At 50.3% G+C, this 68,494-nt stretch overlaps 3 protein-coding genes and 1 non-coding gene across 7 annotated transcripts; 2 read left to right on the top strand and 2 right to left on the bottom strand.

Annotated features, from left to right (window-relative positions):
* Nucleotides 1-12,291: 12,291 nt before the first annotated feature.
* On the bottom strand, nucleotides 12,292-12,374 carry TRNAL-UAA (transfer RNA leucine (anticodon UAA)). Its single transcript has one exon. It is a non-coding gene; the product is annotated as a tRNA-Leu (tRNA).
* A 15-nt stretch (nucleotides 12,375-12,389) lies between these two features.
* Nucleotides 12,390-18,584, top strand: LOC103719858 (splicing factor U2af small subunit B-like). Of its 4 annotated transcripts, none has more exons than XM_008809294.5 (5): nucleotides 12,390-13,126; nucleotides 16,559-16,640; nucleotides 16,789-16,915; nucleotides 17,011-17,435; nucleotides 18,306-18,584. In XM_008809294.5, the coding sequence occupies exons 1-4, from the start codon at nucleotides 12,800-12,802 to the stop codon at nucleotides 17,405-17,407; spliced, it is 933 nt and encodes a 310-aa protein (XP_008807516.1). In that variant the 5' UTR covers nucleotides 12,390-12,799; the 3' UTR covers nucleotides 17,408-17,435; nucleotides 18,306-18,584. The 4 variants fall into 4 exon arrangements, with proteins under 4 accessions (XP_008807516.1, XP_008807519.1, XP_088576850.1 ...); XM_008809297.5 differs by having other exon boundaries at nucleotides 12,448-13,126; nucleotides 17,011-17,427; XM_088720724.1 differs by having other exon boundaries at nucleotides 12,448-13,126; nucleotides 17,011-17,427; nucleotides 17,574-18,584.
* Nucleotides 18,585-20,347: 1,763 nt separating this feature from the next.
* Nucleotides 20,348-22,301, bottom strand: LOC103719857 (uncharacterized). Its single transcript, XM_008809293.5, has 2 exons — nucleotides 20,954-22,301; nucleotides 20,348-20,787 (listed from the first exon to the last, which is right to left on the bottom strand). Exons 1-2 carry the CDS (start codon nucleotides 21,447-21,449, stop codon nucleotides 20,588-20,590), a joined length of 696 nt encoding a protein of 231 aa, XP_008807515.1. The 5' UTR covers nucleotides 21,450-22,301; the 3' UTR covers nucleotides 20,348-20,587.
* A 37,125-nt stretch (nucleotides 22,302-59,426) lies between these two features.
* On the top strand, nucleotides 59,427-68,282 carry EMB1211 (MORN (Membrane Occupation and Recognition Nexus) repeat-containing protein). Its single transcript, XM_008809292.6, has 11 exons — nucleotides 59,427-60,213; nucleotides 60,548-60,619; nucleotides 61,085-61,174; nucleotides 61,272-61,445; nucleotides 61,941-62,031; nucleotides 62,260-62,322; nucleotides 62,396-62,462; nucleotides 64,127-64,230; nucleotides 64,310-64,436; nucleotides 66,311-67,035; nucleotides 67,393-68,282. Exons 1-11 carry the CDS (start codon nucleotides 59,570-59,572, stop codon nucleotides 67,753-67,755), a joined length of 2,520 nt encoding a protein of 839 aa, XP_008807514.3. The 5' UTR covers nucleotides 59,427-59,569; the 3' UTR covers nucleotides 67,756-68,282.
* The last annotated feature ends 212 nt before the right edge of the window (nucleotides 68,283-68,494 follow it).

The raw sequence follows: 68,494 nt of genomic DNA, 5'->3' as shown, positions 1-68,494 counted from the left end.
GCCGCCAAGCAAGCATTTGAAGAACTTAAGAGAGCCATGACTTAAACCCCGGTGCTTGCCCTTCCAAATTTCAGCCAACCATTCCAAGTTTACACGGATGCAAGCAACGAAGGTATTGGTGCGGTCCTAGCACAAGACAAGAGGCCCTTGGCCTACATTTCTAAGGCTCTCGGTCCTCAAAAGAAGGCATGGAGTACCTATGCCCGGGAGATGCTAGCCGTGGTCCATGCGGTCAAAGTTTGGAGGCCCTACTTGCTTGGGAGACGCTTCACCATCGTGACCGATCAACAAGCTCTTCGGCATCTCCTCACACAAAAGATCGTCACTCCGGATCAGCAAAAATTTCTGGTAAAACTTCTTGGCTTTGAATATGAAATCATTTATCAACCAGGGAAGGAAAACAAAGTGGCGGATGCGTTGTCACGCAAAGAAGGAAGCCCCATCCTAGATACCACCCTTGAGGACAAGGGTATTCTTCAAGGAGGGGGGGATGATGGGGACCTCAGCCCGCCGAGCCCCAATCCGGAGTCTATGGCCGAACCAAGTCACAAGGTAGCCAACCTCCACTGTTTGGATACTTCCAAACAGTGGACATCAGCCCAGGCCACAGCAGCCGCGCGCAGCCCTCTGCGCGCGCCCGCAGCAGCGCGCCAGCCACGGCGCGCCCAGACCAGCCACGCGCGGCCGACCGCGCGCACACCAGCCTCAGCAGGCACGTGGCCCTCCGCGCGCAACCCTGCAGCGCGCGCACCCGCGCGCGACCGCCCAGCAGCGCGCGCACCCGCGCGCACCCGCGCGCACCCGCGCTCAGCCAGCAGCGCGCGCCCCTGCGCGCGCCCGAGCCCAGCCAGCAGCGCGCGCCCCTGCGCGCGCCCAACTCCCAGCCGGGCCGACCAGCGCCCCAGCACCTGGCCAACCCGACCGCCCAGGCAGAGTCCTGGCGAGGTTCTGGCAGCCGAACCTCGCCTCAGCCAAAGTGGCCCGGTGCACTGCCAGGACACCAGCCCACGCCGCGCCAGCATCCAGCACACGCGCAGCAACCTGCTACACGCATGCCACTGAAGGGCATGGTCATGGGCGATGTCCAGGGGCACCAGCCCGTGCGCGCGCACCTAGGCACGCGCGCACAAGAGGAGAAGGCCCGAGCGCGACAAGTCCAAAGCCCGGTCAGCCAACCAAGCGGCCGAGCACAATCCAAGCCAACGGGTCAAGAACGGCAACCCGGCACTAGCCCGCGCACATTGCGCCCAAGTCAGCCAAGGGTGAGCCAAGTGAGCGCACAACCAATGGCATGTGTGCGCTCGATAGAATTAGCAAGAATCTGGCCAAAGTCCAAGTGGCGCCCGACCAAGCAATGCAGCCATCAAGACAAATGCGCCCGGCCTAAAACAGCAGGCCAAGACACATGGCAGCACAGCCAGGCAAGGCGCCCGGCATCACGCCCAGCCAGGACCACAAGGCAGCGCGCCCAGCTGAAGCGCCCAACCAAGCGCGCGAGCAGGGCCACATGGCAGCGCGCCCAGCAGAGGCGCCCGACCAGGCGCGCGGCCATAACAGGCCGCGCCACATGGCAGCAGCCCCAGCAGCGGCGCCCAAGCCTCCGCCCCAGCATTTTCCATGTGCGCCAAGGCAAAACCGAAGGGGAAGCCTGCAGGCTTTCCCATGGATATCAGGCGAGTAGAACCATGGGCGGCCTAGATGCAACAGGCTGCCAAACCGAAGGCCAGCAGCAAGCCATGTCAAGGATCCACGTGAAGGGGCAACAAGCACAAAGCACACTATCAGCCCGACAGCAAGAGGCATTCAAACCACAGCGGCACATGGCAACCGGCGCAAGCACCAACTTGAAGACCTTCCTTAGAAGGTTGGAATTCAAATTCAAACCGAAGCCGACCAAGCAACTCATGAAGCACATGGCCGAATGCATTTGAATTCAAATTCAAATGAAGTCGGCCAACACCATTTGAATTCCGAAGGCATGTCGCCAATAAGGCATTAGGCCTATAAGTAGAGGCCCTTAAGGCCAAGCAAAGGATCCATCTTTTATCATATCAATTTGACTTAGAGTCTTGTAAAGGGTTTCATCTCTTAGGTCCCTTAGGGGTCATTCGGCCGAAAGGCTTGGGCTAAGGAGGAGCATATCACTCCCCTTAGATTGTTCTTAGGATAGGGCAAGGACACTTCTCGTCCCTTGGCCAACCATTCCATGTAATCGTTGTCCTCTTGGAATTGAATCTCAGTTTCTTCCCCACATCATCGATTCATTTCCTTTGCCATTTTCCTTGTGTGGACTAAGCATTGGTGAAGGCCAAAGACAACAAGAAGAGCCGCGTTACCCACAAGTTGGTCCCAAGGTACAAGGCAACCGAGCCACTTCAATTGGAGGATTGGGCCGGGGATCGGGACCGCAAGTCCCCGGGTGCCCAACACATGCCCTGCAGCAGCCTTACCGCACCATGCTTTACTTGCCGGCCACGCCACGACATATCAATCAGGGACCATACCCTGCTACGACTGTCAACACCTCACCATTCCCAAGAATATACTGCACTGCACGCCACAAGAAAGCTCTTGCTGCACGCAACCTCCTCCCATGATGGGAACGGGCCATCCACAGCAACTCATTACATCACACGCCCACGTCCAATCGTGACAGTAACCATTAATTCGCCCAGTCACATACAGGTAACCCTGCTACTCTTTCTATAAAAGGGGAGCTTCTCCCTCTAAAAAGGAGGCTGGAGGCTTCTTCCTCCCAAGGGAGGCTTCGGACTTGAAAATACAGTCCCTCTCCTTCTCCAAAATTAAGCCCCCCTCTGACTTAAGCATCGGAGGGCCGGCGCCGGAAACCCCGGCCATCGGCTTTTTGCAGGCCCCCCACGGAGGACGCCGCTCGCCGACGGATCGCCGCCCGCTAATGTTCGCTGGAGCTCCTTCTCCTCAGCCGACGGCCGCCCCCGGGTCCAATTTCCAGCAACAGTCGGCAACCTACTTCCCTCAAAACCCGACTTTGTTTGGTAGGATGAGACTTCTATTTAAACAAGAAGCCTCGTTTTCATATGTTCGATGGGTGGTGAAGGATGGAAGGCATTTTAAAACATTGAAAACAGCTAAAATTTAAAAGATAAGGTTAATTTTATGTTAAAATTTTAAATCTTTTCGGATTAAAACTGCAACACAGTAGACCCTGACATTTTGGCGCGAGACTTGAGAGTTACTAGCCGGTTTCCTGCACCGACAAGCCAGCCTTCTATTGGGTAGCGTCAGCCTCTTTTGCCGTGCCTGCCGCGGCATGCTCGTGCCAATTTAGCAAAGAGGCGCTGCTTGCGAAATGAGAGCTCCGGGAACACGGTGCTGCGGGACAAGCATCCCGTTATCCGTCTCCTGCGAGCGGAAAAGTATATTAGCTATGTTTTAGAGTGGGAAAAAGTAGTGCGGTTGGTTTACTCTATGCCTTCGCCCATCCAATAATTGAAGCTGCGAAGGGGAATCCATCCAATGCCGACAGCTAGCAGGTCCCAGAGATATGTCAAGATCCGATTACGACCTTGCTAGCCATATTTTTCAGCTTGCTTATCCGACACCGATCTCGTCACCCCATCAACAGATGATGCAGCCCCGAGCGCGGGGGCGCATCTTTTTCTCCACTGTTGGGGGAATAAGATTTTTCCCCCCAAGTGACACAAATGCCCCCAAGAAGCCGCACAATCGCCGACCCTGAACAGCCGAAGTCGGCGTCCGACCTCGGAACGCCCGACCTCAAGACATCCGACCTCGAGACCTCCGACCTAGGAAAATCCTGATGCTCAAGGTCTACCCTTGTCAGCCACCTACTACGGCCGTACTCCTCTGAGGTCCAACTGAGGACCATACCCTGCCACTGCTTCAGCATTTATTGCGCATGGCCGCTGTAACCCTCCGGTTCACTCTACAATTAATGCGGATCTCCGGCTTACTCCACCATTAATGCGGATCTCCGGCTTACTCCACCATTAATGCGGATCTCCGGCTTACTCCACAATTAATGCGCATGGCTCCTGACATCTACGGATCCTCAGCTCTCCACGGCAAGTTAGCCCAGCAGAGTCTGGTCAAGTCTCTGATCTCGGCCATACCTCCGACACCAATGCAATGATTCGCCTGGTAGCGTACTGGTTCGGGTCGTACGACGCCCTCACCGCCGACATCAGTACAATGATTCGCCTGACCGTGCGCCGACCTGAGCCACATGCCGAGCCGTACTATGGCCTCGCCCTGTTACATCACAGGTAAACCGACCCCCACCTATAAAAGGGAGCCTTGGCTTCTCAGGAGGGGGTTGGGAAATTCCGCGCCTTACAAGCACTGTTCATCTCCTCCTTACACTATCTGCCCCCTCCCTGACTTGAGCGTCGGAGGGCCGGCGCCGGAAAACCCGGCCACCGGTTTGTCTGCAGGCACCCAGACGGAGGACGCCGCCCGCTGACGGATCGCTGCCCCGCTGTGAGGACCCCCAGCTCCCTCTCTCCGGCCTCCCCAGACGGAGGACGCCGCCCGCCGACTGGTCGCCGCCCCGCCGTGGTGACCCGCAGCTCCCTCCTCCTCGACCGAAGATTGCCTCCGGGTCCAATTTCCAGCAACACCCACCTAAAGCTTCAATCTCAACATACTGCGTGTCTGCTTAGGAGGTAACAGTGCTCTTGTCCAGCACGATTGGAAAGCTCACCAAACAAAACAAAAATAAGGACGATTGGGAAGGCAATATATATATATATAACTACAAATAAACATGCAGAAGAGTTGAATGTTGCTTTTGCTTGGAACAAAAACTGGTTAGGTTATCGTCTAATTAAATGGGCCCTTTGTTTGGCTGTTTCTGCTGTTGTTTTTTTTTCTCGACGAGTTTTGATGATGAGATACTGCATTTAATTGCCGCTCGTTCGTTAACAAAATACGGAGGGGTGGTGAGATTGTGAAGAATTCGGGGGGGGGGGGGGGTGGGGGTGGGACGGTGGAGGAGGGCTTCGTTGGTATGTTGGTCGTACATTGTACACGTCCATGTAATGTGTGTGGGGGGTGGCTGTGATGGATGGCGATCGCATCGTACGGCCTCACCCCTTGCATTTCTTTAGAACCTTATTTTGGGAGAATGGTCGTGACTCTAATCTACTGGAATCGCGACTTTACAACCGCCAAGCTCAAGACTACTAAAAACCCAATAGACTATTAAAAACTCAATGGAAGATAGAAAAGTATAGTCAACGAAAAAAAAAAAAAATCTTCTTATTTAATTTGAATTTCAAAAGAGTAATAAAAAAAAGAGAGTAGTATTTCCATAAAAATAAGATTCTAATATTTGTTGAGAAAAAAAACTATAAGAGACACCAAAAAGCTGCTTTTCCACCGATTGAAAATTGAAATCTTTTTTATCCAAAACTACCCTTAATCTATTAAAATCTATAGATAAGATCTTCTTCTTTTTTCTATCATATTCGGTACATTTCAGAGGTTATACATACTTGTGTAGATAATACTAACAATAGAAAAATATTACCGACTGATACAAATTGTTATGTGATTCTTAAAATCACTCTAACAGGATCATGCTAATTAAAAAAAATAATATAGGTTGTTACATAATCATGCTAATAAAAAAAATATTATTGGCGATGCAAGTTGTTACGTGATTACTAAAATTATGCTAACAAAAACATAAACTACTTTGAAAAATACACTTTTCTATGGTCTACTAAATATTCCAAAATTATTTTTGCGTGCATCATATTTTTAGAAATTAGCTTTTTAAGAAAAATATTTGGATAAAGCGAACCAAATGAGTCCTAAAAGTTACAAGTACCTAGAAGGACACTAGTGTGGGGGCATCAACACAACCCAAGATTGCAACTAAAAAAACAACATACCGAAACATGATACGTAATGCAACTCCAGTCTGCCTTTTCACTTTCTTTATCATCACCTTTAGTATAAATTTGGCAAAGATTTTGTGCAACTTGACTCGCTCCACTTAAGATGATGTTAAAAAAGAAAGGAGCATTGCTTCGAACACTTTCATTTACTTAAATAAAACAAGCATCAGGTGGGCTTTCAATTTGGAGTGGTTAAAGGGTCTAATGCAGCTGCATCTTAGACGGGAAGAAGCCGGTTAACTAAACCTAAATGTCGTTCCTCAGAAAACAAAAGGTATGCGTCATCAAACAACTTCTGGAAACATAAGAAAAAAAGTGACTTCAAAATTATAATCGTTCTACAGTAGGAAAGACACGTATCGCAAAGGATCCAGACTCTTATCCGGATGATTTTCTGAAATGGATCGAAGGAGCTTGGGTGGCACCTACCTCCTCTGCTTTGCGCGCGCCTATGCTTGCAGGACGCAGAGTGCGTCCACGGAAACCATGGTTCGTAATTTCGCACATGACGGGGTAATAAGGCTGAACTGAAGGGGTGATTGAAAGCCACAGACATTCTGTACTAGACTAAGGTGAGCAGCCCGTTGTATCAAAAAGAAAAAAAGAAAAAAAAAGACCACACACTCACCGCGTGCAAATAAAAAAATAAAAAAACTGCCGTTCCTTCGGTACCAAATACAAGATGTCAAATTTGTCTGCTACGTGTGGTTCGAGTAAAGTTTTCATTGTACAGTATGATGCCTAAACTATGGTTTCCGCCGCCGACGACTCTGCTTCCTGTAAGCATAGGCGTCGTGAGGAGGAGGAGGAGGTAGACGGGTAGCTGCGAGATTGTCGGTCGGTGGGCTCCATGAAGGGCTCGTATCTGCATCCGAGATGATCGGCTAACTGCTTCTGACGCTTTCCTCATCCAACAAAACACAATGATAATGAGAAGGTTGTGTCTCCCTTTCTTTTCTTTCCCTTTTCCTTCCCCTGTTCGAAGTTTGATCTGCTTGTTTACTTGTCTCTCACCCTCGTGTCTCGAGCAGGACATTCTTGTAACCCATCTCGCACCAACTCTTCCACTTCAAAACCGCAAGTTGGTTCTAATTGACGTCTAAAGTCGACCATCTTCCTTCTACAAATTGCGCACCATATGCTTCAGCTTCACCATATGCTTTAACAATTTTGATTTGAAATAAAAAAAAAAAAGCAGCAGCAGAGCTCATCGAGTTTGACTAACCATTTGGGGTCATGGAGATTCATTTTACCCTTTTCCGAAAGTGAGGAAAAAGCACCTAAAGATTTCCTATATATGTTTTTTTTTTTTTGGTTATGTTGTGAACTAAAAGTAACTCTATTTCTCCTTAGAGGTATTGTCCGTTTTGGAGGGTTCGTGGATCGAAGCCCGCAGGGATCCGCGTAGGTACTATCCCTTTTTTGACAAGAGCCACCAGCCCCCCCTCACGGTTTTTGTTGGGTTTCCCAGTGCCCTAGGGCGCAGCGGAAGATACAGGATTATAAAATTTTCTTATAAAATCCATTATATGAAACCCTAATAAAACAAGATCACCTTAATAGTATAACCAAATAATGTAGAAAATATAATCTTGATATAGAAGAATACCTATCACGCTATATCCAATATGTCTGAAGATGTCCTAAGGTGCCCAAATGTTCACCCTCCAATGTTGATCCACACAGGAATGGGTTCAAGACTCTAGCTCCACCAAAACTTGATTATAATTATTCAATCCTTCCAAAGGATTTAATTGGCTGATTTTTCTTCACTTCCTTCTTCCTTTCTACCTCTAAAACATTCACTAGCCTTTTTGTCCTAAAGAAGACCCTCTTGTCTTGGGTTAGGACAAAAGAGAGAGGCTTGTAAGAAAGAAGGGATAAGGAAGAGAGAAGGAGAGACTTTTTCTTTGATGATCTTTAGAACCCCAAGGCACCTTCTTATTTATAAGAGATGGAGGGATGCATCCCATCCACACACCTTATCATGATGAGGCATGTGCCAAGAGAGGCATCCCATCATGATGAGGTGCTAAGGAGAAGTGTGTATCAACTTCTTTCTCATGTCTCCCTCTTAAATCCTGATGATCCAAGGGCCCAAATGCAGTGAACCAAAGCCAATGGTTCAGATCTAGGCGCCATCTAATGGTCCAGATCAAGATGCCATCACCGATGGTCCAGATTCAGGCGCTGAGCAACGGTCCAGATCTTTCATCCAGAGAGCCATCCAGTGGTCCAGATTCAGGTGCTGACCAATGGTCCAGATCCTTCATCCAGGAATCCATCCAATGGTCCAGATGAAGGCGCCAACCAGTGGACCAGATCCTTCATCCAGGAAGCCATCCAATGGTCCAGATGAAGGCGCCAACCAGTGGACCAGATCCTTCATCCAGGGAGCGATCCAATGGTCCAGAAGTGAAGGCCCTATCAAACCCAATCCAATTGGGTTTAACCAACTTAAAGAAAACATTAAACCTAATCAAATCAGGTCTAATTAAAGCCAAATGGGTTCCAACTCTTGGCTAACCTATATTAGGTCATGATCTAATCATATTAGATCAACCTAACCTAAGAATCAGATTCGAATTTAATTTGAATCAGAAGCTAGGGTTTGCAACACGTGCTAGCATGTTCATCTTGCAAACATGATCTAATCCAATTAGACCCTTGATCAATTCCCTTGTGTGTGACCCATTGGGTTCCTTATCTTAGCCAGCAGTAGGTGCAGGTGCAAGTTGACCTAACCTGATTAGAATACCTCTAATCCAATTTAGGTTCAATTTAGTGCTAAACCTAACTTAGCAATCAGAACCTTTCTGATGCTTTGATCTAATCAAACTCTTTGATCCGATCAACCCACAAGACATGATTGACGTCTAGCAACGTATCATGTCTACTCGGAAGATGAGGAATGTATTGGACAAATCCAAACATACCCTTCAGTGGCAAGTTACCGTGCAATTCAATCCCTCAGTCATACTACATCCTGAATAAGTGCATGAGTATGGATCAATATCAAACTCAATCACTTATTCATGTCTCTCTCAATCTTTTATATGATAATTCAAACAATGAAACATTAGAAACTCTTTCTAATATTCATTTTGCTTTGATCAAAGGCTTCTTGAATCATCATAAGATTAGAGTAAGTAGGATGTTACCTTCTCTTACTAGAAGTGACTGATTCCTTGTTGACCTACTCACAACCTTCGTACAAAATCCACCATATCCAGAATACCCCGTACACAACGCAATGTCGTGAATGAGGGTAAACCAAAACATAGCTTCAAGTGCACAAGGTACCATGGTGATCTCAGGTCTAAGGATCACTTGCACAACTCCCACTATGAGAACCATGTTTTGATAATTAAGTAAGAATCCATAAGATGTTCTCATGGCTGGTCATTTCAGTGAACTCATTCCTCTAATGAGCACCCACATCTTTGTATTAGTGCCTCACACAAGTGATTGTGAGATCAATCACCCTCTACATCGAGCATACATAAGATGTGCCAGTTTTTCCGGTAATATTGATCCCCGACTCAATATACCAATTTGACTGGGAATATTCTAAATTAGGATTTTAGGATTTTAGGTCTCACTGGTATGATCTCATCATAACCCTAAAACTAATGTCCTAAACAAAGTCTCCCTACGACGGAAATGCGTTTCTTGATGAAGAACACACCGACAAAGTGATTTTTTTGAGTTACTAAAGCACCTTGTTTTACCGTAACACGCCAACAATACATAGTAGATAAATGGAAGAGGAGATCGCTATGAGCCAGTTTGAGGCCAGGGTTCGTGGTCCGTGCATCATGCATGAGAAGGGAACGGTACATATCCGTCCTCCTTTACCCCGTTAATGATGCCATGACGGGTGGTTCCTATTTCTTCGCTCGACTCGCCGCCAAGAATTAAAAAAAAAAAAGGGGTCCACGAGCGCTGATCTTCTGCTCGTCATAGCTCCTACTGCTAGCTAGACACGTGCCCCTCCATCAATGAAGCGCCACCGGTGCGGCAATCCACCTTGATGACCTGGGACCTAGGATGCACATGCTCATTAATCTATTTCCCTCTACCATCCAAACTGAAGACGGTCTTTTCTCATGCACCGAGCGTAGAGTAGGGAATATTCCACGTGATGAGGTGTTTGCCTCCGTGTCATCTTGAATTCGCACAACCGAGCGAAGGAAAGATCAACGAACGGCCGCAGCTAGAAACCGCTCAGCATATATGCTGAGACACCTCGTATCCAGTCAATCACCACCGCGGAGTCCCCCTTGAGATACACACTCTCAGCTCCGAGGGACCTCCTCGTATATGACAACCCCTCCCATGCAGCCCAAAGCTCTGCTCCTACAACAGTGATCCCCGGCGTGCGCCGACCTCCGGCTGCTACCATCCTGCCAGAAGAATCTCTGATCACGAATCCGACACCACCAGATACACCATCCATCGATATACTACCATCGAAGTTCACTTGGAGATGACCAAGAGGTGGGGGCATATGAGAGAGCCCAGGATCCCTTCGGGCCTGTATGCTGAAAAGGTCGCTGGGCTGGACTTTGCCGGTGTTATATATTTTTTGACCTGGGTGCGGCTCTCCGTTTCGGCGTCTTCTCGGTCCGGTGGGCTTGGTGCATATGAGAGAGGCTGCTATATATATATATCTACTACAAGCACATCTCCCCCACCACTTGCAAGCGGATAGCAGCAGCAGCAGCAGCATGAGTACTGCATACCTGCATGTGCAAGATACTCGATCCCCCTGCATTAATCCTAGCTCATTCCCTCATCAGGAACATAGCAGCAATCGATCGGTTACTGTGGCACGAGTGGACTCGGAAAAGAACAAAGAAAAAATCAAAAACAAAGAAGAAATGTCCTAAGGTTATCAGAGATGATGCACGTTCAGCTTATGTGTTATATGAAGGCGATGATATTCATAAATACATGAAAGACATCCGCCATCTTAAAAGCGCGCTTAAGGAGCTGTTATGGAACCAAGGCATATTTGCTTAGGAGGTCTTCTGAGGTCAACGTGCGTTCGAACAAATGAACATAAATTAAGGATGGATGTGTACGTGTCATGCAAATCTTTACCCGAACATATCATCTTTATCTTTCTATGCCGACTCAGCATCCCGATCGAGTCTGTACTCTGTACGATTCATCCAGATCTGAGAACTACAACAGGACTCACGGCAAGATATTAGCCCTCCGCATCATATATGGTCGGGCAACCTGAGACCAGCCCCCTAGAATTGTTGTTTAGACTTAAGAGGACTATGTATGATGAGGGGGAAGAACAGGGAAGCGAATAAGCCACGAAGATAAGCATGCCCAACCGAAAAATGGAGGTTATAGATAGAATAGGAACGATAAGAAAATGCACAACTTATGATAACATCAACACTTCATAACAAATGTTACTATCAACAAACACATAACCATCTATGACTAAGAGCAAAAAGATTCAGAAAACCAACCCCATGCTGACAGGATAAGGCTAGGTTGCTCATGCATGATTTGCTGAAGCACTCTTATTTTCTTTTTTTTTTTCGATACATCAGCTGCTCATACTAATCTCGTATGAGCACAGCCAGCTGAATCTATAGAAAGAAGACTGCACGGTGGCAAAGGGACAGAAGCACTCTTTTCAGTGTGGCATGTTTGCTATTAAAATTCTCTCTCCTCTAAAATTCAACAGTCATGCAAAAGTGCCACTTTACAAGCTGCCGAATACTCTATTATGAGTCATGCTAATTTACTCATGCCCTCCTCGATGTCAAAGGCCCAAAAGAGTTGCAGCCCATGATGCTCATGGTCATAATTAGATGGTAAATGGATGCCCCGAGGATTATATATGCACATTAGGATACCAGAAATTTTGTTAGACTACAGTTTCTGCTTGAGTGCAATGATACAAGTACTGTTGCATACCAGATAATCCGATGAAATTGCTTCGGAGGACATTGCTTAACTAAGTGGCCACCCATCTCTAAAATTAGTCTAACAATTTTCTAAGATGCATATTACTAGCTAGTGCGGTCAAAAGCCAGCTCTACTAATTTTTCTCCGTTTGTTATATTTTACATATATTCAGAGACATCTTAGGCAAAAAGGAAATTCAACAGAGTAAATAATCGAGTGCAGAAGTATCAAGGCATCGTTTAGCAGATCATTGAACTTCTTCATTTAACACGTGTTCTCTTGTCTTCAATTCGGTATCATATATTTTCAATCTTCCAAGTGGACACCGTAAATGAGAACCCCCGTTTAATTTCCGGCTTCTCATGCAAGCATTTTTAATCAATAACCTTCATTTTTTTATTCTTCTGCAGGAAGGAAAAATAAATTTTTTTTGCAGAAAATAATGTAATGCTGGCTATGGGGTTCGAACCCATGCGCACTTGTGTGCAGAAGATCTTAAGTCTTCCCCCTTGACCTCTCGGGCAAACCAGCTACGTTAAACGGAAGTGCGAGATATTGTATATATATCTATAGAAGGTCCTCTAGTGTCCTTTTTTTTGGGGGGTACAATTGCCCTAGGGTTTGCAGGCCGAATAATTTTCTTGACCGCGTGCGCTTTCTTGCCAAGCGATCCTGCGTTTTCTTTCTTCAAGCCCCGCGTTGCGGTAAGAGGGCTCCCGATCCTTCCTTCTTTAGATCTTTATTTTTGGTTTTCCTCTCCTTCTCCGCCCAAATCTGTTGAATCCCGGATCAAACCCCCGACCACACTCCCTCGCCTCCCTCTGTCTCGAATCATCCAGATCCGATCTAGGGTTGGGGTTAGGGTTTCACGTTGTTTGTTGGGAGGGAAGGGAAGGGAAGGGAAGGGGGAAGGTAAGAAGCAGCATAAAAGAAAAGAAAAGGAAAGAAATCGAAGGATGGCGGAGCACCTGGCGTCGATCTTCGGGACGGAGAAGGACCGGGTGAACTGCCCGTTCTACTTCAAGATCGGGGCGTGCCGGCACGGGGATCGTTGTTCCCGGCTGCACACCCGGCCCAGCATCAGCCCCACCCTCCTCCTCTCCAACATGTACCAGCGGCCCGACATGCTCGCCCCTCCCGGCCCCCAGGCCCAGCAGCCCCCCATGGATCCCCGCAAGGTCCAGCACCACTTCGAGGAGTTCTACGAGGATCTCTTCCAAGAGCTCTCCAAGTACGGCGACATCGAGAGCCTCAACGTCTGCGACAATCTCGCCGATCACATGGTAAATTGCTTCATTCATATTCTTTCCCTTCGCATCCATCTCCTACATCTCATCTACGATGTTCTTTTCTTCCGATTTAATGGTCATGCCCTTTTCTCTCGATCCGCCGCTCAATTCAAAATTTTATAAAATCAGAAATTGCTTCGAGATTAAAACAACAACAACAACAAAAAAAAGCATAATAATAATAATAATAATAATAATTTGGACGACGTCTTCCGTGCAGCCGGCAAGCATGCCGTGCTTCCGGACTCGAACCTTCAGCTCCATCTGATAGGAAGTATGGTCAACCCAGGTCCTTGAACTAAATCCTTCTGACTCGAACTTTTGCCCTGACACATACCCATGATACACGGCTGGCCGCTGGTTCTACTTAGGATGCATGTTAAATGGCCGGTGTTCCGATTCATGAGTGATTTAGGGTTGACCCCAAATATCCACAGATGCCAGCTATCTGTGCGACGCTTAGAGTGCAATTTGCAATTAAGTACCTCGCAGAAATCCTGCATCAAGCTCATTTACGACTCGTCCTTTAATTCAGTTACAATTAAGCCACAAAGTCAGCTACAGGATTGTTAGGAGATATATTATAGCCCTTCCAATCATTCAATTCAGCCTGTTCTTACCCAATGAAATTTCTCCTCGGTGTTTTCAGTCGGATTGTCGGATTGCCATTGGCAATGACTCCTTCATGGTCTTAAGATCGATGCCCATCACAGATCATGTAGAAGTTCCTTTTATTTAAAAGAATAAACAAAAGATGGGATCTTGAGCATAAGTTGTGTGCGTTGTTTTAAGCCGTCTATTAAAAGATTGTGAGGCTTATCTTGTCGTTATTTAGGCTGACACCAAGGCAGGCCTAAATAACGGTCTCTATGAGGCCACATCCTTCTTGCAGGAATGGGCGGTGGCGGCGGCAACGGCTGCCACTTTTCCATGCCATTTCATTTCTTTGTTTGGCAACTCGCTGGACTTAAAAATATTGATTCCGATGGATAGAGAATTCTTATAGAAAAGGATAAAACCATATTACTTGGAGGATCGGGCTATCATTTTACCTTGTCTTGGAAATATGCATCAAAGATTATGGCTCTTTCATGTTTATCATATGTAATATGGAAAACGAAGAGAAGATGGAAGGATGGATAAGGTGCAATGCACCAAGATGGATGCTGTATAGTTTACGAAAAATATCAGCTTCACCACTAGTGGGGTGTGCGACCATCCCATAGATAGGGATTGCGAGAGATCCATTGAGATCATAATTGTTGTCTTGCCGATGGGGATGATCAAAGATCCATAAAAAGGGGTCATGCCAGTTCATTTGGAGTTGTGCTTAGCATCAATTGCAAGTTAAACCATTCCACAGTTCACATTTTTGCATGAAAGCATGGGCTTGAAAAAATTATAGAAAGAATTTATGCGTGCAAAAAATTGAACTGTATGTTTCATCCAAGATCTAGCTTCCGATCTTATCGATGTGATTCAATTGTTTTTTTAGGCCTATTGCCCAATTCTCTTGGCCCCTTATCCTATGTTCTCGAGTAGGGGTTTTCCAGGAAACTGAATGAAATAACAAGTATTATGCGTGTTTTAAGAAACATGGAACTCGTGTATTCAAATCAACCAATATGGAATCCCACTCAAATGAGAAAGAAATGTTGTTTGCTCTCCTTTTTCTCTTTTCCCCATGCACCTTGGTCCCACCACATGTGGTAAGGTTAAAAAAAAAAATTCTTGAGGTGAGATCATACTAAAGAATTCTTTCTTTGTTATCTCTCACTTTGTGAGAATAGATAAATAAAAAGTAAAATCTAGAATTGTTTGCAAACAAAAATAGAAAATACCACAATAAAAAAAATTTATGAGAGGAAACAGATCTAAAAAAAGAAATACCGGCTGTAGATTTATAAAGAAATATTTAGTTACAATATTTGCGAGAATAAATGAATATAAAAAAATACAAATAATTCTGCAATCAAATAAAGTCAGTTTGTTTTTAAATTTTTAAATTTGTATATAATATAATTTAAAATTTCATACTATCTTTTTCTCAAACATTCATGTACCTAGATACTATTAATATATCTCAAGATATACAACTTTCTCTTAATTAGTATACCACAATATGGATTAAGAAAATCATAAGTATTTTGCTAGATATTAGAACATTTGGAATTATTATTATTGAAGAAAATCAGCAAAAACATCATCCAGTGATTCAGGAGGATTGCTCACATATAATAAGAATTTTATGTCAAGCTTTCACATCCATTTAATTTATATATTATGTTAAGAAGCATATTGTGTCTCACTAATGCCAGTCCTACTGACCTAGGGTTGCAAATAAACATGTTGCTTGTAATATTATCATTATGATAAGTTACTCCTATAAATATTTCTTTATATTAATTAAGTCTAATAATAATGGTTCTAATTTTTTCACATTATTAAGTTCTACATGATCGTGCAAAAACATGTTTTCAAGTGTTGAATAAGACAAAAAGAACTGCTCAATCTGTGTCAGGCATTCACTCTAAAGGTTCAGTAGTCTTGTTGATATCAGTATCATAAGTATGGGAGATTTATCAGCAGATGGAGTTTTTGGAACAAATTGATAGAAAGAAGTATCGAAATGATACAGTTCTTATAAAAAAAAAAACAATATAAATCCTACCATCAGACTATTCAGAGTGTTAGAAATAAAGCCAGAAATTAAATGTATGAATATGCAATAAATATTAAATCAGCAAATAACTAACAAATAAACAAGTATAGGAGTACATATATCAGATGAGTTTAGAAGTGGCCTGGAATATGGAGGCATGTATGTAAAGTTGCTGTTCTGAGTGCTTTGAGCCTCTTGTGGTGCACAAATTTCTTGTGCTCCAGCTGATCTAGCATGCACGAGCATAGAATGGTGAACTTTGTAATGGCAGCCTCTTGCTGTCCAAATACTTTATTAAAGAGAGAAGCAAAATCTGATACAAAGACACAAGATAATTCACATGGTGTGATAATGTATTATACATTGTGCAATCCATCTATTGGAGGCATATATGGTGCCTGTCTATTGAAAGGCATGTAGTGGGATGATGTTTTCATTCAGACCAAGTCCACATAGACCTACCTGTAGTGAAAAGGCAACTGTTTGAAAGTCAGCTCAAATATTAGTATTTCAATTGATCCAAATATTTGAAAAAGTGATTATTGGAAACTACTTCTTTGTTCCAAGGTTTGTGCTAGTTTGAAAGCAAGAAGATTGTGACTTTGGGTTTCACAATCATCTCTCAAAAGTTAAAGAAATACTAACTAAGTCATATAGTGGCGTGCAATTACTTTATAAAATTTTGAATTAACAAATATGAATTGTGATAATATTTTCAAACACATTGTCTTCATCTTATTGATGCAAATTTTATGTACTTTTAGGTTGGTAATGTTTATGTTCAGTTCAGAGAGGAAGAGCATGCTGCTAGTGCCCTCCACAATCTGACTGGAAGATTCTATGCAGGTCCTCTCTCTCTTCTCTCTTCTCTCTCTTTGACGTTGTGCTGGTCTTATTTCTTCTCTCATGTTATTTGGAATTCATTACATGTCATGCTATATGTTCATATATTTATATATAGTGATGATGTTTGTTCAACTGGATTGTGTTACAGGACGCCCAATTATCGTTGATTTCTCTCCAGTTACTGATTTTCGTGAGGCCACATGTAGACAATACGAAGAGAACACTTGCAACCGAGGTGGTTACTGCAATTTCATGCACTTAAAAAAGATCAGCAGGTATAACAAGACCAGATTGTAATGTTCATACTAAATAAAAAAAAAAATGGACTCACATCCTTCCTAATGGAGTTGCTTATTTTTTGCATAACCAGAGAGTTGAGGAGGCAGTTATTTGGGAGGTACCGTCGAAGGCACAGCAGGAGCCGCAGCCCCTATAGGCACAGGGGCCATGAAGATCACCCTCATGGTGGCCGTGGCTATGGAAGGCATCAGGATGACAGGGATCGGTACCATGGTGAGCGAGGTAGGAGGCCCAGGAGCCGAAGCCCAGGATACAGGAGGGGTCGTAGTAGGAGCCCTGGTGGGAGAAGGAATAGGAGCCCTGTTAGGGAAGGTAGTGCTGAAAGGAGAGCCAAAATTGAGCAATGGAATAGGGAAAGGGAGCAGGCAGAATCTGCTAACAAGAACAACCAAAGTAATAGTCATGATGGCAATAGATTAGCTCAGAATGGCGGTCCGTATCCTGACCAGCCACATCAGAATCAATGATACAATAACTTATGCATAAGGTTTGCAGGTTTGTTCCTTGTTCTTTCCAAAGACTTCATTTTGTTGTGTCATATGTGGAACTTGGGGAGTGGGGAGAAGTTTATGGTCATTTTGAAAAACCACCCGATTTTACTAAATAGCTTACAGCCCATTTTCCACTGTGCAGGTGGTGTGCAGGTTCAATGTCCTGTGCTGTGGGATGTTTTTTTAAACCTAAATATGCTTTCTTCTGTTTTTGGTATCTGCTGCCTGACTTTTGAGTGTGCATGAATTGTTTGCCTCACGATCAATCCTTGATGCCCACATGTGGTCAAGCACCCAGAACCATGTCGTTCTTCAAGTTTGCTCCTATCACTTGCACATGTTTCATCTGTCTCTTCTTTTTTTCTTCTTGTTGGCATTTTGATCTTTTTCCTTCCCAACTGCATGGCAGGAAAAATATTACCAAATTCAGTTTTTTTTTATTTTTAAAAAAAAGAAAAAAGGGCTTCAGGAAAATGATGGACTACTTGCAATTATTGTGGATTAGAACTTAAATATATTTCTTGGCTTCGAACCAGTTTTTGCAGAAAGCCTACGTTATTTTACAGAATCTGAATTTCTAATGACTGCAATTTGCAATGAGTTTTGTGGATATAGTGGAGACTGCTGCTCAGGATCCACATTTGCATCTTTGGTTGCTTTGTGTGTGCTTGTATGCTTGCTTTCTTTTACAGGGTGCTTAAGTTTCACTCAAAATACAAGGGTAGATGGCGAACCTTTTCCTTTTACCTCGGGTTGTTTTTTCCTGTCATGCCTAAAGCATATGCTTAACATTTTTCTATGAGTTTTGCAGGTCCAGGTATCCCTGTGTCTGTGTCAGCCTCATTTTCATGCAGCTTACATGAAATTTTTGCAGGTCCATTGCGCGCTTGCCTAAATGAACTTACAGGACTTGTAGCCAATTCAAAAGCCTTCTTATCAGCCAAAAACAGACTTTGCAGGTAAGGCCATCTTTTCATCAGGACACCTAGTTGCAGGTTCTGCTTTCATGGCGAGCAGAATTGGTTATATTTGACAGTTTTTTAGGGCTCTTGGGCATATGTGCTCATACGTTCCTGAACAATGATCTCTCTGTTTTTTGAGAACCTTCTTATGTTTAATTGACTCTGGATATATCTGGTTGTTTTGCTTTGAAGTGTGTGGCTTTTAGGTGCAGCTCTGCCATTGTTAATTGTTTGCCATGAGCTGTTTTTTTTTCTCTGGCTATGACTTTTCTCCTAAATGCAATTCCCTCCTTTGTGATCCTTTTCTGAGTGGTGCAACGGATGTGTATGCTGCTAATTAGTCTCAGTGTGAGGAGATGGTATGGAATCTGCCTGTGAGAACTGGAATAATATCCATCTAGTTTCAAAGTATAAGGGGTTAAAAGTGGACGAGGACTTGGTAAGGATCGATTGGCTCGATTGGGGCCCTAGATAGTTGAGTTGTTCGGGTATTGCGCTTGCTCGGCTCTCAGCCAATATAAACCAATATCGCAGAAGATGATGTTAGCTGAATGAATACTCAACAACAGATCTGATGAGAATTTTCAATTGTTTTCCGTTCTACAAAGTCAATAAAATTTTAAAATAATTCCCTTGAAATAGTAGGTGATGTTAGCCAATTTGCAGGTCATCTTCAGAATCAGATTCGCTATCTGCAAATATTATTGGAAAGGAAAATTCGTTAGGTCGAGCAAGCAGGTTATTACATTTTTTGCAAGCAGGGGAAGTGAAGGTGGCACAGCTTGGGGAGATTACCTGAAAATTCATAATCAGAAGCGATCCATGGAACAAGAAGATGAGGTCAAAGAAATCAAGATAATGATATTTTGAGCTACAACTGATCAACTGATCGAACATAGTGATTCCCAAACAAAGGAAGTGCAAATAAAAGGACAATTAGAAGGGTATCGGAAAGATTCCCAAGCACTAGCTTCTGATCATCGGACTTCACAAAGATCGGCACATTTCAGCTCGTTTGTCCTTCTTAGATTCCCCAAGCGAGGCCTAGACAGAATCAAGAAGCACCTGTTGTCTGCTGAACTAAATTGAAGGAACGATCAACCTTAACCGACATTTGTCCGCATGGACCGGTGCATACTGCATCGTTGGCTCAATAGGCTACATTCAGTCCAGTTGATCTAGGGTATTCATGCCCAGACTCATGGATGTACAAGACCCAAATAGCTGACTGATGCCGGTCTGCTTTTTAATCTTCATGATTTCCTTGATCTTGCATTTTGGAATCCATATCAAATATTATTGCGATACTTATCATAATGATTAGGGACATGTCTAGTTAAAAAGGGCTGCTTCATTGATTGTTTACATCGTAATGCCGAAACAACTATGGATTGTTGTGACCGTGGCCCTAAATTCTTCCGAAACATAAAAAAAAAATGGTGTAAGAAGCGGCGCAAATAAATTTATATTAAGTATTATCTCATTATAATAATTTTCATTAATTGCTACGGTAGCAGTTGCGTGACAGTCGCATCGCACGGCACCTCATATTCTTGATTAAAATTATCAGCGGAACAAATTCGCGCACTATTTCATGAAAATGACTTTAACAAGAACAACGACAGTAATAATATCCTGGGCACCGTGTGAGTAGCCGATTTACCAAAAAAAAAAAAAATAATATCCTACGCTAGCCGCCTTATCAGAATCCTATGTTCCATAATTGAAGGAATGAGTGAATGACAAACGCAACATCAGCCAGTTGGATCGGAGCTACTCGATTGTGTTTTTTTTTTTTTTTTTGGTATAATGGCGACTCATACTCGTAATAAATAGGACCAAGAAAACACTAATTGTCATAGATTGTTTAGAGGTTAATAAATAGGCAGATTTATTCATTTACACCGGTGAACCCCGTAAGATTCGGACATCAAGAATAGTCTGCACAGGGGAATTGCAGAGCTGCTGTATTTAAATACATGCAACGAAATATAGATTTGGCTTCATATAAACTTGGTGAATATACACGTCCACAACACTGCAACAGCTAGCGCTAAAGATTCACCCCAACCCAAAAACAGAAGGGTTGCGACTTGCAACATGGGCAGCCAGAATCATCTGTCTGAGAAGAGATTCCGTCCAACAATAGCAGAAATCGTAGTTGAAGGAAAAAAAGAGAAAAATATTAATCAAGCTACAGCAAGAAATCCATGAACCTAAGCCAAGTGATGGATATCTTGGACGCCTTCTGAGCTTCTTTGGCACAAGAAGAAGAAGAAGAGGAGGAGGAGGAGGAGGAGGCCGTCGCTGCGTCTGAAGTAGCCGGGGCGGTCTTAGAACAGAGAAAAAAGTTCCTGGATCCCAAACGAATGAGCTTCTCCTTGAGATCCAAAGCTGCATCAATCACCACCACAGGAACACAGAATATCCATATTTAGATGACTACTACTAGCAGATTTCACATTAAAAAAAAAAAAGAAGGAAAGGCCTAGATTCGACCTAAGAATCTGTCATATATCGTATAAAACAAAGTTATGTATAAAGCGAAATAGTTTCTTACGTTCGAGGCTGAACTGAGAGTAGTGGAGGCCGAAGGCAGCGGGCTCCGCCGAGGGCAGCAGGGGTCGCCTCCCTTCCTTGACGTACTGCCTCAACGCTGCTGCCACGAGCTCCCTGACGGTCCACTCCGTCGACGCCATCACCTGCACCGGCCCCAGGCTCCTCTGCACTGTCACGTTTACCAGCACCTTCGCCGGCATCCTCCTCTCCGCTTCGAAGCTCTTGTCGCCACCCTTGCCCAGCCTCTTCTCCTCCGGCGATGCCGCCATCCCCCTTTCCGCCCCAGCGAGCAGGTCCGGTTGGGTTTTAGGCCGCCGCATCTGGCGGTGCTCCACCGGGGACGCCGCCGTCCGCCCATGGAACGACGAAGACCTATGCGGTGGAGGAGGAGGCGACTTCCTCGCTCCTCCAGCCCGCTCGTCCTGCTTCCGGCGGAGGCTCCTCGGGTGGGAGTAGTACGTGGTGGTGGTGGTGGTCGACGGTGGAAGCGGAGCCATGCGCGGTGGCGGTGCTCGATCTCCTTATGCGTGCGTGCTTAAGCTAGGAGCCTAGGAAGAGGGAAGGGTGGTCTGAAGGTAAGAAGACGGGAGCCTCATCCTGCGGTATCGAAAGAATCGGGGGCGGGGGAAGCCAGCCGGGAAGGAGGAGCGCCGGCGCTCTGGCTCCCCTCCTCTGTCACCAAGCATAACCAACCAACCAGGGGGGCGAAGAGAGGGACAGAGGACGAGAAAGCGCGGCAACGGCACCGATGGGGCGAGGATGGAAGGGCAGCTCTAGCCCAGGCCCTCGCCCCCTTCTTATTCGTTCCCGATGGAAAGGTAGATGGGAGGGAAACCAGGGGGAGAAAGGAGACAGAAGTGGGGAGAGCGAGGGCCCACCGACCGCCGACTTTTCGTCCTCTCTCGCGCATTATCCCGGGCACACCATCGACTGATGATGGCTAACATGTTACAAACTGTGATCTCTGGAAACCGGCGGTGGGTGTTTTGGGGCCGCGCATGGTGGATCGGCGACACGTCGTCCATCTTCGAAATGGACGAACCTAGTTCATCATCATACACCAAATACGGCAGCAACATCATGGATGATTACTGCCCATTCCGAGACACGTGTCGGCCACCCAACCGTGAACGACGCCCTGCGGTGCGAAACACGCGCAAGAGGATCCCGGCTTATAGATTGCATCTTATAAGGAAGAAAGGTTTAATGGGTTATTGGTGGGCAGGAGAAGACGAGGGAGATACGCGACCGCTGCCGCCCACCGCCGCTTCGATCAGCCTCGCGGTATCACCGGCTGAACGCCATCCCCGCCTGTGACTGTGCAGGCGGTGGTCAAATGAGATTAGTTCAAGCTATTGTTTGGTAATCAACAAGAAAGGATATATAAGATGGTAAAAGTGGGAAGGGAAGTGTCACCGCTTGGCTCCTGATCCTTTTATATATATATATATATATATATATACAAAATAAAGCTTGGACAGTTGTATAGGCATCACCAAACTATATATATGTACGTAGTAGATTTTGATATAAGAGACGAAAAGAGCGATGCCGTCGTCCACGAATCAGAGGATATGCCTGCTCTTATCCTTTTGGGGCAACCGGGCCCTCAACTTACGTTAGCTTAATTTCGGTCAACCGTCCTGAGCACCACCGGTCGTCGCCCGTCGTCCAAACATTTGTGTGGCTGTCGCACGCACTTATTTTCGATGTTGGGGACCGGAAGGCGTCGTTCTTTCTTACTTTAGGAAACGAATGGAACTGTTTCCTCCCCTGCCATCATCTTTACACCTACTGCACCCATGTTTTTTTTTATTAAAAGTAGTATTTCATATAGTTTTAATATGAGTACATCCTGCCAAATCCAAAAAATTAAAAAATATAAAAGAGAAGAAATGTCCTACGTGAATGTCTATATGATCTCTCTCGAATATCAGGCAACAAATGAGGCAATGCAGTCTGCGGCATTATTCACCTTTCGAAACATATGTAGTGCAGCTTCTTAAACAGTACGTGTTTATATATATATATATATACACACACACATTAAAGGCTTCCCGGTCCGGTCCGAATGCTCTTCCTCCGACGAGTGGCGTCTGGGAATCGAGGATTGGATGGGCGATTCGGTTAGGGAAAACGAAAGCATCTTGGTTTGTACTAGTTTTCTTGGATTGACGTGAGGAAATTAAGCTGCTTGCTTGCGTCCGCGAGACGCATACTTCCCAGGGGGTAGGTAAATGTGCCGTTGGCCGGTCCACTTGGCGGACAGTTGCTGCATATTTGCCACGACGAAAGAATGATTCTCCTTCCCAATCCATGGATCATACATCAATCGATTCGAAATCTGTGCAATCTATGATCCAAGAAGTTTGGGGTGTCTAAAACTGTGTGCAGAATGCGATCAATCATTCTTTTGCGGGGAAGATTCAACCTCTACCTCGACTGAGTCGACCTACTCTTGACCTGGATTCGTGGCTGATCCTGATCGAACCAGCCGCAACCCCATCTTATGTTTAATCACCGTGAGATATGCCGGCAAAGACAAAGTTACAGCACTTGGACGCAGATGCACATATTGATCATTGCACTCGCCCAGTCAACGCCCATCTATCATGTAGCTAGGTCGATGCCATTTGGTGCCGACGTTCTTCCACGCCATTTAGTCGCCAGGCCGAGGCTGGTCCCATTTTGTTGGGTTAGCAGGTTTTTTTTTTTGTTTTTTTTACTGGGCCGTTGGTCCCCGCAGGTATGAATTACATACCTCAATTATTAGAGGGTGGAAATCGAGACGAAGGAACGGGAAAGGTCGGGATGGAATGGCGCAACGAGAAAGGTGTGAGGGAGCAGCGCGTAAAGATTCCATCGATGGGGACGGATGGATGCACCCACACGCATTACATGTGCTCCCATCCACCCGTCTCTCTCTCTATGATTGTTTCGATGGAAAGCCCGATACTTGTTCAATAGAGGTATGGGTCCATCTCCTGAAGGGGCCAATCCTGCTCCAAGCCATGTCCCTCGACCATGTTTAGACGGACTGCGACGGGCCAAGTGGGTGGGTCCACTTCTAGCCAGCCAAGATTGACCCGGAACCCTTTTCCCAGGTCCAGGTTCCTATCTCACCCGTGCGCCTCGGCATAAAAAAGAAATCAGAAGAAAAGCCGACCTCTGACGCGCAGAGCAACGTCAAAGCAACTTGCTCGATGCATCTGCACCTTCCATCCATCAATCAAATAAAATTATGGACCCACTAAGCCTGCATGATTTTTTTTTTTTTATGTTTCTTGTTTTTTTTAAAAAAAATTATTTTTTTTTTTTTTTTTGTACATCGACTGCTCTCTAACATGCGCACAACCAACTGCATCACTATCAAGAAGACTACATAAATCAGAAGAAACAGAGAGTTGCTAGGTCCATAAAATATTTTCAGTGTGAAGAGCAACAAATGAGGTGACCCAATCCGAAGCTTGGTTCGCCTTCAGAAAGATGTAGATGATCTGAACAATGCGGCACTTCCGCAGCACGCAGCGTATTATTTCTAAGAGCGGATGCCCAATCTCTCCCTGCCTAAGTACTCAATCAACACTATTGAGTCTCCCGAGCAAAAGGTAAGGCCATTCAGTTGGATGCAAATGCAGCATCACGTCACCAGGCAATGATATGATATGATAGGATTACAGAGAGGATGGCCTCAGAGAATCCTAATCCACATTGGCAATCACCTTGCAGAAGCTTCCAAGCAACAAGTCGAAATGGCGGTGCAGGTGAGTTCCGAGGACGTGCTCATGCGGGGTGGGTAGTATCTTCTCGACTCCTTGCTGCTAATGTCCTGCTGCCCATGACCTCGATGCAAGATTAATGTAGGGCGGATGCAGTGCTATCAGGAGGAGAAGCTTAGAACGTAATAAAATCAATCCATTTTCATGCATTGATCCTGCAATTTCATCCTCCAACGTATACATACATTTAATAAGTAAATGCGTCCGCGTGTGCTAGCTCTAAAGAGAAAATTGCCTTACGGCTAAGAATTGTGACCTGCACCATCCTGTTCTAAAGAGAAGCCCAAGATTATTGATCCCCTCAATCAATTCGCACGGAACAGAATATGCAATGAGCGATCGAAACAAGCATCATTGGGTAAAGCAACCAATATTTTCAAGAGGAAGCTAGCAATCCATGCTATACTTTGAGGTTTTCAATAATACAGATGGCCAATCATTTGTCGCACCCCTAATTCAAGGCAAATAATTCCCTAGATCCAATCTGACCTGATCAATCGTGGGCCAGGTCTATAGCATCCCACCATGCCAACAACTGGAACCACCTCAACAAAACAAAATGAAAAAAAAAGGTGTTCTTTCTCCTCCTTCCTCCTTTCTCTCCCTCTCCTATAGATCCATCCACCTTTTCCTCCCCTCCCCAAAAATCTTGACCCTAGATCCCATCAGAGAGTGGAGAGAGTAGCAGGCTAAGGGGGAGAATAGCTATCAATTTACCTACATAACGGTGTACTCCAATATGTTACAACAAATAATACAATATTTAAAAAGGCAAACTTGCAAAAAAGGAAGTAAAAGGGTAAAAGCATGGATGCACCCTCTCCTCCTCGAAAAAAAAAGGAGGGGAAAACACAGGAGAGAGAGAGAGAGAGAGTACATAAATCAATATTTTCAAACACGAAATTCCTATAATTTAAGAACACACTTTTTTTTATCTATATATTAATTGATACATAGCTTATGAGTTTGATGTTATTTGCTTATATAATCCTTAAAAATAAATTTCATAACAAGGCACGTTATTAACTTAGTGATAAATGTTTTTTATCTGCTTGAATGTCGCTATTGATGCTTATTATGTGCATGCCTCATTTATTCTTCTAATGGAATTATATGTTGCTGAAGCTTGTGGGTCGTAACCTTTATAAAGAACTGTTACCATTTGGAGGGATTATAACTGGAATAGGGCCTATGCATGGATGGTTATGTATGTTTGTGGCTAATAATCCCATTGCAAAAAGGGGCACAAACTAGCCTATCATAATCAAGAAACATATAAGGGCACAAGAAATTGTTGCTGAGTATAAGTTGCCATGCATATATCTTCTAATCATATCCATTCAAACAAGCCCATAAAAAAGATCAAAGAGTTTAAAGTAAAAGATTGTATTACAAAAAAAAAATTGTATATATATCCTTCTAAATATTAGAATTTACATGAATACATTTTCAAAATTAATATTTATATATATATTCTTATCAAACACTTGTTTTGTATGTACACACTTTTTTTTCTTTCCTATCATTATTGTTGCTATAAAATGAATTATCTACGGATCTATCCTTTGAATGGAGAAAAAGAGGCCATTTATGTTCCTAATATCATTCAAAGGCTTTATAGTGAGTATGAAAGAAAAATTTCTTTCTATTCCATTCCACTTATACATAATATTGGTTTATCAAGAGATAGCGGATTTATTTCTGATGATTTTGATGAGATGAAATGAAGAAAAAGAAGGTTAGCACAATTTATGAAGGAGAATGCACAACAACAATAAGTTAAAACAGATTTGGAGATATATATATATATATATATATATATATATATATATATATATATATATATATATATATATATGTTGCTGGTGGTCCAAACCGAGAACGATTGACACGACGGTGTGAACGGGGTTCCGCCTGAGTTGTCTTGGTTGGTGCTGGTCGCGCTCCACCTTCCGCCAAGGAACCTGCAAACAAGCCTTGCACCACCACCAGGGTGGTGATGGCCCTCCGACGGTCAAGTCAGAGGAGATTGGAGGAGGAGAGATGATAATCACAAGTGGGAGAGAGTGCTCTGGGAGGTATTGCTTACCCCCCCCTTCTCCCCCCAGCCGCATATATACCTGGCTGGGAGGTCTCTCAGGGGGGTTTGTCGTCGTGGGGCACGATAGAATGGCCACTGACATGGCCGTTACGGGGCGTCGTGGAGCAGCGCTGGGTACGGTCATGGCAGGGCGTAGTGGAGCTCCGCTTTGTACGGTTGATACAGGAGATCGTGGGCAGCATCGGGTACAGCCGTTGCAGGGAGTAGTGGAGCAGGAGGCCGCGGCGTGCCTCTGGAGAATAGCCTGTCGTTATCAAAAGATCTCCGACTCGGGGTCGGAATGCTGGATCATAGGGCAGCCGACCCGGGGTCGGGCTGCGAAGCCGAGGAGGTCCGACTCGGGGTCGGAGTGCTGGATCATAGGGCAGCCGACCCGGGGTCGGGCTGCGGAGCCGAGGAGGTCCGACTCGGGGTCGGAGTGCTGGATCATAGGGCAGCTGTAGCTTTCCTGGATACGCGTGCCGATCACGTGGGGCATGGCGGCTCAATTCCCCCATAACAGTAGCCCCCCACTTCCGAGCCTGGAACCAGAAGGGGAACAGGTGAAGGGAGTGATGTTTCGAGATTGCCGCCATCCTTCGGAGAGGCGCGCGCGCTTCAAGCTTCCCGCCTTCTTTATGGCGTATGGCGGTTGCTGCTGACCTGGCAACCTGAGGATTTCGGCGGACATCCTTCCTTAATGGTGTCGATTCGCCTTTGGGGTGCGAGCGACCCTTCGGCGGCCAGGCGTCCGAGGGTTAGGCCTCAGGAAATTCTTCCGGCGCTAAGCCAGGCATCCGAGGGTTAGGCCTCAGGAAATTCTTCCGGCGCTAAGCCAGGCATCCGAGGGTTAGGCCTCAGGAAACTCTTCCGGCGCTGAGCCAGGCATCCGAGGGTTAGGCCTCAGGAAACTCTTCCGGCGCTAGGCCAGGCATCCGAGGGTTAGGCCTCAGGAAACTCTTCCGGCGCTAAGCCAGGCATCCGAGGGTTAGGCCTCAGGAAATTCTTCCGGCGCTAAGCCAGGCATCCGAGGGTTAGGCCTCAGGAAACTCTTCCGGCGCTGAGCCAGGCATCCGAGGGTTAGGCCTCAGGAAACTCTTCCGGCGCTAGGCCAGGCATCCGAGGGTTAGTCCTCAGGAAATTCTTCCGGCGCTAAGCCAGGCATCCGAGGGTTAGGCCTCAGGAAATTCTTCCGGCGCTAGGCCAGGCATCCGAGGGTTAGGCCTCAGGAAATTCTTCCGGCGCTAAGCCAGGCATCCGAGGGTTAGTCCTCAGGAAATTCTTCCGGCGCTAAGCCAGGCATCCGAGGGTTAGGCCTCAGGAAATTCTTCCGGCGCTAGGCCAGGCATCCGAGGGTTAGGCCTCAGGAAATTCTTCCGGCGCTAAGCCAGGCATCCGAAGGTTAGGCCTCAGGAAATTCTTCCGGCGCTAAGCCAGGCATCCGAGGGTTAGGCCTCAGGAAACTCTTCCGGCGCTAAGCCAGGCATCCGAGGGTTAGGCCTCAGGAAATTCTTCCGGCGCTAAGCCAGGCATCCGAGGGTTAGGCCTCAGGAAACTCTTCCGGCGCTGAGCCAGGCATCCGAGGGTTAGGCCTCAGGAAACTCTTCCGGCGCTAGGCCAGGCATCCGAGGGTTAGTCCTCAGGAAATTCTTCCGGCGCTAAGCCAGGCATCCGAGGGTTAGGCCTCAGGAAATTCTTCCGGCGCTAGGCCAGGCATCCGAGGGTTAGGCCTCAGGAAATTCTTCCGGCGCTAAGCCAGGCATCCGAGGGTTAGTCCTCAGGAAATTCTTCCGGCGCTAAGCCAGGCATCCGAGGGTTAGGCCTCAGGAAATTCTTCCGGCGCTAAGCCAGGCATCCGAGGGTTAGGCCTCAGGAAATTCTTCCGGCGCTAAGCCAGGCATCCGAGGGTTAGGCCTCAGGAAATTCTTCCGCTCGCTGGTCGGCCAAGGCTGGCGCAAGCCGAAGCGACCGGTCGGGGCTTCCGGCTAGTCTGCTCCCGGGATGATCATCGGGTTAGCCAGGCATCTGAGGGTTGTCAAGCCTCAGGAAAATTCCGCTCGTTGGTCGGCCAAGGCTGGCGCAAGCCGAGGCGACCGGTCGGGGCTTCCGGCTAGTCTGCTCCCGGGATGATCATCGGGTTAGCCAGGCATCTGAGGGTTGTCAAGCCTCAGGGAAATTCCGCTCGTTGGTCGGCCAAGGCTGGCGCAAGCCGAGGCGACCGGTCGGGGCTTCCGGCTAGTCTGCTCCCGGGATGATCATCGGGTTAGCCAGGCATCTGAGGGTTGTCAAGCCTCAGGGAAATTCCGCTCGTTGGTCGGCCAAGGCTGGCGCAAGCCGAGGCGACCGGTCGGGGCTTCCGGCTAGTCTGCTCCCGGGATGATCATCGGGTTAGCCAGGCATCTGAGGGTTGTCAAGCCTCAGGGAAATTCCGCTCGTTGGTCGGCCAAGGCTGGCGCAAGCCGAGGCGACCGGTCGGGGCTTCCGGCTAGTCTGCTCCCGGGATGATCATCGGGTTAGCCAGGCATCTGAGGGTTGTCAAGCCTCAGGGAAATTCCGCTCGTTGGTCGGCCAAGGCTGGCGCAAGCCGAGGCGACCGGTCGGGGCTTCCGGCTAGTCTGCTCCCGGGATGATCATCGGGTTAGCCAGGCATCCGAGGGCCGAGCCTCGGGAGATTCCACTCGTTGGTCGGCCTAGGCTGGCGCAAGCCGAGGCGACCGGTCGGGGCTTCCGGCTAGTCTGCTCCCGGGATGATCATCGGGTTAGCCAGGCATCTGAGGGTTGTCAAGCCTCAGGGAAATTCCGCTCGTTGGTCGGCCAAGGCTGGCGCAAGCCGAGGCGACCGGTCGGGGCTTCCGGCTAGTCTGCTCCCGGGATGATCATCGGGTTAGCCAGGCATCTGAGGGTTGTCAAGCCTCAGGGAAATTCCGCTCGTTGGTCGGCCAAGGCTGGCGCAAGCCGAGGCGACCGGTCGGGGCTTCCGGCTAGTCTGCTCCCGGGATGATCATCGGGTTAGCCAGGCATCTGAGGGTTGTCAAGCCTCAGGGAAATTCCGCTCGTTGGTCGGCCAAGGCTGGCGCAAGCCGAGGCGACCGGTCGGGGCTTCCGGCTAGTCTGCTCCCGGGATGATCATCGGGTTAGCCAGGCATCCGAGGGTTGTCAAGCCTCAGGGAAATTCCGCTCGTTGGTCGGCCAAGGCTGGCGCAAGCCGAGGCGACCGGTCGGGGCTTCCGGCTAGTCTGCTCCCGGGATGATCATCGGGTTAGCCAGGCGGCCCACCGCCTTGAAGGGCGGTGGTCCAAACCGAGAACGATTGACACGACGGTGTGAACGGGGTTCCGCCTGAGTTGTCTTGGTTGGTGCTGGTTGCGCTCCACCTTCCGCCAAGGAACCTGCAAACAAGCCTTGCACCACCACCAGGGTGGTGATGGCCCTCCGACGGTCAAGTCAGAGGAGATTGGAGGAGGAGAGATGATAATCACAAGTGGGAGAGAGTGCTCTGGGAGGTATTGCTTACCCCCCCCTTCTCCCCCCAGCCGCATATATACCTGGCTGGGAGGTCTCTCAGGGGGGTTTGTCGTCGTGGGGCACGATAGAATGGCCACTGACATGGCCGTTACGGGGCGTCGTGGAGCAGCGCTGGGTACGGTCATGGCAGGGCGTAGTGGAGCTCCGCTTTGTACGGTTGATACAGGAGATCGTGGGCAGCATCGGGTACAGCCGTTGCAGGGAGTAGTGGAGCAGGAGGCCGCGGCGTGCCTCTGGAGAATAGCCTGTCGTTATCAAAAGATCTCCGACTCGGGGTCGGAATGCTGGATCATAGGGCAGCCGACCCGGGGTCGGGCTGCGAAGCCGAGGAGGTCCGACTCGGGGTCGGAGTGCTGGATCATAGGGCAGCCGACCCGGGGTCGGGCTGCGGAGCCGAGGAGGTCCGACTCGGGGTCGGAGTGCTGGATCATAGGGCAGCTGTAGCTTTCCTGGATACGCGTGCCGATCACGTGGGGCATGGCGGCTCAATTCCCCCATAACAGTAGCCCCCCACTTCCGAGCCTGGAACCAGAAGGGGAACAGGTGAAGGGAGTGATGTTTCGAGATTGCCGCCATCCTTCGGAGAGGCGCGCGCGCTTCAAGCTTCCCGCCTTCTTTATGGCGTATGGCGGTTGCTGCTGACCTGGCAACCTGAGGATTTCGGCGGACATCCTTCCTTAATGGTGTCGATTCGCCTTTGGGGTGCGAGCGACCCTTCGGCGGCCAGGCGTCTTCTGGCGTCATCGAGGTGTCACTTGCCCTTTCGCCTATTTAATCGGGGGCCCTCCCCCGTCCGTCTTCTTCTTTACGGACATTTTCGAGTTTCTCCTTTGCGCTACCATTGTTGCCGCCGAAACGTTCGCTTGCTTTTCCTTTGACGCTCTCGGAGCCGTTCTTCCTCCTCTTCAAGTGAGTTTCCCACTCTTCTACTTTGAGCTCTTCATACTTTTTCTTTTTGTACTAGTGCACCCCAGTCGTTCCGGCCTTTCCCTCCTTCTTGACCCCGTCCTGACCGTAGATTGGCCATTAGGGATGGGCGAAGTGGGAGCAGATAGCATCAAGTCAAAACTGGTCGCCGAGGACTTAGACGGATTTGTGGCTCGGTACCACCTTCCCGAGGCCTGCAATGTCACGCTCCCAGGGCCTGAGGAGAGGATGTCTCATCCTCCTCGAGGGAAGATCGCCATCAATGAGGGCATCCTCCAGGCCGGGTTCCGCTTTCCCCCTTCAGACCTAGTCTTACAGGTGCTCCGGGGTTTAGGAATGGCACCGACGCAACTGGTGCCGAACTCGTGGCGTGCTCTGACGGTCTTCCAGGTTCTCTGTCGCTTGCATGCGATTCCCGCCACCTTGAACGTTTTCTGGGAGCTCTACGGCCTGAGCGGCCACCCCCAGGACAAAGGGTGGTGGTGCTTCGCAGCGCGGCGAGGGTGCGGCCTTGTCAAGGAGGGTCCTACCTCCATTCACCACTGGAAGGAGCGCTTCTTTTTCGTTGATGCAGACCCCTCCTGGGAAATCAGGGCAATCTGGGGGACGCCGGTGAAGTCCCCAATTGGCCTGTCGAAGTTGTCGAGGGAGGAATCCGAGGGCGTCGCCGCCTTGAAGGGGTTGGTCGCCGAGGGCCAGCTTCCCCCGGTGGGCCGCCTTATTTCTGAGGATACCTTGGTGAACGTCGGTTTGAGCTCGGTCCCCACCGACCGTGAGTCCGCCATCGTTTCTTTAGCTCTTTTCTTCTCTTTCGTTCCTTCTTCCTTTCGGTTTCTCAGTCCCTGACCATCCCGTCCTTCTTGCAGAGGTCGACGACGTCATGCGGTCGGTGAAGTCGAAGGCTGTTGGTAGGGCGTCCCTGCTGGAAGCAGTCCGGAGGAGGAAACGAGCTCTTCCGAGCGGGGCCCCACCGGCGAAGAAGTCCCGTAAGGAGATACCTCCGATGCCGACCGACGAGTCCGGGCCCACCGGTCAGGGAGATGTCGTGGGCACCGACCGGCAGCTGACGCTGTATCAACCCTCCGGTGGTAAGGTTGCCGCTACTCCGGAGGTGCCACCTGAGCCTGCTCAAGACGGACGGGTCGGACGTGATCGGTCCCCGACCCGGCCTTCGACTCGGTCGGCTCCTGATGACTCGAGGAGGGACGCGCCGAGGCCCCGGCCGAGCGGGACCCTATCAATTCCTGGGGCGACCCCCGCCCCGAGCGCGATCAGCCGGACTCTTCCCCAGGCGATGGATAAGGGTAAGGCTGCAGAACCACCATCCGGCTCCGGGGAGAAATCGGGGTCTGCCTTCACTACCGATGGCGCCCGAAATCTCATCGAAACAGTGTTGCTGGAGAAGGACCGTCGGCGGGTCCGGGAGTTGGATGTCTCTGACGTTGGGGCCGCCAGCTGCGTCTGTCTCATGTCGGTGAGTGTTCTTCTGGCCGTCTTTCACCATTTATTGGCTCTGTTGTTCTCCGCCTGACTCCCTTATTTTTCCTATTTCTTAGCTCGCCCAGTACATGATCCGTCTGGAGGAGTGCTACAAGGAACAGGCGGGGCTTTTGGCGAAGGCCGAGGACCGGCTGAAAGCAATGGAAGAGGGAGGCCGGGCTGCGGCAGGCAGGACGACCGGGGACCTCGAGGCGAGGCTCCGGGAGGCCGAAGAGCGGGCACTCGGCTTCGCCGCCCTGGAGGAGCAACTGTCAGAGGCTCGGGAGCAACTCAAAGCCGCCTCGGGCCTCGAAAGCAGGGTCAAGAAGGCGGAGGAACGGGCTGAAAAGCAGTCCCGGAAGATCGCGGACTATCGAGAGCGGTGGGAGAAGGCCCAGCGGTCTGCCGACAACGCCTGCGACCGAATCCGCTCTTTTGAAGCCAAACTAGGCGAACTGGAGTCGGCCCTGGAGAAGTCATGCACGGACGTCCAAGAGCTCCGTTCGCGCCTGAAGGAAGCCGAGGCCGCTCGGGTTGCTACCGAGGCGAAGCATAAAGAGGCTCAGGCTGATCTGCTGAGGGTCTCCTCTGAGGCCGAAGGCCGGATTGTGGCGAAGGTCTTGGAGGCCAAGGCTCAGATTATGGAGCGAGCTGAGGCGGAGCTGGCCGAGAAGAGGGCGGAAATCGGGCGTCAGGCGGTAGAGGCTTATCGCCAGTCCGCCGAGTTCGCCCATGATATGTCGGAGGCAGTGCGGACCTATCGCCAGTCTGACGAGTTTGTCCATGACGCGTCGGACGCGGGGGCCGAAGCCTTCACCTTGGGCTTCGAGGAGGGCCTGGCAAGGGTGTCGGCTAAGTATCCCGAAGTTGACCTGAGCGAGATCTCCCTCCTGGACTCCTCTCCGGCGCCATCGCCTGCTGGTTCTCCTGCTGCTTCCCTACCTCCCGCGGACGAGCCCGGCGTTCCCGACCCGGGAGTTCCTCCAAGCTGACCTCTTGTACCTTTCATTGTCTTTTTTATTTTTGTATGTCGGCGTTTTGCCCAATTGTATGGGCCTCGGCCCTGAAAATTAATGCACGTTGAATATTTCTTCATCTCGCCCTCGTCCTCTTTTTTTTTTTTTTTTTTTTTTTTTTTTTTAGCTCTTGGTTGCTTCTTGCTGACTTTTGATTCCCGAAGTTCTTCCGGCGCTAGGCCAGGCATCCGAGGGTTAAACCTCAGGAAACTCTTCCGGCGCTAAGCCAGGCATCCGAGGGTTAGGCCTCAGGAAATTCTTCCGGCGCTACGCCAGGCATCCGAGGGTTAGGCCTCAGGAAATTCTTCCGGCGCTAAGCCAGGCATCCGAGGGTTAGGCCTCAGGAAACTCTTCCGGCGCTAGGCCAGGCATCCGAGGGTTAGGCCTCAGGAAACTCTTCCGGCGCTAAGCCAGGCATCCGAGGGTTAGGCCTCAGGAAATTCTTCCGGCGCTAAGCCAGGCATCCGAGGGTTAGGCCTCAGGAAACTCTTCCGGCGCTAGGCCAGGCATCCGAGGGTTAGGCCTCAGGAAACTCTTCCGGCGCTAAGCCAGGCATCCGAGGGTTAGGCCTCAGGAAATTCTTCCGGCGCTAAGCCAGGCATCCGAGGGTTAGGCCTCAGGAAACTCTTCCGGCGCTGAGCCAGGCATCCGAGGGTTAGGCCTCAGGAAACTCTTCCGGCGCTAGGCCAGGCATCCGAGGGTTAGTCCTCAGGAAATTCTTCCGGCGCTAAGCCAGGCATCCGAGGGTTAGGCCTCAGGAAATTCTTCCGGCGCTAGGCCAGGCATCCGAGGGTTAGGCCTCAGGAAATTCTTCCGGCGCTAAGCCAGGCATCCGAGGGTTAGTCCTCAGGAAATTCTTCCGGCGCTAAGCCAGGCATCCGAGGGTTAGGCCTCAGGAAACTCTTCCGGCGCTAGGCCAGGCATCCGAGGGTTAGTCCTCAGGAAATTCTTCCGGCGCTAAGCCAGGCATCCGAGGGTTAGGCCTCAGGAAATTCTTCCGGCGCTAGGCCAGGCATCCGAGGGTTAGGCCTCAGGAAATTCTTCCGGCGCTAAGCCAGGCATCCGAGGGTTAGTCCTCAGGAAATTCTTCCGGCGCTAAGCCAGGCATCCGAGGGTTAGGCCTCAGGAAATTCTTCCGCTCGCTGGTCGGCCAAGGCTGGCGCAAGCCGAAGCGACCGGTCGGGGCTTCCGGCTAGTCTGCTCCCGGGATGATCATCGGGTTAGCCAGGCATCTGAGGGTTGTCAAGCCTCAGGGAAATTCCGCTCGTTGGTCGGCCAAGGCAGGCGCAAGCCGAGGCGACCGGTCGGGGCTTCCGGCTAGTCTGCTCCCGGGATGATCATCGGGTTAGCCAGGCATCTGAGGGTTGTCAAGCCTCAGGGAAATTCCGCTCGTTGGTCGGCCAAGGCTGGCGCAAGCCGAGGCGACCGGTCGGGGCTTCCGGCTAGTCTGCTCCCGGGATGATCATCGGGTTAGCCAGGCATCCGAGGGCCGAGCCTCGGGAGATTCCACTCGTTGGTCGGCCTAGGCTGGCGCAAGCCGAGGCGACCGGTCGGGGCTTCCGGCTAGTCTGCTCCCGGGATGATCATCGGGTTAGCCAGGCATCTGAGGGTTGTCAAGCCTCAGGGAAATTCCGCTCGTTGGTCGGCCTAGGCTGGCGCAAGCCGAGGCGACCGGTCGGGGCTTCCGGCTAGTCTGCTCCCGGGATGATCATCGGGTTAGCCAGGCATCTGAGGGTTGTCAAGCCTTAGGGAAATTCCGCTCGTTGGTCGGCCTAGGCTGGCGCAAGCCGAGGCGACCGGTCGGGGCTTCCGGCTAGTCTGCTCCCGGGATGATCATCGGGTTAGCCAGGCATCTGAGGGTTGTCAAGCCTCAGGGAAATTCCGCTCGTTGGTCGGCCTAGGCTGGCGCAAGCCGAGGCGACCGGTCGGGGCTTCCGGCTAGTCTGCTCCCGGGATGATCATCGGGTTAGCCAGGCATCCGAGGGTTGTCAACGATGATCATCCCGGGAGCAGACTAGCCGGAAGCCCCGACCGGTCGCCTCGGCTTGCGCCAGCCTAGGCCGACCAACGAGCGGAATTTCCCTGAGGCTTGACAACCCTCAGATGCCTGGCTAACCCGATGATCATCCCGGGAGCAGACTAGCCGGAAGCCCCGACCGGTCGCCTCGGCTTGCGCCAGCCTAGGCCGACCAACGAGTGGAATCTCCCGAGGCTCGGCCCTCGGATGCCTGGCTAACCCGATGATCATCCCGGGAGCAGACTAGCCGGAAGCCCCGACCGGTTGCCTCGGCTTGCGCCAGCCTTGGCCGACCAACGAGCGGAATTTCCCTGAGGCTTGACAACCCTCGGATGCCTGGCTAACCCGATGATCATCCCGGGAGCAGACTAGCCGGAAGCCCCGACCGGTCGCCTCGGCTTGCGCCAGCCTAGGCCGACCAACGAGCGGAATTTCCCTGAGGCTTGACAACCCTCAGATGCCTGGCTAACCCGATGATCATCCCGGGAGCAGACTAGCCGGAAGCCCCGACCGGTCGCCTCGGCTTGCGCCAGCCTAGGCCGACCAACGAGTGGAATCTCCCGAGGCTCGGCCCTCGGATGCCTGGCTAACCCGATGATCATCCCGGGAGCAGACTAGCCGGAAGCCCCGACCGGTCGCCTCGGCTTGCGCCAGCCTTGGCCGACCAACGAGCGGAATTTCCCTGAGGCTTGACAACCCTCAGATGCCTGGCTAACCCGATGATCATCCCGGGAGCAGACTAGCCGGAAGCCCCGACCGGTCGCCTCGGCTTGCGCCAGCCTAGGCCGACCAACGAGCGGAATTTCCCTGAGGCTTGACAACCCTCAGATGCCTGGCTAACCCGATGATCATCCCGGGAGCAGACTAGCCGGAAGCCCCGACCGGTCGCCTCGGCTTGCGCCAGCCTAGGCCGACCAACGAGCGGAATTTCCCTGAGGCTTGACAACCCTCAGATGCCTGGCTAACCCGATGATCATCCCGGGAGCAGACTAGCCGGAAGCCCCGACCGGTCGCCTCGGCTTGCGCCAGCCTAGGCCGACCAACGAGTGGAATCTCCCGAGGCTCGGCCCTCGGATGCCTGGCTAACCCGATGATCATCCCGGGAGCAGACTAGCCGGAAGCCCCGACCGGTCGCCTCGGCTTGCGCCAGCCTTGGCCGACCAACGAGCGGAATTTTCCTGAGGCTTGACAACCCTCAGATGCCTGGCTAACCCGATGATCATCCCGGGAGCAGACTAGCCGGAAGCCCCGACCGGTCGCCTCGGCTTGCGCCAGCCTTGGCCGACCAACGAGCGGAATTTCCCTGAGGCTTGACAACCCTCAGATGCCTGGCTAACCCGATGATCATCCCGGGAGCAGACTAGCCGGAAGCCCCGACCGGTCGCCTCGGCTTGCGCCAGCCTAGGCCGACCAACGAGTGGAATCTCCCGAGGCTCGGCCCTCGGATGCCTGGCTAACCCGATGATCATCCCGGGAGCAGACTAGCCGGAAGCCCCGACCGGTCGCCTCGGCTTGCGCCAGCCTTGGCCGACCAACGAGCGGAATTTCCCTGAGGCTTGACAACCCTCAGATGCCTGGCTAACCCGATGATCATCCCGGGAGCAGACTAGCCGGAAGCCCCGACCGGTCGCTTCGGCTTGCGCCAGCCTTGGCCGACCAGCGAGCGGAAGAATTTCCTGAGGCCTAACCCTCGGATGCCTGGCTTAGCGCCGGAAGAATTTCCTGAGGCCTAACCCTCGGATGCCTGGCCTAGCGCCGGAAGAATTTCCTGAGGCCTAACCCTCGGATGCCTGGCTTAGCGCCGGAAGAATTTCCTGAGGACTAACCCTCGGATGCCTGGCTTAGCGCCGGAAGAATTTCCTGAGGCCTAACCCTCGGATGCCTGGCCTAGCGCCGGAAGAATTTCCTGAGGCCTAACCCTCGGATGCCTGGCTTAGCGCCGGAAGAATTTTCTGAGGACTAACCCTCGGATGCCTGGCCTAGCGCCGGAAGAGTTTCCTGAGGCCTAACCCTCGGATGCCTGGCTCAGCGCCGGAAGAGTTTCCTGAGGCCTAACCCTCGGATGCCTGGCTTAGCGCCGGAAGAATTTCCTGAGGCCTAACCCTCGGATGCCTGGCTTAGCGCCGGAAGAGTTTCCTGAGGCCTAACCCTCGGATGCCTGGCCTAGCGCTGGAAGAGTTTCCTGAGGCCTAACCCTCGGATGCCTGGCTCAGCGCCGGAAGAGTTTCCTGAGGCCTAACCCTCGGATGCCTGGCTTAGCGCCGGAAGAATTTCCTGAGGCCTAACCCTCGGATGCCTGGCTTAGCGCCGGAAGAATTTCCTGAGGCCTAACCCTCGGACGCCTGGCCGCCGAAGGGTCGCTCGCACCCCAAAGGCGAATCGACACCATTAAGGAAGGATGTCCGCCGAAATCCTCAGGTTGCCAGGTCAGCAGCAACCGCCATACGCCATAAAGAAGGCGGGAAGCTTGAAGCGCGCGCGCCTCTCCGAAGGATGGCGGCAATCTCGAAACATCACTCCCTTCACCTGTTCCCCTTCTGGTTCCAGGCTCGGAAGTGGGGGGCTACTGTTATGGGGGAATTGAGCCGCCATGCCCCACGTGATCGGCACGCGTATCCAGGAAAGCTACAGCTGCCCTATGATCCAGCACTCCGACCCCGAGTCGGACCTCCTCGGCTCCGCAGCCCGACCCCGGGTCGGCTGCCCTATGATCCAGCACTCCGACCCCGAGTCGGACCTCCTCGGCTTCGCAGCCCGACCCCGGGTCGGCTGCCCTATGATCCAGCATTCCGACCCCGAGTCGGAGATCTTTTGATAACGACAGGCTATTCTCCAGAGGCACGCCGCGGCCTCCTGCTCCACTACTCCCTGCAACGGCTGTACCCGATGCTGCCCACGATCTCCTGTATCAACCGTACAAAGCGGAGCTCCACTACGCCCTGCCATGACCGTACCCAGCGCTGCTCCACGACGCCCCGTAACGGCCATGTCAGTGGCCATTCTATCGTGCCCCACGACGACAAACCCCCCTGAGAGACCTCCCAGCCAGGTATATATGCGGCTGGGGGGAGAAGGGGGGGGTAAGCAATACCTCCCAGAGCACTCTCTCCCACTTGTGATTATCATCTCTCCTCCTCCAATCTCCTCTGACTTGACCGTCGGAGGGCCATCACCACCCTGGTGGTGGTGCAAGGCTTGTTTGCAGGTTCCTTGGCGGAAGGTGGAGCGCGACCAGCACCAACCAAGACAACTCAGGCGGAACCCCGTTCACACCGTCGTGTCAATCGTTCTCGGTTTGGACCACCAGCAACAGTTGGCGCTAGAGGAAGGGCCGAATCTCAGAACGATCGTAATGGCACGGCGAGGTGGTCGCGGAGTTTCCAATGCTTCCGGTCGCGGAGCCTCTCGCGCCTCTGGCCGGGAGGCTGCTGCGTCCCCAACACACTCTCAGCAGCATTCCACCGCTTCTCCTCCCATTCAGACGGTCGAACCTGCTCAGTTCGACCAGCTAGCCCAGCAGGTTCGCACCCTCGCGGAGGCAGTGCAGAATCTGCAGGGTGTGATCTCTCGGGTGCCGCAGCGGGCTCAGGAGCCGCTGCTCCCCGAGCACTCGCCTCTTCCTCACAACCCGCGCTCCTTCCTCTCCCATGGAGAGGAGCGCCGGCGCGGGGAGGATTCTCGAGTGCGGTCCATTCTGCCAGGACCTTCTCATCGGAGCTGCGCGGGGTACGAGAGGCGGACCCGGGCGCGTTCTCAGACACCCCAGTCCTCGAGGGGCCCGCACTCCAGTCGGTCCCCCTCGCGCCGCTCCTTGTCTCCCACCCACCGGTCGCGCTCCCTGGACCGGCGGGTGGACGATCTCCACAGACAGCTCCAGGTCCTGAAGGGCCACTCCAAAGATCCCTTCGCCGACTTGGAAATCTCCTCCCAGCCGGCGCTTGCCTCAAGGATCCTGCGAACCCTAAATCCGCCGGGGTTCAAAATGCCGGCGATCGAACCCTACGACGGGGCGGCGGACCCACGGGACCACGTGGAGAGTTTCAGGACTCTTATGCTCCTCCATGGAGCATCGGATCCTCTCCTCTGCAAGGCCTTCCCGGCGACCCTCCGCGGCCCGGCAAGGGCGTGGTTCGCCGGCCTGGAGGCTAATTCCATCCAGTCCTTCCACCAGTTCACCCGTCTCTTCATCAGCCATTTCGCCGTCAGTAGCCGGCGAAGACTGGTCTCCGACTCCCTCTTCGATGTCCGGCAGAACGAGGGAGAGAGCCTGCGGGATTATCTCACCCGCTTCAACAAGGCAACACTGGAGGTCCGGAATTTGAGCCAGGAGGTGGCTCTCTCAGCCCTGAAGCGAGGCTTCCGGAAGGGCAGACTCACCTTCTCCCTGGACAAACGCCTGCCGCGGAGCTTCCCGGAGCTGTTGTCTCGGGCAAACCAGTATGCAGACGCCGAGGAGGCAGCCTCCCACCGGAACAAGGAGGCCGCCGAGGCCCCTCTAAAGCCCGGGAAGAAAAGGCGAAAAGAGGCACCCCAGAGGAGGAGCCCGACGCCTCAACGCCGGCGCAGAAGCCCGTCACCAGCAAGGAACCACGGCGCCACACGCCCTCGTTCTCCGCACCGACGCTTCAACCGGTACACCCCACTCCTGGCCCCCCGGGCCCAGATCCTCATGGAGGTCAAGGGGCGGGAGGACCTCCCGGTCCCGAGGCAGATGAAGAAGATCCCTGGGAGGAAGCCTTCTCGGGCGTACTGTGAGTACCACCGAGACCACGGCCACGATACCGAAGACTGCTTCCAGCTTCGGGACGAGATCGAGGCTCTCATTCGCCGAGGGCGTCTCGGTCGATATGTAAACGACCGACGTCCCCCCGCAGACCCGCGTCCAGCCGACCCAGCCCCTCAGGAGCCTCGGGAGCAGAATCGACCCGTTGCGGGAGTGATCCACACCATCACTGGGGGCTGCTCTCGGCCCGTGAGGAACGCAGGAGGCTCGGCGGAAGTATCAGGAGTGGCCGTCGCGAAGAGGCAGCGGGTCGGAAATGTAATCACTTTTTGTGATGAAGATGTAAAGGGGGTTCAGACTCCCCACGATGACGCCATGGTGATCTCTCTCACTATGGCGGACTATGATGTAAGGCGTGTTCTTGTGGATAGTGGAAGCTCAGCTGATATTTTGTATTACGAGGCCTTCCAAAAGATGGGCTTTTCCCGACAATTGTTGCACAAAACATCCACCCCCCTCATAGGATTCACTGGAGACGCTATCTCGGCCGAAGGTGTCATCGAGCTGCCTGTGACTGCGGGCATTGCACCCGCAGAAGCCACGGTGCGGCTCGGGTTCTTGGTCGTCCGTGTCCCCTCGGCCTACAACGCTATCCTCGGACGACCCGGACTGAACGCCCTTCGCGCGGTGGTTTCTACCTACCATTTGCTCATGCGGTTCCCCACAGCGGCCGGGATTGGAGAGGTCCGAGGTGACCAGCCGACCGCACGGCAGTGTTTCCTAGCAACTCTCAAAGGGAAGAAGCCCATGGAGGCCCTAAGCGTCGAGTCACTTGACGCCAGAGACGAAGTGGCCTTGCGGCACGGGGAGCCGGCCGAGGGCGTAATCGAAGTTCCCCTCGAAGAAGGCCGCCCGGACCGCACGGTCCGGGTCGGTGCCAACCTCGACTTGGAAGCTCGGCTCCGGTTAGTGGAATTCCTCCGAGCCAATGCAGATGTGTTTGCCTGGTCGGCGGCCGATGTACCTGGGATCGACCCGGAGGTCGTTTCTCACGCCCTCAACGTCGACCCGACCCACCGACCAGTAAAGCAAAAGAAGAGACACTGTGCCCCGGATCGGATCCGGGTGGTCGACCAGGAGGTAGACAAACTCTTGGAGGCAGGTTTCATAAGAGAGGTGAGCTACCCCGAGTGGCTGGCAAACGTCGTACTTGTCCGGAAGGCGAGCGGGAAGTGGAGGATGTGCGTCGACTACACCGACCTGAACAAGGCGTGCCCCAAGGATAGCTTTCCGCTTCCACGGATAGACCAACTGGTCGACGCGACTTCCGGATATCAGCTACTGTCTTTTATGGACGCCTTCTCCGGCTACAACCAAATAATGATGGCTCCACAGGACGAGGAGAAAACTGCCTTCATAACAGACCGGGGGCTGTACTGTTACAAGGTAATGCCCTTCGGTCTGAAGAACGCTGGCGCCACTTACCAGCGCCTCGTCAATAAAATCTTCAAGGAGCAGATCGGCCGGAATATGGAGGTGTACGTGGACGATATGCTGGTAAAAAGCCGCCATGCAGACCAGCACATTGCAGATCTGGAGGAGACTTTCACCACCTTGCGAAAGTTTCGCATGAAGCTAAACCCAGCGAAGTGCGCTTTTGGTGCTTCGGCCGGGAGGTTCCTCGGTTTCATTGTCAACCAGCGCGGGATCGAGGCCAACCCGGACAAGATCAAAGCCATCCAAGATATGTCCCCTCCGACCAAAGTGAAGGAGGTTCAGGAGCTCGCTGGAAGGGTCGCCGCGCTCGGACGATTTGTGGCAAAGTCGGCCGAACGCTGCCAACCATTCTTCAAGGTGTTGAAGCGCCCAAAAGACTTCCTCTGGACGGCCGAATGTCATGCGGCGTTCGACCAGCTCAAGGAGTACATGGCGTCTCCTCCCCTGCTGTCCAAGCCGCAAGAGGGGGAGATGCTCTACCTTTACCTGGCGGTCTCCCCAACCGCAGTCAGCGCAGTACTGGTTCGGGAAGAGGCAAGACTTCAGAAGCCTGTATACTACATCAGCCGAGTCCTCCGGGATGCCGAGACGCGGTACACGAAGGCTGAGAAGATCGCCTTCGCGCTGCTGACTGCGACCAGGAGGCTTCGCCCCTATTTCCAGGCTCATTCTGTCACCCTTTTGACCGATCAACCACTGCGGCAGATTCTCAGCAATCCAGAGAATGCGGGACGGCTGGTGAAGTGGGCAGTAGAACTTGGTGAGTTCGACATCCGCTACCAGCCCCGACCAGCCGTCAAGGCCCAGGTGCTCGCGGACTTTCTCGCTGAGTGCACTGTGCAGGAGGCGGAACCTAAGCCGCCGGAGACACCCAGCCTCGATCTCCCGATCTGGACGCTCCACATTGACGGGTCGTCGAACCCTGAAGGTGGAGGGGCTGGGCTGGTCCTCACCAATCCCGATGGAGTGATAGCCGAGTATGCCTTGAGGTTCGGATTTCCAGTGACCAACAATGAGGCGGAGTACGAGGCCCTAGTCGCGGGACTCAAACTCGCCAAGGAGCTCGGCATCCGGCGTCTGAAAGTCTTCACCGACTCCCAGCTGGTGGTCGGGCAGGTTCGAGGGGAGTTCGAGGCGCGGAGCCCGACCATGCAGAGCTACGTCCGGAAGGTGCAAACACTCATTCCCGACCTTGGCAGTGTTGACATTCAGCAGGTCCCGAGGAGCGAAAATGCCAGGGCCGACAGGTTGTCCCGCCTAGTGGACGCAGACGCGCACAACTTGTCGAGGGCAATCTACCTGGAGACCCTGGATGCCCCGAGCATTGACGGGGCTGGAGCGGTGATAGCAATTGATCCGGAGCCGTCTTGGATGGACCCGCTCGTCGCCTACCTCGCCGAAGGAATCCTCCCTGAAGACGAAGATCAGGCCCGGCGGCTTGTAAAGAAGTCCGCCCACTACGTACTTTATGAAGGGAGGCTGTATCGGACCTCGTTTACCGCCCCCCTCTTAAGGTGCCTCCGCCCCGCGGAAGCGGCCTACGCCCTCGGCGAAGTCCACGAAGGCATCTGCGGATCGCACTTGGGGGCTAGGTCCTTGGCGCATAAGATCATGAGGCAAGGCTACTATTGGCCGACCTTGTTGGAGGACTCGAAGGACCACGTGCGGAAATGCGACGCCTGCCAGCGCCACGCCAACGTCCAGAGAGTCCCCTCTGTCCCCTTGGCGCCAATCACCGCGCCCTGGCCCTTCGCACAGTGGGGAATGGATATCCTCGGACCATTCCCCGTCGCTTCGGCCCAGCGGAAATTTTTGATTGTCGCCATCGACTACTTCACCAAGTGGGTGGAGGCAGAGCCACTGGCCACCATCACGGAGGCACAAGTCCGGAAGTTCGTGAAGAAGAACATCATTGTCCGATTTGGAGTACCTCGGGTCCTCATCTCGGATAACGGTCGACAGTTTGATAACAAGCACTTCCGGGACTTCTGCGAGGAATTCGGGATCGAGCATCGGTTCACATCCGTGTCGCATCCCCAAACCAACGGCGAGGCCGAGGTCACAAATCGGACAATCCTCCAAGGTATCAAAGCGCGGATCGGCCGGACGGGGCAAGCTTGGGTCGAGGAACTCGAGAATGTCCTTTGGGCGTATCGGACCACACAACGGACTCCTACTGGAGAGACGCCTTTCAGCCTAACCTATGGCACGGAAGCCGTTGCCCCCGTGGAGCTCGGACTCCCCTCGCCTTGGGTGGCCGCGCACCGACCCGAGGCCAATTCAGAGCAACTCCGAGGGAACTTGGATCTCTTGGAAGAGGCAAGGAAAATGGCTCAGGTACGGATGGCAATGTATCAGCAGAGGGTGGCCCGATATTACAACTCCAAAGTCCGACCGAAGCTTTTCAGAATTGGAGATCTGGTGCTGAGGCGAGCTAAGGCATCTCAACCTACGGAAGGTGGGAAGCTAGCGCCAAATTGGGAAGGCCCGTATAAAGTTCGTTGGGTAAACCGACCTGGCTCCTACCAGTTGGAAGCCCTAGATGGCCGAGAAATTCCAAGGGGCTGGAATTCCGCTAACCTGCGGATGTATTACCAGTAGAACAACAAGGCCAGAAAGACAATTTAAAAAGGTGCAATACTTTTCATTTCAATAATTTCTGGTTACAGTGGCGTGCTCGTGTGATTACAAGAAATTCCCAGAGGGGAATTAGGGAGTAAAGAAAGTAAAGAAGAGGTGGGGACCCAAACCCTCAACCCAGGGCGGCTGCAGTCCCACCAGAAGTGGGTGCTTCTAACCGGAGGCGCCATCCAGCACCTCACCAAAAAGAGGAGGAGCCGCCGCAGAAGAAGCTCCCGCTGCCCCCAGGGGAACGCCGCCTCCAAAGGATATTCCCATCTTCCCCAGTGGTAGGGAAGAGAAGGGATTCAAGGGGGAAGAGTATATAGAGGCGCGGTCCCGGATTGAGCGTCCGGCGCAGAGCTCAACCGGGAGGCTGAACTTCAAGGAGGGGAGATGTGATCCCGGATGAAACGCCTAGAGCGGAGTTCCGCCGGGGAGACCCTCCTTGTTGATCCCAGATGAAACGGCTAGTTGGCTGAAGTTGTAAGGGGAGCGCCTCCCCTTTCCTTCGACAGGAGTCTCTCAGTCATATGCCAAGGAGAAGGTCCGCGATCCATGGCAACCTGCAGCTCCGGCTTGGCAAATTCCATCGTACCTGCACCTGTATTTATAGCCAAGCTGCGGCCCCCTGGTAGTTCCGATACGGGTGGCTCCAATAAATGCAGGCGCACTGAATCCGGAGCCGTTCCGGCTCCCGAGGCGTATCTCCCCGCGATTTCCTAAGCGTCATTCTCCTTAAATCGCATTCTTTGTGCAGGACGATCCGGGTGACGTATACCCCTAGGTCCACGTGTCTCCGCTCGCGCCCAGGCCGCATCCTCCTCGAAGAACCTGCGTATCGCGGCCGCTCAACTAACACTCCTCACCAGCAGCAACTGGCGATCCGATTTCCCAGGTAACGCATTAATTAGCGTTTAATACCCTTCTCGTGTTCCCCCCAGGCAACGCTTGGAGGAGAGGAGAAACACGGTCGCGGTTGGGCACAGAGAAACCCCGATGGGCGGCGAGCGACAAGTGGCCGACCAACGAGTGGAATGTCCCGAGGCTCGGCCCTCGGATGCCTGGCTAACCCGATGATCATCCCGGGAGCAGACTAGCCGGAAGCCCCGACCGGTCGCCTCGGCTTGCGCCAGCCTTGGCCGACCAACGAGCGGAATTTCCCTGAGGCTTGACAACCCTCGGATGCCTGGCTAACCCGATGATCATCCCGGGAGCAGACTAGCCGGAAGCCCCGACCGGTCGCCTCGGCTTGCGCCAGCCTAGGCCGACCAACGAGTGGAATCTCCCGAGGCTCGGCCCTCGGATGCCTGGCTAACCCGATGATCATCCCGGGAGCAGACTAGCCGGAAGCCCCGACCGGTCGCCTCGGCTTGCGCCAGCCTTGGCCGACCAACGAGCGGAATTTCCCTGAGGCTTGACAACCCTCAGATGCCTGGCTAACCCGATGATCATCCCGGGAGCAGACTAGCCGGAAGCCCCGACCGGTCGCCTCGGCTTGCGCCAGCCTAGGCCGACCAACGAGTGGAATCTCCCGAGGCTCGGCCCTCGGATGCCTGGCTAACCCGATGATCATCCCGGGAGCAGACTAGCCGGAAGCCCCGACCGGTCGCCTCGGCTTGCGCCAGCCTAGGCCGACCAACGAGTGGAATCTCCCGAGGCTCGGCCCTCGGATGCCTGGCTAACCCGATGATCATCCCGGGAGCAGACTAGCCGGAAGCCCCGACCGGTCGCCTCGGCTTGCGCCAGCCTTGGCCGACCAACGAGCGGAATTTCCCTGAGGCTTGACAACCCTCAGATGCCTGGCTAACCCGATGATCATCCCGGGAGCAGACTAGCCGGAAGCCCCGACCGGTCGCCTCGGCTTGCGCCAGCCTTGGCCGACCAACGAGCGGAATTTCCCTGAGGCTTGACAACCCTCAGATGCCTGGCTAACCCGATGATCATCCCGGGAGCAGACTAGCCGGAAGCCCCGACCGGTCGCCTCGGCTTGCGCCAGCCTAGGCCGACCAACGAGTGGAATCTCCCGAGGCTCGGCCCTCGGATGCCTGGCTAACCCGATGATCATCCCGGGAGCAGACTAGCCGGAAGCCCCGACCGGTCGCCTCGGCTTGCGCCAGCCTTGGCCGACCAACGAGCGGAATTTCCCTGAGGCTTGACAACCCTCGGATGCCTGGCTTAGCGCCGGAAGAATTTCCTGAGGCCTAACCCTCGGATGCCTGGCTTAGCGCCGGAAGAATTTCCTGAGGCCTAACCCTCGGATGCCTGGCCTAGCGCCGGAAGAATTTCCTGAGGCCTAACCCTCGGATGCCTGGCTTAGCGCCGGAAGAATTTCCTGAGGACTAACCCTCGGATGCCTGGCCTAGCGCCGGAAGAGTTTCCTGAGGCCTAACCCTCGGATGCCTGGCTCAGCGCCGGAAGAGTTTCCTGAGGCCTAACCCTCGGATGCCTGGCTTAGCGCCGGAAGAATTTCTTGAGGCCTAACCCTCGGATGCCTGGCTTAGCGCCGGAAGAGTTTCCTGAGGCCTAACCCTCGGATGCCTGGCTCAGCGCCGGAAGAGTTTCCTGAGGCCTAACCCTCGGATGCCTGGCTTAGCGCCGGAAGAATTTCCTGAGGCCTAACCCTCGGATGCCTGGCTTAGCGCCGGAAGAGTTTCCTGAGGTTTAACCCTCGGATGCCTGGCCTAGCGCCGGAAGAACTTCGGTAAGAAGCAACCAAGAGCTAAAAAAAAAAAAAAAAAAAAAAAAGAGAGGACGAGGGCGAGATGAAGAAATATTCAACGTGCATTAATTTTCAGGGCCGAGGCCCATACAATTGGGCAAAACGCCGACATACAAAAATAAAAAAGACAATGAAAGGTACAAGAGGTCAGCTTGGAGGAACTCCCGGGTCGGGAACGCCGGGCTCGTCCGCGGGAGGTAGGGAAGCAGCAGGAGAACCAGCAGGCGATGGCGCCGGAGAGGAGTCCAGGAGGGAGATCTCGCTCAGGTCAACTTCGGGATACTTAGCCGACACCCTTGCCAGGCCCTCCTCGAAGCCCAAGGTGAAGGCTTCGGCCCCCGCGTCCGACGCGTACTGTTATGGGGGAATTGAGCCGCCATGCCCCACGTGATCGGCACGCGTATCCAGAAAAGCTACAGCTGCCCTATGATCCAGCACTCCGACCCCGAGTCGGACCTCCTCGGCTCCGCAGCCCGACCCCGGGTCGGCTGCCCTATGATCCAGCACTCCGACCCCGAGTCGGACCTCCTCGGCTTCGCAGCCCGACCCCGGGTCGGCTGCCCTATGATCCAGCATTCCGACCCCGAGTCGGAGATCTTTTGATAACGACAGGCTATTCTCCAGAGGCACGCCGCGGCCTCCTGCTCCACTACTCCCTGCAACGGCTGTACCCGATGCTGCCCACGATCTCCTGTATCAACCGTACAAAGCGGAGCTCCACTACGCCCTGCCATGACCGTACCCAGCGCTGCTCCACGACGCCCCGTAACGGCCATGTCAGTGGCCATTCTATCGTGCCCCACGACGACAAACCCCCCTGAGAGACCTCCCAGCCAGGTATATATGCGGCTGGGGGGAGAAGGGGGGGTAAGCAATACCTCCCAGAGCACTCTCTCCCACTTGTGATTATCATCTCTCCTCCTCCAATCTCCTCTGACTTGACCGTCGGAGGGCCATCACCACCCTGGTGGTGGTGCAAGGCTTGTTTGCAGGTTCCTTGGCGGAAGGTGGAGCGCAACCAGCACCAACCAAGACAACTCAGGCGGAACCCCGTTCACACCGTCGTGTCAATCGTTCTCGGTTTGGACCACCAGCAACAGTTGGCGCTAGAGGAAGGGCCGAATCTCAGAACGATCGTAATGGCACGGCGAGGTGGTCGCGGAGCTTCCAATGCTTCCGGTCGCGGAGCCTCTCGCACCTCTGGCCGGGAGGCTGCTGCGTCCCCAACACACTCTCAGCAGCATTCCACCGCTTCTCCTCCCATTCAGACGGTCGAACCTGCTCAGTTCGACCAGCTAGCCCAGCAGGTTCGCACCCTCGCGGAGGCAGTGCAGAATCTGCAGGGTGTGATCTCTCGGGTGCCGCAGCGGGCTCAGGAGCCGCTGCTCCCCGAGCACTCGCCTCTTCCTCACAACCCGCGCTCCTTCCTCTCCCATGGAGAGGAGCGCCGGCGCGGGGAGGATTCTCGAGTGCGGTCCATTCTGCCAGGACCTTCTCATCGGAGCTGCGCGGGGTACGAGAGGCGGACCCGGGCGCGTTCTCAGACACCCCAGTCCTCGAGGGGCCCGCACTCCAGTCGGTCCCCCTCGCGCCGCTCCTTGTCTCCCACCCACCGGTCGCGCTCCCTGGACCGGCGGGTGGACGATCTCCACAGACAGCTCCAGGTCCTGAAGGGCCACTCCAAAGATCCCTTCGCCGACTTGGAAATCTCCTCCCAGCCGGCGCTTGCCTCAAGGATCCTGCGAACCCTAAACCCGCCGGGGTTCAAAATGCCGGCGATCGAACCCTACGACGGGGCGGCGGACCCACGGGACCACGTGGAGAGTTTCAGGACTCTTATGCTCCTCCATGGAGCATCGGATCCTCTCCTCTGCAAGGCCTTCCCGGCGACCCTCCGCGGCCCGGCAAGGGCGTGGTTCGCCGGCCTGGAGGCTAATTCCATCCAGTCCTTCCACCAGTTCACCCGTCTCTTCATCAGCCATTTCGCCGTCAGTAGCCGGCGAAGACTGGTCTCCGACTCCCTCTTCGATGTCCGGCAGAACGAGGGAGAGAGCCTGCGGGATTATCTCACCCGCTTCAACAAGGCAACACTGGAGGTCCGGAATTTGAGCCAGGAGGTGGCTCTCTCAGCCCTGAAGCGAGGCTTCCGGAAGGGCAGACTCACCTTCTCCCTGGACAAACGCCTGCCGCGGAGCTTCCCGGAGCTGTTGTCTCGGGCAAACCAGTATGCAGACGCCGAGGAGGCAGCCTCCCACCGGAACAAGGAGGCCGCCGAGGCCCCTCTAAAGCCCGGGAAGAAAAGGCGAAAAGAGGCACCCCAGAGGAGGAGCCCGACGCCTCAACGCCGGCGCAGAAGCCCGTCACCAGCAAGGAACCACGGCGCCACACGCCCTCGTTCTCCGCACCGACGCTTCAACCGGTACACCCCACTCCTGGCCCCCCGGGCCCAGATCCTCATGGAGGTCAAGGGGCGGGAGGACCTCCCGGTCCCGAGGCAGATGAAGAAGATCCCTGGGAGGAAGCCTTCTCGGGCGTACTGTGAGTACCACCGAGACCACGGCCACGATACCGAAGACTGCTTCCAGCTTCGGGACGAGATCGAGGCTCTCATTCGCCGAGGGCGTCTCGGTCGATATGTAAACGACCGACGTCCCCCCGCAGACCCGCGTCCAGCCGACCCGGCCCCTCAGGAGCCTCGGGAGCAGAATCGACCCGTTGCGGGAGTGATCCACACCATCACTGGGGGCTGCTCTCGGCCCGTGAGGAACGCAGGGGGCTCGGCGGAAGTATCAGGAGTGGCCGTCGCGAAGAGGCAGCGGGTCGGAAATGTAATCACTTTTTGTGATGAAGATGTAAAGGGGGTTCAGACTCCCCACGATGACGCCATGGTGATCTCTCTCACTATGGCGGACTATGATGTAAGGCGTGTTCTTGTGGATAGTGGAAGCTCAGCTGATATTTTGTATTACGAGGCCTTCCAAAAGATGGGCTTTTCCCGACAATTGTTGCACAAAACATCCACCCCCCTCATAGGATTCACTGGAGACGCTATCTCGGCCGAAGGTGTCATCGAGCTGCCTGTGACTGCGGGCATTGCACCCGCAGAAGCCACGGTGCGGCTCGGGTTCTTGGTCGTCCGTGTCCCCTCGGCCTACAACGCTATCCTCGGACGACCCGGACTGAACGCCCTTCGCGCGGTGGTTTCTACCTACCATTTGCTCATGCGGTTCCCCACAGCGGCCGGGATTGGAGAGGTCCGAGGTGACCAGCCGACCGCACGGCAGTGTTTCCTAGCAACTCTCAAAGGGAAGAAGCCCATGGAGGCCCTAAGCGTCGAGTCACTTGACGCCAGAGACGAAGTGGCCTTGCGGCACGGGGAGCCGGCCGAGGGCGTAATCGAAGTTCCCCTCGAAGAAGGCCGCCCGGACCGCACGGTCCGGGTCGGTGCCAACCTCGACTTGGAAGCTCGGCTCCGGTTAGTGGAATTCCTCCGAGCCAATGCAGATGTGTTTGCCTGGTCGGCGGCCGATGTACCTGGGATCGACCCGGAGGTCGTTTCTCACGCCCTCAACGTCGACCCGACCCACCGACCAGTAAAGCAAAAGAAGAGACACTGTGCCCCGGATCGGATCCGGGTGGTCGACCAGGAGGTAGACAAACTCTTGGAGGCAGGTTTCATAAGAGAGGTGAGCTACCCCGAGTGGCTGGCAAACGTCGTACTTGTCCGGAAGGCGAGCGGGAAGTGGAGGATGTGCGTCGACTACACCGACCTGAACAAGGCGTGCCCCAAGGATAGCTTTCCGCTTCCACGGATAGACCAACTGGTCGACGCGACTTCCGGATATCAGCTACTGTCTTTTATGGACGCCTTCTCCGGCTACAACCAAATAATGATGGCTCCACAGGACGAGGAGAAAACTGCCTTCATAACAGACCGGGGGCTGTACTGTTACAAGGTAATGCCCTTCGGTCTGAAGAACGCTGGCGCCACTTACCAGCGCCTCGTCAATAAAATCTTCAAGGAGCAGATCGGCCGGAATATGGAGGTGTACGTGGACGATATGCTGGTAAAAAGCCGCCATGCAGACCAGCACATTGCAGATCTGGAGGAGACTTTCACCACCTTGCGAAAGTTTCGCATGAAGCTAAACCCAGCGAAGTGCGCTTTTGGTGCTTCGGCCGGGAGGTTCCTCGGTTTCATTGTCAACCAGCGCGGGATCGAGGCCAACCCGGACAAGATCAAAGCCATCCAAGATATGTCCCCTCCGACCAAAGTGAAGGAGGTTCAGGAGCTCGCTGGAAGGGTCGCCGCGCTCGGACGATTTGTGGCAAAGTCGGCCGAACGCTGCCAACCATTCTTCAAGGTGTTGAAGCGCCCAAAAGACTTCCTCTGGACGGCCGAATGTCATGCGGCGTTCGACCAGCTCAAGGAGTACATGGCGTCTCCTCCCCTGCTGTCCAAGCCGCAAGAGGGGGAGATGCTCTACCTTTACCTGGCGGTCTCCCCAACCGCAGTCAGCGCAGTACTGGTTCGGGAAGAGGCAAGACTTCAGAAGCCTGTATACTACATCAGCCGAGTCCTCCGGGATGCCGAGACGCGGTACACGAAGGCTGAGAAGATCGCCTTCGCGCTGCTGACTGCGACCAGGAGGCTTCGCCCCTATTTCCAGGCTCATTCTGTCACCCTTTTGACCGATCAACCACTGCGGCAGATTCTCAGCAATCCAGAGAATGCGGGACGGCTGGTGAAGTGGGCAGTAGAACTTGGTGAGTTCGACATCCGCTACCAGCCCCGACCAGCCGTCAAGGCCCAGGTGCTCGCGGACTTTCTCGCTGAGTGCACTGTGCAGGAGGCGGAACCTAAGCCGCCGGAGACACCCAGCCTCGATCTCCCGATCTGGACGCTCCACATTGACGGGTCGTCGAACCCTGAAGGTGGAGGGGCTGGGCTGGTCCTCACCAATCCCGATGGAGTGATAGCCGAGTATGCCTTGAGGTTCGGATTTCCAGTGACCAACAATGAGGCGGAGTACGAGGCCCTAGTCGTGGGACTCAAACTCGCCAAGGAGCTCGGCATCCGGCGTCTGAAAGTCTTCACCGACTCCCAGCTGGTGGTCGGGCAGGTTCGAGGGGAGTTCGAGGCGCGGAGCCCGACCATGCAGAGCTACGTCCGGAAGGTGCAAACACTCATTCCCGACCTTGGCAGTGTTGACATTCAGCAGGTCCCGAGGAGCGAAAATGCCAGGGCCGACAGGTTGTCCCGCCTAGTGGACGCAGACGCGCACAACTTGTCGAGGGCAATCTACCTGGAGACCCTGAATGCCCCGAGCATTGACGGGGCTGGAGCGGTGATGGCAATTGATCCGGAGCCGTCTTGGATGGACCCGCTCGTCGCCTACCTCGCCGAAGGAATCCTCCCTGAAGACGAAGATCAGGCCCGGCGGCTTGTAAAGAAGTCCGCCCACTACGTACTTTATGAAGGGAGGCTGTATCGGACCTCGTTTACCGCCCCCCTCTTAAGGTGCCTCCGCCCCGCAGAAGCGGCCTACGCCCTCGGCGAAGTCCACGAAGGCATCTGCGGATCGCACTTGGGGGCTAGGTCCTTGGCGCATAAGATCATGAGGCAAGGCTACTATTGGCCGACCTTGTTGGAGGACTCGAAGGACCACGTGCGGAAATGCGACGCCTGCCAGCGCCACGCCAACGTCCAGAGAGTCCCCTCTGTCCCCTTGGCGCCAATCACCGCGCCCTGGCCCTTCGCACAGTGGGGAATGGATATCCTCGGACCATTCCCCGTCGCTTCGGCCCAGCGGAAATTTTTGATTGTCGCCATCGACTACTTCACCAAGTGGGTGGAGGCAGAGCCACTGGCCACCATCACGGAGGCACAAGTCCGGAAGTTCGTGAAGAAGAACATCATTGTCCGATTTGGAGTACCTCGGGTCCTCATCTCGGATAACGGTCGACAGTTTGATAACAAGCACTTCCGGGACTTCTGCGAGGAATTCGGGATCGAGCATCGGTTCACATCCGTGTCGCATCCCCAAACCAACGGCGAGGCCGAGGTCACAAATCGGACAATCCTCCAAGGTATCAAAGCGCGGATCGGCCGGACGGGGCAAGCTTGGGTCGAGGAACTCGAGAATGTCCTTTGGGCGTATCGGACCACACAACGGACTCCTACTGGAGAGACGCCTTTCAGCCTAACCTATGGCACGGAAGCCGTTGCCCCCGTGGAGCTCGGACTCCCCTCGCCTTGGGTGGCCGCGCACCGACCCGAGGCCAATTCAGAGCAACTCCGAGGGAACTTGGATCTCTTGGAAGAGGCAAGGGAAATGGCTCAGGTACGGATGGCAATGTATCAGCAGAGGGTGGCCCGATATTACAACTCCAAAGTCCGACCGAAGCTTTTCAGAATTGGAGATCTGGTGCTGAGGCGAGCTAAGGCATCTCAACCTACGGAAGGTGGGAAGCTAGCGCCAAATTGGGAAGGCCCGTATAAAGTTCGTTGGGTAAACCGACCTGGCTCCTACCAGTTGGAAGCCCTAGATGGCCGAGAAATTCCAAGGGGCTGGAATTCCGCTAACCTGCGGATGTATTACCAGTAGAACAACAAGGCCAGAAAGACAATTTAAAAAGGACGATCCGGGTGACGTATACCCCTAGGTCCACGTGTCTCCGCTCGCGCCCAGGCCGCATCCTCCTCGAAGAACCCGCGTATCGCGGCCGCTCAACTAACACTCCTCACCAGCAGCAACTGGCGATCCGATTTCCCAGGTAACGCATTAATTAGCGTTTAATACCCTTCTCGTGTTCCCCCCAGGCAACGCTTGGAGGAGAGGAGAAACACGGTCGCGGCTGGGCACAGAGAAACCCCGATGGGCGGCGAGCGACAAGTGGCCGACCAACGAGTGGAATGTCCCGAGGCTCGGCCCTCGGATGCCTGGCTAACCCGATGATCATCCCGGGAGCAGACTAGCCGGAAGCCCCGACCGGTCGCCTCGGCTTGCGCCAGCCTTGGCCGACCAACGAGCGGAATTTCCCTGAGGCTTGACAACCCTCGGATGCCTGGCTAACCCGATGATCATCCCGGGAGCAGACTAGCCGGAAGCCCCGACCGGTCGCCTCGGCTTGCGCCAGCCTAGGCCGACCAACGAGCGGAATTTTCCTGAGGCTTGACAACCCTCAGATGCCTGGCTAACCCGATGATCATCCCGGGAGCAGACTAGCCGGAAGCCCCGACCGGTCGCCTCGGCTTGCGCCAGCCTTGGCCGACCAACGAGCGGAATTTCCCTGAGGCTTGACAACCCTCAGATGCCTGGCTAACCCGATGATCATCCCGGGAGCAGACTAGCCGGAAGCCCCGACCGGTCGCCTCGGCTTGCGCCAGCCTAGGCCGACCAACGAGTGGAATCTCCCGAGGCTCGGCCCTCGGATGCCTGGCTAACCCGATGATCATCCCGGGAGCAGACTAGCCGGAAGCCCCGACCGGTCGCCTCGGCTTGCGCCAGCCTAGGCCGACCAACGGGTGGAATCTCCCGAGGCTCGGCCCTCGGATGCCTGGCTAACCCGATGATCATCCCGGGAGCAGACTAGCCGGAAGCCCCGACCGGTCGCCTCGGCTTGCGCCAGCCTTGGCCGACCAACGAGCGGAATTTCTCTGAGGCTTGACAACCCTCAGATGCCTGGCTAACCCGATGATCATCCCGGGAGCAGACTAGCCGGAAGCCCCGACCGGTCGCCTCGGCTTGCGCCAGCCTAGGCCGACCAACGAGCGGAATTTCCCTGAGGCTTGACAACCCTCAGATGCCTGGCTAACCCGATGATCATCCCGGGAGCAGACTAGCCGGAAGCCCCGACCGGTCGCCTCGGCTTGCGCCAGCCTTGGCCGACCAACGAGCGGAATTTCCCTGAGGCTTGACAACCCTCAGATGCCTGGCTAACCCGATGATCATCCCGGGAGCAGACTAGCCGGAAGCCCCGACCGGTCGCCTCGGCTTGCGCCAGCCTAGGCCGACCAACGAGTGGAATCTCCCGAGGCTCGGCCCTCGGATGCCTGGCTAACCCGATGATCATCCCGGGAGCAGACTAGCCGGAAGCCCCGACCGGTCGCCTCGGCTTGCGCCAGCCTAGGCCGACCAACGAGTGGAATCTCCCGAGGCTCGGCCCTCCTTCTAGCGCCAACTGTTGCTGGTGGTCCAAACCGAGAACGATTGACACGACGGTGTGAACGGGGTTCCGCCTGAGTTGTCTTGGTTGGTGCTGGTCGCGCTCCACCTTCCGCCAAGGAACCTGCAAACAAGCCTTGCACCACCACCAGGGTGGTGATGGCCCTCCGACGGTCAAGTCAGAGGAGATTGGAGGAGGAGAGATGATAATCACAAGTGGGAGAGAGTGCTCTGGGAGGTATTGCTTACCCCCCCCTTCTCCCCCCAGCCGCATATATACCTGGCTGGGAGGTCTCTCAGGGGGGTTTGTCGTCGTGGGGCACGATAGAATGGCCACTGACATGGCCGTTACGGGGCGTCGTGGAGCAGCGCTGGGTACGGTCATGGCAGGGCGTAGTGGAGCTCCGCTTTGTACGGTTGATACAGGAGATCGTGGGCAGCATCGGGTACAGCCGTTGCAGGGAGTAGTGGAGCAGGAGGCCGCGGCGTGCCTCTGGAGAATAGCCTGTCGTTATCAAAAGATCTCCGACTCGGGGTCGGAATGCTGGATCATAGGGCAGCCGACCCGGGGTCGGGCTGCGAAGCCGAGGAGGTCCGACTCGGGGTCGGAGTGCTGGATCATAGGGCAGCCGACCCGGGGTCGGGCTGCGGAGCCGAGGAGGTCCGACTCGGGGTCGGAGTGCTGGATCATAGGGCAGCTGTAGCTTTCCTGGATACGCGTGCCGATCACGTGGGGCATGGCGGCTCAATTCCCCCATAACAATATATATGGAAGAACCTATATGGCCATTGGTTGAAGGTGATGCCTTCAATATTTTAGGCTAGTAAAAATTTAATGGCCGAAAGTATCCTATCTTAGCTTGGATTACAAAAGATATTTTAGTAATTCCAGTATCTATGGTAGCATCCGAATCAACATTTAATGATGAGTGATAGATGCATTCCGAAGTTTATTAGATTCTGATATTGTTGAAGCTGTGATTTTTTTTTAGGATTAGCTAAGGTATGAGAAAAAAGATATTAATTTTGTATTTTATATAATATTTGTGTAAAATTTAACTTATTTATAGTACTTCACTAGTTTTTTTTTATTTTGTTTTAGGTATTATTGCATCTATTGTTCATGATCTTGATTTTTTTGCTATGTCGGATAGCTATTCTATCTTCGTTGAAAATTCAAACAAATAAACATCAATTTATATACTATAATAACGTAAATGAATATGATACGTAGTTTTAAAAATATAGTTTATTGTTTTTGTTTATATATTTTAAAACTATTATGCTAATATCATCATTTTTATTGTAGGGTGATTGAAGCATTGAAAATTATCACGTGATGTCATTCCATTACATTGAACTATTCCACTTTTATTAGTTTATAAAACTTTACTAAAGATATTTGTGTTGGGATGTGTTGAGATTAACTATGGTGGATGATGGTTGTGTTTTTTATACTATTTATACATTTACATTTTTAATCTTATATCATTTATCTTATGGGCATTATGCTATTTATGTGAATCATTTATTATTTATAGGAGCTCTAGTGAGAAAATAAGTATATATTTCTTTTTTGAATATTTTTGTTTAAAAATATTCAATATTCATACATCCTAATTGACTTTTTTATTTTCTCATATTTGTATTTAGGTCTTCTGTTATGACTATGAACGAGCATACACTCATGTTAACTAGGAAGAGTGTTGGTGATCATTTGGTTTCTCAATATCAAATACTTTTTATCTCTTTTTTGAATATCTTAGAGTTCTATGGTCCACTTCTTGTTTTAAATAGAGCTTTGAATTATAATTATCTTCCTTGCATGTAATAAATATTTACTGAAATTATAATTTTTTAATTAAATCTATCCTTTATGAATATGTCATTATGGTTTTTACTTTTATTAAAATTTCACTTCTTGCTTTTGATTAATGCTTGCCAAAATTGTAATTTTTTATTGATATATTCTTTATGATTATATCATTATTGTTAATTTTTATTATTGATAAATGCTTGTTAAAAATTTATTTTATTACTTGAATCTTTTCTTTACGATCGTGTCTTTATTGCGAGTTTTTATTATTGAATTTTGTTCAAAATTTGATTAATATCCGAAAAATATCAGATTTACATCCGTATCTATTTATAACAATTATGAATATGCTTAATATTTGATTCATATTCGTATCTGTTTAGAACAAATATGAATATTAATTTTCATACCTATTTAATATTTATATTCGTATTTATATTTATTGAAATATATATATAAATATAGATTTACTCTATTTTCAGCTCTGCATGCATCTAGGCCAAGGACAACCGGATGAATCCGGCTTTATTTATATTTGAACTGTCAACCTTATAGGCCAAGTGGGCCCCGTAGATTGAGAGAATTCGGGCCTTCCGCCTCTTTCAAGCATTCTTGCATCCATCCGGGGATCGGGTGGATTGGGTTGGGCTTGCTTGTATACTTGTTAGGCTTAATTTTGTGATTTGGGTTTTCTTGTCCCAGGCCCTGCTCTTGACTCCCCTGGCTCTTCCTTCACCTTTTGCCCCTAACTCCTCCCTTTTTTCCTTTTCCTTATTTTCCATCTTATTCCCAACTTTTTTATTCATTTCTTTACTAATGAAATGTTTGGGAGGCTCTTCCCACTATTTTGCTGAAGGAAATTAGTGTATGCAAGCAAAGGCAACCAGTTGCAAATCTCTGAGTCGAGATACATAGATAGTCATATATGCACCATTTTGACTAACAATTGTAGTAATTATTATCTTCGAAGGTCTATGCTTTGTCAACGAACAACGTGCCATAAATGGGACAGTTAGCTACAACCCTGATCCTTGGTTTAAAATGATGATCATACTCACAAAACGGCAGTCCTAAAGATGGTTTATGAGGAATTCGATAACGTCATGGTATATAGAGTCGTGCTCTAATCATATATATGATGCTTTACGTTTGATGTGCAGACTCTGGAGCACCCCGTAACATTATCCGAGTAAAAAGAATAATATAGGCGACATCAAGAGGTACAGCAATAAAAAAGAACCACGTTTATGAATATTGACCATGTCTCTACGCCATGGCATGGCTGCAAGCCTATTGTTTGGTGGTGGAGGTTGGTTGCAGTTAGAATCGAGGTTAGGAAGTTACTCTGCGTGGGGATTTTAGGTCCGGGTTATCTTGACAAGGTTAGGGAGAAGATTAGTTAGAGATAAACAGAATAGGGTCGTGCCTCCCGTAGAATAAGGGAGGAGGAAGGGCTTGAAAGGAATATATTATATAATATTATATAACATATGTATAAATATAATATTGTAGGTATAATATTGATATAATATATTAACATACTATTGACATGCTTTTTTTTTTTTTTTTTTCTGAACTAAGGATAATTTTGTCCTCAACCTTTAGCTCAAGATCATTACTCTCGAATAATCTTGGATTTCCAACTTCGACGATGGACATTCCCTTTCTGGGCTGGAATTTGATAGACAGAGAATATTTTGGGATCACTATCACGTAGAATTATTATGGTACAACCAAATATGATGATCTTATCACTTCATCCATATTATTCTTAATTTTAGAATAATCACCTCATACTAAACGACCCTAACATGCTATTCAATTGATTTACTATTTCTTTAATGGTATATTCGATTATATATGGTTATAAAGTTTAATTATTCAATATATATTTATTTTTTATATTCATATTTTTAATATTTAATTTGCATCCGTTTTCATTTAAAATAAATATAAATATAAATTTTTATATCCGTACTAATATCTCTATTTATCTCTATTCAAAATAAATATAGGTACAGACGCTGTGGTATCCGGTTTCAGCTTTAGCGCCGAGTTCTCCAATCAGATGGCAATAAACTAATCTTACCCCCGACGCCATCAGTTGGACGGTCCAGATTAATTCCATCAGCTAGACCGTGGAAACAGGCACGGACCGGCCCAACCCCATCGCAGTCGCACCTTGATACCTTATCGCTTCCCCCCTCGCTGCTGCCGCCATTTCTCCTTCCCTCTTCTTCCTGCGGCGAATGGCGGAGGACGATCTAAACCAGCCGGCGTCGGATGGCGGTGGCGGAGGAGGAGAAGGAGAAGAAGATGCCGCCAAGGGGGAAGAGAAGGCGGCGGAAGAGGATGCCTTCTCCTCCTCCTCCTCGTCGGAAGACGAGGAATCCGACTACTATTCGGATTACTCGTCCGACGACTATGGTGACGGTGGAGGCGAGGAGCCCGGCGAGTCCGAGGACGAGAACTCTCCAGGGGCGAACATCCGGCGGTTCACGGAGGCTCTGGAGAGCCGCGCGAACAAGAAGCGGGAGGAGGAGGAGGAGCGGGACTACGTGTACCACGAGGACCTGTTCGACTTCCCCCGGGACCCGGAGAAGTGGCGGGAGGAGGACCTCCAAGAGCTGTGGGCGGACGCCCCCGTGGAGATGACGGAGCCCGGGTGGGACCCCGTGTGGGCCGACGAGGAGGAGTGGGAGGTCGTCCGCCAGGAGATGGAGGCCGGCCGCGACCCGCCCATCGCCCCCTTCTACGTCCCCTACCGCAAGTGCTACCCGGCCATCCCCGACAACCACTACGACATCTCCAATCCCAAGTCCGTCATTGAGGAGCTCGACCGCATCGAGGAGTTCCTCAAATGGGTCAGCTATGTATTCCCGGACGGAAGCACGTCAGTGTTGCCTTGCTTTTTCTCTCTTATTGGCTTTTCAGTTTTCCCCATCATTCTTTTCCCCCTTTTTATAAGCTTTACAACGAGCCAAATTAGAATTTTTGAATCATCTTCTTGACAAGAATATCAAGTAAACGACCAATTTGTTATATTTCCTCAATGTTAATATCGAGGAAACCGTTTTGAGTTACAATTGATTGTTTATTGTCATACAGCTGGTAATCTCAGCAAGGTTGCTGTGCTATAGACTTATGTACAGGGCAATACGCTTATCTTGCTTAGAGTGGCGTAGTAGACTATCTTACTGATCCTCTGTCTATTTTTGTTGGCAAAGGTATGAAGGAACTGTCTGGGATGATTTGGCTCATGGGAAAGGAGTTTATGTTGCCGAAGAGGGACTTGTCAGGTCAGATTCTTTATTATCCACCACACAGAATGCAGACTTCTTATCATTTCATTACTCTTCGTCTTTCTACTTAGCTTGGCTTCATTTTCACAATGCTCGCAACTTTACCTACCTGCGTGTGATACTATGATGTTTATTGTATGCAATGGTCTTATGGTGTATCACAGTACCATCATAACCATCAAGCTTTATTCCATCTAAAGTGTATCTGAATACTGGCTCTTCTGTATTGATATCTGTCCACTAAACGTAGGTAAAATGTAAGAGCAATTAATTTTTGCAAATTACACTTGCCGTTTGCCTATTCTTTCATGGAATGAACTTAAGTACAATCGAGCTCATTGAAATGATCTAGCCCACACCCGTTGAGGTTGCTTTTCTACAGATTGTCAATTCCTTCTATCATCTTCTTTTGCTCACAAGGCCGATTACTATTTTCTAAGAAAAAATCCATTTTCCTTGTAGGTATGAAGGTGAATGGCTTCAGAATCAAATGGAAGGTCATGGAGTTGTTGAAGTAGACATTCCAGATGTAGAGCCTGTACCAGGTTCAAAGTATGTCAGAATCGATTTCTTTACCAACAATTTCATGTAACTTTGGAAAACCTTTATTATATCTTGTACTTTTCTGACTATGTACTTTAATTACCAGGCTTGAAGCTAAAATGCGTGCTGAAGGTAGGATCGTATCCATGGATTTTATGACCCCAGAAGATAGAAGATGGCTGGAGATGGATGTAGAAGATAGCTACCGCCTTTCTGGTAATCTAAGAGAAATTCCATTTTATGAAAGGGAAGAATGGGTAAAGGTGTTCGGGCAGAAACCGTAAGTAACCATCGCTTCACTCAGCTACTCATTTTTTTTCCTACTTCACATGCATCCATCCATCTCTTCTCTACCACTACCATAGTCCAATTAATTAACAACACCTTCATATCATTGTTCTCATGGTTGCCATTACCATAATTTTAGATTTTGGAAGGTGAGGATGCATCAGGCTCCTGAAATATATGCATTTGATTGTCTCATGTGATGCTTAACCTGTTGCTATTGAAACATGATGACTCATGAATCATTGCATTGTTATTAGGAATTATGTTTGTGATCCATCAGTGGAAATCAAACTTTGTGTAACAAATCACTTAGCATAGAGATACACACTTCTGAAGTTTAAATTAATTCTTGTACAGTTTGTTGATTCTTAGCGTCAAACTGCAGTATTTGTCATCATGAACATGTTTTGGCACTTTTTTTAAAACTTTCAGCTACGAGAAATTGCTGTCTATAATCTTGTTTAGTGATGATCATTTTGTCTGACAGAGAGAAGGGTCGATATAGATTTGCTGGACAGTGGAAGCATGGGAGAATGCATGGCTGTGGTGTATATGAAGTTAATGAACGCATTATTTATGTAGGTCCATTGCAAACTGATTAGTTTAGGACCCTTTTCAAAATTAAGTGAATATTACATGGTTTATGCTTTTGAATCCTGTCTGATCCTGCAGCACTGAGTAACATCTTGAGCATTTAAAGATTATTAAGTTGTTCAGGAGAAATTTGGAGAACATCAATATTTCCGTAGTAGTTCATGTTTGTTTGCACAGTAAATCTGAGTAACAATCGCATATCCTGAATGCAGGGCAGGTTCTATTTTGGGGAACTTCTAGAAGATTCTACGGGTTGTGATTCTGATGTGTCAGCGGTATCATTTGATTTACATTCCTTGTATGCCAGTGCATTTTCTGGAAATTTTATTAATGCATCGGCTGTTTCAGTTGCATGCAGGTATAGCTGAAGTAGCTGCTGCAAAGGCACGGATGTTTATCAACAAGCCAGATGGAAGTACATTTCTAATCTACCTTACCTTTTCCTTTTAAAATGTGATATTCAATTGTTATGGATAAAACTATCTAAAGCAAAGAAGACTGCAGTTTTAGCAATCTTTATCAAAGGCCCAAGTTTTGGCTAAAGAATCCATGAGATTGACCATAAGGCTTTCTAGAAATTAATTCTTCAAAAGATGAGTAGCGTTCTCCTGTTTCCTAGAGACTTGTTGCTAGTCCATCTTAAATGTCAGACTATGCGAGTCTTCAGAGGTCTGTGGCAACATCTTATTTTGCATGTCCTTGTAAATCACGCCAAAAAGCTTTTTCTCATCACTGTAATGTAGTTTGTTTCCTCTAGCAATCAGCACTTTGAAGATGAGTACCATTCTCCCATTTCTTAGAGACTTGTTGCTAGTCCATTCGAACGTCACACTATTCAAGTCTTGAGTGGACGATGGCAATATCGAATTTTGCATGCTCCTGCAAATTATGCCAAAAAGCTCTTTCTTGTCACACTAATTTAGTCCATTTCTTGAAGTAATTTCCACTTTACTGAATCCAAACCTCCTCAGAATTTTCTATTAAATCCCACAATTTCCAGTTATTAAGGCAGTTATTGATGTCATAGGTGTCTCACTTCAGCTGTTATTTGTTGTCTCCCTGTGAATATCATGAAAATTGAACTTCATAAAACTAACACCCAGGTGATTTTTAGATATTAGGTTCACTTTTAACTGTCTTGGAGGTGACTAAAAAATAATAGTTTAAGACAGTTGTGTCAGCCTCTTTGGGCTTGTACATAAAACATGCCACTGCCATGTTGTTTTAAAGATCCACTACATTGCTAATGGCAAGTGGGAAAAAGGATTTGAAGATGCTTGTTTGATTAAGTATATTGACTCATGGTTGGGGCATGTTGCTTAATCTTGCCTCAAAGTAAATGTGAAGGGACTTGCTTACTGTGTTTACAAATTTACCTTGCCGGAAAGAAAACTCGCTAGCCATCTATTCTTGAAATGAACAATACAATTCAGAATGGCTGTAGTCTAAAACAATAAAAGCCAACCATGTGGTCTACTCCTTTTTCCATCCACGTTCGTGGCTTATGCCTGATCATTGTGGATATTTCCATTGCATGTATATTCCATTCTGATTTTCTCACTCTCTGTATCCTACATCTTTCAAGATGCAAATTGGGCTGATAAGTCCTGGGATATTTCTAAATCTTCAATTAGCCTGGACTGTGGCTGAGTTGATATGTATATATTGAATAATGTCTCAAATGTAGAAATACTTGGCCTAACTTGCATGCTTTCCATTAGTCTGGACTGTGGTTGACTTGATATGTATCTTGAATAATGCCTCAACTGTAGAAAAATTTGGACTAACTTGCATGCCTAATTTCTGGCGGCCATCTTGAATAAATTTTCTGCATTTTCAGTTGGTGGTGGAAACCTCCAGCCCATCCCTCCCCTCCCTTCCCACAAATGTAGCCATAGTGCATTACCATGTCTTCATTTTTCTTTTTTCTTCAAACTTAAATACCATTTCCATTGTCCATTTATTATCAAGTTAACTCACAAAACTTTTTTAGCATAAATTATTGCATACTTTAGTTTCTTCGATCTATTCCGGCGTCCAATCTCTTACTATTCTCTTTGTCCTTGTTTTTCCTCAAAGTGGTTAGAGAAGAGCGAGGTCCCTATGGTGATCCTCAACATCCATACTTCTATGAGGAAGAAGATGTATGGATGGCTCCTGGATTTATCAACCAATTTTATGAGGTGTGCTCACTGTCTGCTTTTCTACTTGTAAAACAGAAGACTGTCATTTTCTATGATGGTAATGAACTGTTTGGCATAGGTTCCTGATTACTGGAAGACATATGTGGAAGAGGTTGATCAGGAAAGGGAGATGTGGTTAAACTCATTCTACAAAGCACCACTTAGGATTCCTATGCCTGCAGAGCTCGAATATTGGTGGTCTAAAGGTACTTAATTTATTTTGTTGCTGATATTTGTAAGTACAATTCTTGATCAAATTGTAGATGTGGTGTTTGAGGACTTTTCGGTGGGTGGCACATTGTTTCAATTGGTGACTGTAGTACTGTTTTTTTTAATACCATTTCTTGTTTCGCTAATCTATAAAAATTCTTTTCTTTTGTATGGATAAAATTTAATAATTTTGAGCAGCTCTTCTTGTTAAATTGATAAGTTGATGATACAAATCAAAAGTAAGTGCACATAATCTGGATAAAAGGGTCGCTGTAGACGTGTCATTTGCCTGCATGGGTAATCGGCATGACTATCTCAGTAAACTGCTTTTAGAATTCTGTTGGTAATGAGTGAGAAGGATGCAGGGTTTTAAAGTCTTACCTCTGGATTGCAAGCATGCTTTGCCAAAAAGATTGGGTACTTTATCATAAAGCAAGAAAAAAGGTCTATCTTCCTTAAGGTTTCCTGTGTAGGAAGGATTTTAGTTTGATTTTTGATGAGTTCTATGAAAGATTTGCATGGTAACTATGCTTATGAAAGATTGCATGGTGCAGCATAGTGTTTTATGATTCCAAGCACAGGTGCACATCAGCATGAAAAGATGCATAACATTTCAAAAAATACATCAAAGGTACCCTTTTTTATGTTACTTTTGATTACATTGTGGTGAGACTTAAGCATGTTTTGAGCTTTCAAACCAGAAAATTGATGCTTCTAAACAAATCTATTGTCTTGAATAAATTTAAAATACATGCCCTTTATGATAAAACATTAGCAACTCATTTTGCTGGATTTACATGAAGAAGTTAAATTGAGTATTAAATGGAATGAATCAGAGTCCTCATGATTGTTTAACTACTCATTATCCCAGAGATCCTCTGGTGTGGGTTGGCTAGCAAGATTTTTTAGCCAAGGGCCTGGGCATTGTTTGATATCAGAATGCTATACCTTCAGCTTAATTTATGTGAACTAGGATAGTAGGATTCCAACCCCATTTAAGGCAGGCCAATAAAATGGCAATTTCATGGACAGTTAGGGATTGTAATTACTTCATCTGAAGTTCACTAATCATTTGATGGCTAAAACCATCACATCGATGCTGATTTTTGCAACAATTATATAAGAGCTGCTGAGATGCCTGACTATTGAGCAGGTGATGGCAGTGGTGATGACATCTTAGTATACAACTTGTTTGTTCATGTGAACTTTTTTGACCATCTCTATCGGTTTATAAGTTTACTTAGCAACAGCATATTTATGAGATGCTGATGGACTTCTTATATTTTTTTTTTTGTATTCAGTTTTGACTCTAAACTTGTTAGATATGAGAACATGTCCATTATAGTTTGTTTAGGGCTATCTATTACTTAACAAATGTCCCCCTTATGGATTTGTTTGTGAGTTTGTTATGTAATTGTTCTCCCAGATGGATTTCTTTATGAGTTGTGTTATGCCGATTAATACTATTCACCATCATTGTCCTTATGCATCTTCAAATCTTTTCCCTTTTCTTTGTAGATCACTCCCACCTGACTTTATTCTTCACTTCTGCTAAGATATCGGCCTCCTTACCAGAGCCCTCTGTAGTAATTGACGCACATGAGCGAACTGATTTAATTGTTTTGCCATCATCTTTGTTAAGCTGTCTGAACTTAATCGGCTGTTGGATGTAGTCATAATTCTGCAGTAATTCATACACAAACATCTTTGTGAAAGGTATCAAGAAAATGGTGGTTTAATAACCATTTTATGGTTATTTCTCATCTCACTGGCCTGCTGGTATTTCTAACCGTATTTTGTAATCTCATTTCAGATAAGTGTATCCCATCAATATTTATTGGTTAATTTTAGCTTAATTTTAACTCAACAGGTGATGATGATACTGAATTTGTTCTCGTTAACAAGGAACCTGAACCAGACCCTGCAGACCCATCGAAGCTCATGTATACAGAAGATCCTCTCATTCTTCACACTCCTACTGGACGGCTGATAAATTATGTGGATGACGAACAATATGGTGTTCGCTTATTCTGGCAACCACGTGTAGAAGATGGGGAGGATGTGGATCCTGAGAAAATTGATTTTTTACCTCTTGGATTTGATGAGTTCTTTGGGCGAAGAACGAAGGATGCAAAGAAGGAAAGTGGATTAATGCGCTTGATCACTGTAGTTGAGAATGCATTGAAGCCACTGTTGGATAAATTGGAGAAGTGGACTGAGGAGAGGAACAAAGCTAGTGACATGAAGCAGAAGCTTATAGAAAAGGAGCTGGAGTTCATTGAATCTGAGATATGCTTGGAAGAGGCAATAGAAGACTTGGAAACGGTGTTAAAGATGAAGCAAAAAGAAGAAGAGAAAAGAGCTGCAACGGGGAAGGACAGTGATGACTTTTCTGCTTCTGCTGATCTGGATGACACTGACACAGAGGATGGCGAGGATGATGATGAAGATGAAGGGGCACCGACAAGTTTCGGTACAGTGCAAGGGGAAGCTGATAATGAAACAATAGCAAGTTCTACCGACGAAAGCAAACTGGGAAAGTCTCCTTTTTCTTCTCTCTCGTTGTCATTCACCTCATGCAGCCTGGCTTCACTTGTAAGTTCTTTGATTTTTCCATCATCATATGAGGCGGTAATATAGACCTACTGATGACCATTTCTGGAAGATATCTTGCCACTGCCAAAAAGTTGGTCTAATAGCTCTTGGTTTTCGGTAAAGGCTCTTTGTGAGCACAAGATATTTTTTTAATGGTACATGCATGTTTTTCACTATCAGCTTATCGATAGACTAGGCCCTACAAATTAAGTTGATATTTGATTAATATACTTGGCTGAATTTCCAAGCATTAAAATGCGACCATTTATCCTTATTTCTTGTTTATATAACCAGTTTTCTTTGAGAACCTGTTGTTTACAACCTTTAATTCGGCTATTTCATGCATTTTCTTTACAGGTTCCATCCAAGCTGCATGGATCCTCTCCGTCGTGGAAGAAAGGAACATTGCCTTTTTGGTCCAAGGGTTTTGCTCATTTAAATCATGAGAAAATCATGGATAATCAGGAAGAGCTTAGCTCGGTAAAATTTTATGGTACCATTTTTCAAAGAACAAATCTGAGAATGGCACAACCACGGCCGGGTCGTTACAAGAAGAATAGTGGCTATTCTCAGATGTACTCTTTAGCTCGGATTCTTTCAGCTTATCAAGCTCAAGAGAGTCCAAAAACGAGACAGGCCAAGGAAAGATCAGCTGGTGCTCATAGTTTCAATATATTATCCCTGCATGTTCCAATTACCGATGATTTCACACCATGGTAGTACTTGATTATTATCTTTTCTTCTTTTTGTTGGCGATGTGATCGATCATGCGGGGATGAAAAGAGCTAGAGACATTCGTTTCTTATATGAAAGGACAGGAGATGAAGCAAAACTGCTTGCAGAAGTACAAAAAAATGCAAGCAGAATACTGAAAAGTTCATTCCATGTGGGATCCTGTTGTATGTGCACTAGGAGGAATTGCTTGCTAACCCTCACCATTTGCAATCCTTTACTGGTTACAGAAATTTTGGAACAGATAATAGTAGTTCTATCAGTCAAATAATGTTGCAGCTTTTATGTCTGCTGCTTGTGATTGAGTGTTTTGGAGTGTCAGGTGTTTTTGCATGTTAGTGCGACAAATGATGATGGCATGGATTCGATCAGCATGTGTTTTTTGTTTTTATTGTTAAATATTCTGTTGAACTCTTGGCAGTTGAAAGTTTAGATATGTATTCTGTTTTGACGTTTAGGGAAAATCACCCGGAGATATCAAAAATTCACAATAAGGAAAAGTTTTTCTGGCATCCGAATCATATATTCTCTCGTGATGTTGGGAATGCGATGATAGGAGTTGGAATGATGTGATTTTGTGGACAATGTTGCAGGTTACTACCATGTTTCTACCGCGTGGAGTAAAGGTTACATGTGAGCGTGTTCCACGATTTTGGGGCATGAGTTATTGGAGGCATGATTAATCTGAGGCGGCAGCAGTTTTCCGAGCTATATGTGAAAATGAGTC

Source organism: Phoenix dactylifera, chromosome 4, assembly GCF_051530095.1.
Source record: "Phoenix dactylifera cultivar Ajwa chromosome 4, Ajwa_hap1_PhDact_Kaust_v1.1, whole genome shotgun sequence".
In the NCBI taxonomy this organism is placed as follows: Eukaryota; Viridiplantae; Streptophyta; class Magnoliopsida; order Arecales; family Arecaceae; genus Phoenix; species Phoenix dactylifera.
The sequence above is the reverse complement of the archived record's forward strand: the minus strand, read 5'-3'. Positions and strand labels throughout refer to the sequence as shown.

Excerpts from the sequence above, each read along its gene's own strand:
- EMB1211 (XM_008809292.6), top strand. The coding sequence starts at position 59,570 with ATGGCGGAGGACGATCTAAACCAGCCGGCGTCGGATGGCGGTGGCGGA. Across the intron at positions 62,323-62,395 it reads GTGATTCTGATGTGTCAGCG|TTGCATGCAGGTATAGCTGA; the intron begins GTATCATTTGAT and ends CGGCTGTTTCAG. Across the intron at positions 64,231-64,309 it reads TTATCAACCAATTTTATGAG|GTTCCTGATTACTGGAAGAC; the intron begins GTGTGCTCACTG and ends TGTTTGGCATAG.
- LOC103719857 (XM_008809293.5), bottom strand. The coding sequence starts at position 21,449 with ATGGCTCCGCTTCCACCGTCGACCACCACCACCACCACGTACTACTCC. Across the intron at positions 20,788-20,953 it reads CTCTCAGTTCAGCCTCGAAC|CTTTGGATCTCAAGGAGAAG; the intron begins GTAAGAAACTAT and ends TGATTGATGCAG.
- LOC103719858 (XM_008809294.5), top strand. The coding sequence starts at position 12,800 with ATGGCGGAGCACCTGGCGTCGATCTTCGGGACGGAGAAGGACCGGGTG. Across the intron at positions 13,127-16,558 it reads ACAATCTCGCCGATCACATG|GTTGGTAATGTTTATGTTCA; the intron begins GTAAATTGCTTC and ends ATGTACTTTTAG. Across the intron at positions 16,641-16,788 it reads GACTGGAAGATTCTATGCAG|GACGCCCAATTATCGTTGAT; the intron begins GTCCTCTCTCTC and ends ATTGTGTTACAG.